The sequence below is a fragment of the Osmerus eperlanus genome, chromosome 4 (genome assembly GCF_963692335.1).
Source record: "Osmerus eperlanus chromosome 4, fOsmEpe2.1, whole genome shotgun sequence".
In the NCBI taxonomy this organism is placed as follows: Eukaryota; Metazoa; Chordata; class Actinopteri; order Osmeriformes; family Osmeridae; genus Osmerus; species Osmerus eperlanus.
Genome location: NC_085021.1, coordinates 22,277,178 through 22,341,764, shown reverse-complemented (window position 1 = coordinate 22,341,764; position 64,587 = coordinate 22,277,178). Strand labels below are relative to the sequence as shown.

The window sequence follows — 64,587 nt, the reverse complement described above, 5'->3', positions numbered from 1 at the left end:
TGTATGTGCCAAAGACATAAGTGGACTGACACACATGCACGCACACACACACACACATAAACCCAGACACTATAGACTGCCAAATGTCAGTTGAGATCTAGGCCAGTTTGCCGACAGGCACGTTCCACAGACGCCTATCAGGCCAGATGAGGCCCCCCAGCCAAGCATGTGGTTACCACGGTGACCCCTCTCTCTTTGCCACCAATCAAAGCGGTAACCGTGGAGATGGATGGTCTGGATGGAATGTCACATGGAATTACCCCAACAGGGGAGGAGCGGGGTGGGGGTTGGGGTTATATGGTGTGTGTGTAAATGTGTGTTTGTGTAAGTGTGTGTGTGTGTGTGTTTAGAGGTTGAGAAGGAATTATGCAGTCCTGTGGTAGCTTATGGCACTGTGGTGGTTAAGTAGTCTGATTTCTTTGTCTGTCCTGGTCTGGTCTTGGTCCTGGTCTGGTCCTGGTCTAGTCTTGGTCTAGTCTTGGTCTAGCCCTGGTCTGGTCCTAGTCTAGTCTTGGTATAGTCTTGGTCTAGTCTTGGTCTAGCCCTGGTCTGGTCCTGGTCTGGTACTGGTACTGGTGGTCTGGTCCTGGTCTAGTGTTGGTCTGGTCCTGGTCTGGTCTGTGTGATGGAGGGGTCAGTGTGTGTTTATGTGTGTGATGACACTTCACAGTCCATTAGCCCCATAGAGCAGCATGAGGCTTGGAGCTGCTCTTTGGAGCTTCTCTAGTTACACCGGCTAGTCCTGCTGAGCACACACATACACTCACACACCCTCTCTACACCCATCCAACACCCTCTCTACACCCATCCAACACCCTCTCTACACCCATCCAACACCCTCTCTACATCCATCCAACTCTGTCTCTTCCATTTTCTCCCTCTTCACTCTTTCTCTCTCCCTCTCTCCATCTCCCTCCCTCACCCTCTCTTGCCATTTCTTGTTCCTTCCAACTCTCTCCCCCCTTCTCTCTCACACATTCTCCCCCTTCACTCTCTTTCTCTCTTCCTCTTTCCCTCCCTCCCTCCCTCCCTCCCTCTTTCCCTCTCTGCTCCTTCTCTCTCCCCCCTCTCTCTCTCCCCCCTCTCTCCCCCTTCTCTCTCTCCCCCCTCTCTGCTCCCCCTCTCTGCTCCCTCTCTCTCTCTCTCTTAGTAGTGTTTCTGGTCTGTCCTCTGTCCCTCAGACATACTTAAGGTCAGACGTCAACATCTTCTGCATGTTAACGGTTCTTTATGGAGCACTCGCAGACCACCAAAACACACTCCACCCACACAGAGAGGGAGGAGGAAAGGGGAGATACGGAGATGGAGATGGGATAGCGTGAGGAGGAGGAGCGAGGAGAAGGGGAAAGAGGGAGGGGGATAGGGGGAGGGGGGGAGGAGAGGAGCAAAGAAGGATTGCTTGGTGTAAATCTTCCTTAGTTGAAAGGTCCAGATTTACACCCTGGTCTGTGGCTGCTGGTTAATAAGAGAATGGAACACATCCCATCTGCAACCTCTACACACACACACACACACACATACTTCTGTACCAAACATACCTCTAAACTCATACAAACTGCAAAACACAGAGAGATAGAGAGAGACTTCTTGTTAATCATAGAACATAACCCCTTCTTACAGCCAATCAGATGAGATCTTTAAGTTCCTGTGGTCTCAGATAGTTAACCTGTTAAAGAGCCTTGAACTTTACAAACAGCATAGTATCAATCATACACGCACAAGCATGCACACACACACATAGGTATACACACACCCACACATCAGGAAGTTGTGAGGACAGGTTGAGAACCAGGAACGTCTGAACGTGCTGATTGGTTTATGTATTGATGATGCTCTGCTTGTCCAGCGCTCCTCCGGTCAAAAGGTCGGCCTCTGACAAGCTGGGGAGGGGGAGGGAGGGATGGGAGGGATGGGAGGGAGGGATGGGAGGGATGGGGAGGGGGAGTAAGAGGAGAGGGCAGTAGATCCAACCCCCTTTAACTGTCAGGAGTCATAAAGGGTGTTTTATAACACAGTTACGTTGCCCGAGGAAAGAGAAAGAGTTCATTTCAACCCACCCCGCTGTGTGTGTGTGTATGCATGTGTTGAGTATGAGTGTGGGTGTGGGTGAGTGTGTGTGGTGTACGTGTGTACCTGTGTGTGTGTGGGTGCGCATGTGTGTGTGTCTGCCTGTCCTGTTTGTACAGAGTGGTTTATAGGTGCTTGGCAGATGCCTTTGATGAAGCTCCCCAGCTGAACCATGTTCCTTTATGAGTCTGCTGTCCTACTCAGCCCTCAAGGTTACACACACACACCTCCATCCCCGGTCACACACACACCTCCACACCCCAACCACACACTTCTACTCCCTGACCACACACACACACCACCCCTGACCACACACACACCACCCCTGCTCCACACACACCTTTACTCCAGCCCCATCCTCCTCTTTCCACTTGGAATCTTACTCAACAACAGACTTCTCTCCTCCCCTCTAGGCTGTGTCCACTCTGTGTGTGTGTGTGTGTGTGTGTGTGTGTGTGTGTTGTGTGTGTGTGTGTGTGTAACACTATCAGGAGTTCCCCCTGAGGCAGGAATCATGGTCACAGACAATAAGATCAAAACCACCAACCACCTCACCTGAGGGAGTGTGTGTGTGTGTGTGACTGTGTGTGTGTGTGTGTGTGAATGTGTGTGTCATGTGGATGCTAGCTGATCCCTGCTGTCAGTGTGTAGTTGTGTTCCTGATGTCGAGGGATCACTGTTAGACATCCTCACATCTCCTGAGGCCTGACATGCAGACAATAGACTTTCAACAGACCCTCGACTCTCTCTCCCCCTCTCTTTCTTTTGTCTTTCACTCTTTCTCTCTCTCTCCCCCCTTTCTCTCTCTCCCCCTCTTTCTTTCTCTCTCCCCCCTCTTTCTTTCTCTCTCCCCCTCTTTCTCTCTCTCTCCCCCCTCTTTCTCTCTCTCTCCCCCCTCTTTCTCTCTCTCCCCCCTCTTTCTCTCTCTCTCCCCCCTCTTTCTCTCTCTCTCCCCCTCTTTCTTTCTCTCTCCCCCCTTTCTCTCTCTCTCCCCCTCTTTCTCTCTCTCCCCCCTCTTTCTCTCTCTCTCCCCCTCTTTCTTTCTCTCTCCCCCCTCTTTCTTTCTCTCTCCCCCCTCTTTCTCTCTCTCCCCCTCTTTCTTTGGTCTCTCCCCCTCTTTCTTTGGTCTCTCTCTCTCTTCTACTTTCTACTTTCTCTCCTCCCTATTCTTTCCTATGCCTCTCTTCTTGTCTCTTGTTCCCAATGTTCTTCTCCCCCCCACCCCCCAGCCATGTCTGATTCCGTCTCAGTGTTCAGTTGCGTCATCATAGGACCCTGCAGCAGACAGCCACCAGGGAACACGTACAACTATTGCCCCAAACCCCTACATCACTACGCTTTTATCTCCCTTAATGTGTGTGCTTGTGTGTGTGTGTGTGTGTGTGTGTGTGTGTGTGTGTGTGTGTGTGTGTGCGTGTGTCTGTGTGCGCGCATAGGCCTATGTGTGCTTGTATGTTCTGTGCCGAGAAATGGTGACAGCCAAACCACCGTCTTTTTACTTCGCTGCCATTTAATTAGCCTTGACGATCAAACCGCCAGCAGCGCGTTACAGATCCGTCCTCCGTCTTCCCCCCCCAAGAAACAATCAAGACGCTGCCTGTGACTCCCCCGCTATCCGGTTTAATTCTGGTTCTCCACAACAAGAGACTGGATCTGAAATAACAGAACACAAACACGAATAACCAGTTGTAACATACAAAGTCCCCAATAAAGTGTTTCAACTGCTCGGTAAGGTAAGTTGTGGGCAATTTATGATTTATGATATGATCACATCAGCTCTGTATTCCGTTTCACGAATTTATAGAAAATAATGGTTTTTAGACACAAACGAATAGGTAGGTGTCGGTGTCCAATTCAGCTTTAAGTAGGCTACTCAAGCTCATTTCTGGGAATTCACAATTAAGCATTTGTCGTCACTTAGTGGTGGACCGTGTTACTGCGTACAGACTAATCGAAAGAATCAAATGTAATAGTACAAATTAAAAAACGTTTACAAAACCAATTGATATTTTAGCAACACACCGGAATTATATTTAAGTCTAGCTTCTTGTCGTTATTAAGTGTAGACAGTCTTTTGTGCCTTTTTTACGTCCTGTTAAAAGTGAAAGGATACCGTGGCGTGGGTAGGAACGTCGTAGGTTGTTTCCGTAGGTTCAGTCGGACCTTTCATTCAATGGGCATTTGAAAATGGCGGACCAGGACGAGTCGGTGAGGGAGTTCGTTGCAGTTACTGATGTTGACGAAGAAAGGGCCCGGTTTTTCTTAGAGTCTGCCGGTTGGGATCTGCAGGTACGGGATAATCTCATCCCCCGCCGAGTTACACAGAATCCAATAAAAGAATGGAAGTTTGTACAACAAAAGACTGCTGCCAGTCTAGTTAATGCTGGCTAACTAGCTAGCTGGTAGTAGCAGGCTAGCGAGCGAGCTAGCTAGCGACGATGCCGGGGATTTGTGCAAGTCACTCTTTGACAATGGCTATAGCTAGCTTGGCCACATTACGGTCTAATTTTCTGTTGTATTTTGAAACATCTAGGCAGAACCAGCTAGATAAATGCTAGAATAAAGTCCGCTGGATATTATTTGTTCATCTAGCTCGTGAGTTGTCATTCAGTTGAATGTTTAATCTTAACCGCTAGCATCACTAGCTGAACGTAACGTTAGAAGCTAGCTAATTCTGAGCTAGCCCCACCGTTTCAGTAACTCAACCTGTTCTCAGGGTAGCTAGTCTAGCTTGATATCTCTTTGTTAGCTAGCGTAATGTAATCATGAATACGCCAATACTCGAGCTAGCTAGCTAATTCTGAATATTTTAAGTAACTAACGTTCAGTCGACTCCGTGTCTCTGTCGTCACAGCTTGCCCTCGCAAGTTTCTTTGAAGACGGAGCAGAAGATGACATCGTGACGCTTCCTCCGCCGGAGACCGGCGGTTCGTCCGCTCCTCGGCCTGCGGCGCCCAGGTAGACACCGGGAGACACACAACTTGAAACACATTTGAAGTCATTCGGTTCAAATGTTTAGAGGATGTGTTTTGTGACCTGTCAAGGGTTGATGATTAACGATTGATTGAATGTTTGTCTCGGACAGTAGTCAGCCCAGGGTGACATCGTTCAGAGATCTGATGCACGAGGAGGAGGATGACAGTGATGAAGAGGAGGGGCAAAGGTGAGCACACACACACACCTTGTGGTTCTAGAATGTGCACAACCTTTCTCAGCTCTCTGTTCAGTGTGGGCCCTTTGTGCAATGTTATGCTGCCTCGACAGATTCTGCGTGGTGTGTGGCTGCAGTGTTGCTGCATCAGATTGACTCACCTTTCTTCTCGCTCGCTCTCTCTCTCTCTCATATCCCCCTCCTCCCATTCCCCATTTTTCCTTCCTCTCTCCCTCTCATCTCTCCTTCCCCCCCGCCCCAGGTTCTTTGCCGGGGGTTCGGAGCGCAGCGGCCAACAGATCGTGGGGCCGCCCAAGAAGAAGAGCTCCAATGAGGTGGTGGAGGACCTGTTCAAGGGGGCCAAGGAGCACGGGGCTGTGCCTGTGGAGAAGGCTGGCCGGGGGCCGGGGGAACCCAGCAGGGCCCGGGTAAGACTCCCTCCACACCATCCAGTGCCACTGCTGGATGAAAACACAGCGACGTTTAGTTTCCTGTTGTTCTAGCTCCTTTAATGCTCTCTCTCTCTCTGCCTCTTTTTGCCCCTAATCCCTGACGTTCTCTCTCTGTGTCTTTCCCCCTTCCTCTGCCCTCCTTATCTCCCTCACCTCTCCTTGTCTCCATTCCCCCTCACCTCCTCTCCCATTGTCCTCTCTCCCCCCCTCTCTCTCCCCCCTACAGGCGTTTGGAGGAGGAGGCTATCGTCTGGGTGCCGCCCCAGAGGAGCAGTCAGCCTACGTGTCTGGGGAGAGGAGAGGCGCCAACAACCAACAGGATGTGAGTGGCTCAGATTTCCTGCTCACATTCATCTCTGGTTGGCTGCCGTAGAGCCTCGCTGGTCACTCTGATCTCTGATTGGCTGCCTTATAGATTTTTACTGATCATGTTCGTCTCTGATAGGCTTCTATAGATCCTTACTGGTGATATTTACATCTGATTGGCTGCCATAGAGTCCTACTGGTCACATTCATCTCTGATTGGCTGTAGTATAACTACTAGGCACTTTCAAGACTGGCTGTCATAGATTCAACTCACCAGAATAATAATCTCCTCTGTAGCCTAGCAACACTACAGTGTTGTTCTGTTATAGTCTCTAGGTTGGAGCAAAACAACACGTGTGTTTCAGTACCAGGTGTCTGTGTGTGTTTCAGTACCAAGTATCTGTGTGTGTTTCAGTACCAGGTGTCTGTGTGTGTTTCAGTACCAGGTGTGTGTGTGTTTCAGGTACACGTGGTGTTGAAATTATGGAAGACTGGTTTCAGCCTTGACGAAGGTGAGCTCCGGAACTACAGTGACCCAGGCAACGCCATCTTCCTGGAATCCATCCGCAGGGGGCAAGTACAGCCTGATTGGAATTACAACCGGCTGGTTGGAATTGTTAAATTCAACTAGAGAGGGTACAATTTCTGGGGAAATTGTAGGGTGTGCTTGCTTGCGTCGGTTGCACAGGGGTCCGTTTTTGAATTACATTTTTACAACTGATATTTCTGTATATTTTATATAAAAATGCATACTTATTATTTATAAAGATTACATAGATTTAAAAGCATTTTTTTGTGCTGCTCGTTTACAACTGAAAATACGAGTGAAGTGTAGAAATCTGATCAATGTCTTCTCATTTCCCCTGCAAGAGGCAGCCTCATAGCTGAATCAACGAATAAATTTGGCAGACCGGTGTAAAAATGGACCTAATCTCTATGACTTAAACGTAATTTTAAGTTTTTCCCCTTCTCATGATATTTTCAGGCATTTAGCCTACTCATATTGCATTCATTCATTAATAAATAACCCCCTTTGAAGATTATTCTACGACGTTACCGGCAGTAGAAGATGGAATCGTGATTCAAACAGTACCATCTGCTAACTGAAAATATGCCCCCAAAAACGTAAATAAACTTGACATTTATTCAGTGGAAAATCGCTCATTCATAAAAAGCTCACTGGTAGCGATCAGTCAGTAACAACGCAAAATGCGATATAGCCCTGTGTGGAGAAGCTGCCCCGGTAAATTGTACTACTACAGTACAGTACTAGACTACTGCTGTGTTCGTCTTGGTAGCGATTGCGTTGGTTGAATTCGATTCAACGTTCCGTTGTACGGTTTAGGCTGAAATTAATTATTTTTATGAACAGATTGACAACGTTTAGACTGTGGCAATGAAGTTAAGGTTAGTAGTTAGATAGATTTTTGATTTAAGTAAGGAGAGTGCCGAACATGTTCTGTCGCCGTTTGACTTCCTAAACAGCTGTGTCTCGCGTAGGCTACAGCGTTTCAGTGAGCAACACTGGTTTGAAACCACAGGTAATGATAATTTCACCCACAAATCGTTTACTTGTAATGTAATGTCATAATAAATCCTACAACGAAAATGTATTTGTGAGGAATGTTTATTTTAACGATTGAAAACAGATGCATCATAGACCACTGTAGTATGTGTTGCCCGGGCAACAGAGGCTAATGTCATGGTGCTAATACTTCAGTGACATAGTAGACTACTGTTTCCGAAAGTAGATGTACTTCCTTAATAAAATCAGCTTATATTGTACATTACACGTCACAATTGTGTGTCATATCACAAAGTAAAATTAGTAAATAGTTATCACCCAGGCCTCTTTGCTTGTGGCGTTTCTGCAGCTGCCTTGCAGTAAAGCAGTTAGCTTAGCTATCTCCCAGAAGTTAACGAGCTGCTAAACTAATGTTTTGCTAGAGGTAGTCACGCGAGTTTTCGTGACGTTAGTGACGTAAGTAGCGTCATTGACTGTGGCTAGCAAGTTAGCCACCGTTAGCTTCACTTTTCGCCACAAAAACTTAATTTCCACTTAAACCATGCAACGGAACGTAAATCCCAATAGATGCAACTCAATCGCTACCAAGACGAAACTTTTGACACCTAGGTTGTCTATGCAGGCCAAATATTGACTGAGTTTTAGGGGGCCAAAAAAAATAATAAAATAATATATGTGAGAGAACAAAGGTTGTGCCCTTGCCGAAGGCAAAGCACACCCAAATATGTCTACTGTTTGCAAAGTGTTGCTAATAGTTGCTCTGTGTGTGCACACATCTGTGTGTGTGTGTGTGTGTATGCGCGCTGCAGGGAGATTCCCCTGGAGCTGAGGCAGCGGTCTAGGGGAGGGCAGGTGAACCTGGACATGGAGGACCACAGGGATGAAGACTTCTCCAAACCCAAGGTGGCCTTCAAGGCCTTCGGGGGGGAGGGACAGAAGCTGGGCAGGTGAGCCTATTGGCCGGTCTAGTAGCTAGGTGCTGCTAACCACAAAGCTAGCTAGGGACTGCTAACCACAGAGCTAGCTAGGTGCTGCTAACCACAAAGCTAGCTAGGGACTGCTAACCACAGAGCTAGTTAGGGACTGCTAACCACAGAGCTAGTTAGGGACTGCTAACCACAGAGCTAGCTAGGGACTGCTAACCACAGAGCTAGCTAGGGACTGCTAACCACAGAGCTAGTTAGGGACTGCTAACCACAGAGCTAGTTAGGGACTACTAACCACAGAGCTAGCTAGGGACTGCTAACCACAGAGCTAGCTAGGGACTGCTAACCACAGAGCTAGCTAGGGACTGCTAACCACAGAGCTAGCTAGGTCTAGCTAACCACAGAGGTATTTAGCAGAATATATACTGACATTTTCATTTAAAATACTATTTAACTTAGGAATGGCTGTAATGCAGTGTAATCTCATAGTGCCTCTATCCAAACACTGGGATCTCATTTCCAGAAAACTCATTATCCAGCATCTAATCTCCCATCAACATTAGCTAGGAATGTGTGTCTTGGCTGTAGTTCCATATTTCCACCACTAGATGGCAGTAAAGGCTCTGTGTCTAACCAAGCTACTGGAAGTCTTACCTCTTTGTGTGTTTTTTCCCCCCACCTGACCTGACGCCAGCGCCACCCCAGACCTGGTGTCGTTGCCATCGGCGCTGGGCCCCCAGGCCGACCGGGCCGCCAGCGAAGCCCAGGCCAGCTCCTCCGTGACCCTTGACCCCTCACAGCCCGTCACCAGCATCCAGATCCGACTGGCCGATGGGGGGCGGCTGGTGCAGAAGTTTAACCACACCCACAGGTAAGCTGGGAGAGGGGGCTGGGGTCAGAGGTGAGGGGCTGGGTTGGGGTCAGGGGATGTGGAGAGGGGGCTGGGGTCAGAGGTGAGGGGCTGGGGTCAGGAGATGTGGAGAAGGGGCTGGGGTCAGAGGTGAGGGGTTGTGGTCAGGGGATGTGGAGAAGGGGCTGGGGTCAGAGGTGAGGGGCTGGGTTGGGGTTAGGGGATGTGGAGAGGGGGCTGGGGTCAGAGGTGAGGGGCTGGGCTGGATTGGGGTCAGGGGATGTGGAGAGGGGGCTGGGGTCAGAGGTGAGGGGCTGGGTTGGGGTCAGGGGATGTGGAGAGGGGGCTGGGGTCAGAGGTGAGGGTTGGGGTTAGGGGATGTGGAGAGGGGGCTGGGGTTAGAGGTGAGGGCTGGTTTGGGGTCAAGGGATGTGGAGAGGGGCTGGGGTCAGAGTTGAGGGCTGGTTTGGGGTCAGGGGATGTGGAGAGGGTCTGGGGTCAGAGGTGAGGCGCTGGGTTGGGGTTAGGGGATGTGGAGAGGGGGCTGGGGTCCGGACTAGGGTTAGTAGACAGGGCTGGGGTCAGGACTGGAGAGAGGGCTTTGCTGAGCAAAGTCTTCAGTTTAAGACTTTCTCCAACAGCCCAATGTATTATGAGCAGAGTGATAGAACAGACCTCCTCGTACATGATGAAGCTGCTCTGGTGTGTCTGTGTACTGAGAACTGATGAAGCTGCTCTGGTGTGTCTGTGTACTGAGACCTGATGAAGCTGCTCTGGTGTGTCTGTGTACTGAGACCTGATGAAGCTGCTCTGGTGTGTCTGTGTACTGAGACCTGATGAAGCTGCTCTGGTGTGTCTGTGTACTGAGACCTGATGGAGCTGCTCTGGTGTCTGTGTCTCTCCCAGCGTGTCCGACGTGCGCCAGTTCCTGGTCGCTGCCCGCCCCAACATGGCCGCCACCGAGTTCGTTCTCATGACGACGTTCCCCAACAAGGAGCTGGTGGACGAGAGCCAGAGCCTGAGAGACGCCAACCTGCTGAACGCTGTCATCGTGCAGCGGCTAAAGTGATGAGCCCCCCCTGCTGGCCGCGCCCAGGCACAGCACGCCACCAACGCCTCCCACTCTCAAAGGACTTGTTATGAATGGACTGCTAATTCCTTTATTTTGTTTTCTATAGTGGTGCATTATACATGATCCCCCACCCTGTTCCTCCCCCTCGTTCTGCTGTGGTCTGGGTGGAGTCCTGGACGGGGATGAAGCTGGCTGTGGACAGGATGAGAGGATGAGGGATATAGAGAATGATGTGGTGATGCGTTCCTAGGGTTTGGTGACCAGGCTGGAGGGTGTAACCTCACAGTAAGGGAATGGTTGCCGGGTTTAGAAGGCCTCCTGGTTCCGTGTTCCATGTCTACATTCTACAGGTTCTGATCGGCAGAGTTCTGTGAGCGGAGCATTTCCGTATCTGCGTTCTGTCATCGCCACGGGGACCAGCCAGGGGCATTCTGAGCCTAAACAGGCTAGAAAGCTCTGTAAAGAGATGTTCAATACACGTCCTCCAGCCTGCACTGTGTTTGTCCCTCCCTGTCCCAGCTCTCCCCTCTTCTTGTCCATCTTCTGGTCTCTTCCCCCCCCCCCCCCCTCCCCTGGTCCCGCCTCCCCCTGGTCCACGTTCGAGATAACCTCTCCTTCTGGTGTTGCTAATGCTACACTGCAGACACACCAGCCCACAGCTCTCTCCCTGCTAACCAGCCCCATGGAAGCCTTGTGCTCATCACCTACAACACCACAAACCCAGCCCCAAAAATAAGAAAATACAAAAAAAGATTGAATTATTTTTTTAACTGACTTTTTTTTTTCTTCTTTCATTTCTTTACTTTACAGATGCCAGGATTATAAATCCCCTGTAAAGACAAAGTGGGATTTTGATGTGTATAACATTAACATTTAGATTGCTTTACTATCAAACCAATGGTTTAACATATAGCTCACTTGGGTTGTAGATTGTTGACACTGGGATTCGACAAACAGGCTGATATGTACCGATCTCTCTATGCACGGGGCCTAAACGGAACCAACGGGATGATTGTTTGGACCTCTGGAAAACGAATAAAATCTTTTTGTTTGATGTAAAAGAACGTCCAGTAATATTTTTCTTTTCTACCAACTTTTCTTTCTTCACTGGTTATTACCCCATGCTCTTAAACGGATTTTGACATTTACATTTCCTCATTTTCAAATGTGTAGTGTTCAGACCCTTGTTTTGTTCCTCACATGATGTAAGCATCTAGTGGGGCGTGGTCAGACAAGTTTTAGATTTGCAGAAGTTGGACAATATCTGGTTTGTGGTTTAAAGTTCAAACGATTAACGTCATGCCAAGGATATAGTCTACATTTTCTGCGGAATCTGAACTACAGGCTTCAGGGATGATGGCAGAAAATGATGTAGTGGAGGACTGTCCGCTCAACGAGAAGTATCCGATTTCAACAGAGAATGAAGATGCTAAAACGGTGGGTTGCGATGTTTTGGATTTTGCATGGATTGAATGGACACTAAATTAGTCTTTGACCGTTTCAGTCGCCTGCCATAAAAATGACTCAAAGGCCCAAGATCATAGACGATTCTAGGTTTTAAAACGGGAGGTGCAAAGGGTAGTGACATTTATTTTTTGCATACCTAAAACATGCTCAAAATATCTTTAATCTTTAAATTATATTAATCAGAGTAAAACAACAATCATTTGATCGTTTTTTTACATGAATTTTTTAAATGTAAATGTTTTCATCCCAACAGTAGCACCCGCGGTAAAATCGACTATGCCCAAGATGCATTACTTTTATACGGGGTCTAAATATTAATTTTAAAATGTATAAGCCTACAATGTCTACGTATTTAGTCCTAAATACCTAAATAAGTTATTTGTCTCAAATGTGAGAAAAGCGGAGTGAGAGAATGCGCAGCTGTTTGGATGTAGCCTAATTATATGCTAGTGTTCTTGGGGTTCGAATAGACTAACCTATTCCGTGCCTAGTTCGCAATTTCATAAAGTAGTCTGTTAAACCTGTTGCTATTCTGTTATAATCCTACGGCATAGTAGGCCTATTTCCATTCAATTATTTTTAAGCATTTCGTGAATTAACTAGCGATTATCTGTGTAAACGATTTATGCAGTGGCTCGTGGTCTTTTAAGGAAACGGAAAGGAAAAAAACTTTGGGAGTCAGATCTTCACCCGATAGCGTAGCGAGTCTAATGCCCGTGGGGAAAGGAAATGAATATGAAATGGCTATAGGCTACTAGGAATTTTAAGCTATGATGAGGTCACATAGTCTAGTATAAAGTAGCTGGCATTCTGTCAGTCAACCATCCCCCGTCCTCCTTATGCACCATCGATTGATTATTTTTATGGTGGTCGTGTGTCGACAAATATTATTGTAGCTACTATAATTATCTCGATGTGTCTGTTTGATGTATTTGCGCTCTTTTTTGTGTAATTTCAATTATTACATGTCACACTATGTTATCTAATAGGCCTACATAGATTGGCCTATGCCTACAGAATAAAAGCAATCTAGGCTGGAGATCTGAAAAATGGATCAAGTTAAATATGATTAAATCAGACCAATCAATCTTCGTAAGCCTTGAGGTTGTGCGTTGCAGAAGCGACAAGCTGGCATCCCGCTCTCCAGGAAGCTGTGCTACGCGGTGGGAGGCGTTCCCTACCAGATGACACTGAACGCTAAAGGTCTCTTCATGCAGATCTTCCTACTGGACGTGGTGCAGGTCAGTGATACCCCAGGTGCAGGTCAGTGATACCCCAGGTGCAGGTCAGTGATACCCCGGGTGCAGGTCAGTGATACCCCAGGTGCAGGTCAGTGATGCCCCTGGTTGGTGAAGTCTTTAAAGACAGGGTATAGGTACGTTTGGAGAACCTAGCATTTTTTGCTTGAGTTTGAAAGGGTTCAAACCAAAATATCCCACCTGCTCCTTCAAAGCCACTCCTCCAAAACACATGAACTGCCTGTCTACTGCTGGGAGGCAGACAGACAGGAACACACTGCCTGTCTACTGCTGGGAGGCAGACAGACAGGAACACACTGCCTGTCTACTGCTGGGAGGCAGACAGACAGGAACACACTGCCTGTCTGCTGCTGGGAGGCAGACAGACAGGAACACACTGCCTGTCTGCTGCTGGGAGGCAGACAGACAGACAGGAACACACTGCCTGTCTGCTGCTGGGAGGCAGACAGACAGACAGGAACACACTGTCTGTCTGCTGCTGGGAGGCAGACAGACAGGAACACACTGTCTGTCTGCTGCTGGGAGGCAGACAGACAGACAGGAACACACTGCCTCTCTACTGCTGGGAGGCAGACAGACAGGAACACACTGCCTGTCTACTGCTGGGAGGCAGACAGACAGGAACACACTGCCTGTCTGCTGCTGGGAGGCAGACAGACAGACAGGAACACACTGCCTGTCTGCTGCTGGGAGGCAGACAGACAGACAGGAACACACTGTCTGTCTGCTGCTGGGAGGCAGACAGACAGGAACACACTGTCTGTCTGCTGCTGGGAGGCAGACAGACAGGAACACACTGCCTGTCTACTGCTGGGAGGCAGACAGACAGACAGGAACACACTGCCTGTCTGCTGCTGGGAGGCAGACAGACAGACAGGAACACACTGTCTGTCTGCTGCTGGGAGGCAGACAGACAGACAAGTAGCCCATCCAATCATTGCATTTTGTGTGCACTCACATAAGTGTGAGTCCTGCACATACAAAGCATCAAACAAATCTAAATATAATTCAAGTTTATTTGACCTTTGTTCTGCCCCCCCCCCCCCCTGCGCCCCACCTGCCCCCCCAATGCCCCCCCCAGATGGGTGCGTTCTATGCCTCCATCATCCTCTTCCTGGGACGGGCCTGGGACGCCCTCACAGACCCCCTGGTGGGATACCTCGTCAGCAGGAGCGGAAGGACACGCTTTGGCAAACTGATACCTTGGTGAATGACCTGTCTGTCTCTGACCTGTCTCTCTGACCTGCCTGTCTATCAAACTGTCTGACCTGTCTGCCTGTCTCTGACCTCTCTCTCTGACCTGTCTCTCTGACTTGTCTGTCTGCCTGTCTGTCTGTGTGTCTGCCTGTCTGTCTGTGTGTCTGTCTGTCTGTCTGTGTGTCTGCCTGTTTGACATGTCTGCCTGTCTGTCTGTGTGTCTGTCTGTCTGTGTGTCTGCCTGTCTGACCTGTCTGCCTGTCTGTCTGTGTGTCTGTCTGTCTGTGTGTCTGCCTGTCTGACCTGTCTGTCTGTGTCTGTCTGTCTGTCTGTCTGTGTGTCTGCCTGTCTGACCTGTCTGCCTGTCTGTCTGTGTGTCTGTCTGTGTGTCTGACCTGTCTGTGTGTCTGCCTGTCTGACCTGTCTGCCTGTCTGTCTGTCTGTCTGTCTGTGTGACCTGTCTCCCCCCAGGATCATATTCTCCATGCCTCTGGGGGTGCTGTCCTACGTCATGCTGTGGTTCACCCCCCAGGAAGTCACGTCTCCAGGATTCAGCTTCTCCTGGTTCTTCACATGGAACTGCCTCTTCGACCTGTTCATGAGTGTGAGTCTCCATGGAGACTATGGGATGTTTTCATGTGGTGTTCCTCACTAATGTGTGTGTGTGGTGTTCCTCACTAAGGTGTGTGTGTGTGTGGTGTGTGTGTGGTGTGTGTGTGGTGTGTGTGTGGTGTGTGGTGTGTGTGTGTGTGTGTGGTGTGTGGTGTGTGGTGTGTGTGTGTGTGTGTGGTGTGTGTGTGTGTTGTGTGTGTGTGTGTGTGGTGTGTGTGTGTGTGTTGTGTGTGTGTGTGTTGTGTGTGTGTGTGTGTGTGTGTGTGTGTGTGTGTGTGTGTGTGGTGTGTGTGTGTGGTGTGTGTGTGTGTGTGTGTGTGTGTGTGGTGTGTGTGGTGTGTGGTGTGTGGTGTGTGTGTGGTGTGTGGGTGTGTGGGTGTGTGGTGTGTGTGTGGTGTGTGGGTGTGTGTGTGGTGTGTGTGTGTGTGTGTGTGTGTGTGTGGTGTGTGGGTGTGTGTGTGGTGTGTGGGTGTGTGGTGTGGTGTGTGGTGTGTGTGTGTGGTGTGGTGTGGTGTGTTGTGTGTGTGTGTGTGTGTGGTGTGTGGTGTGGTGTGTGGTGTGTGTGTGTGGTGTGTGGTGTGTGTGTGTGTGTGTGGTGTGGTGTGGTGTGTGTGTGTGTGTGTGTGTGTGTGTGTACCTCTCCTCAGTGCTCCCACGTTCCCTTCTCCTCTCTCAACATGTTCCTGGGAGGAGACCAGAGGGACAGAGACTCTGCTACGAGCTACAGTAAGATGCACACCATCACACACACACACACTCTCACACACACTCCTACACCCTCACACACACTCATATACACACATACACACCCTCACACGCACACTTCAACAATTTTGCTGCTGACTCTGAGGTCTGTGTGGGTCATGGTGTATCCTCCCTCCCTCCCTCCCTCCCTCCCCTAAAGGGATGGGTATGGAGGTTTTTGCTACCCTGGCCGTAGCCCTGATCCAGGGTCAGATCGTGGGAGTGTACCATGCCAGGAAGGTCCTGGCCTGCAGCCAGATCAACAGCAGCGACACCCTTCTCCTCCAGAACGCCTCCGACACTCTCACTGACACTCTGCAGAACACGGTGAGGGCATGCAACCAAGCGCTGGGCACATCCATTATCCTGTCTCCATCTATCTCTTTGTGACACTGTATGTGTCTCTCTCTCTCTTTCTGTCTTTCTCTCTCTGTACCTTATTTATCCAGATAGGTCAGTTGAGAATCAATTCTCATTTTACAATGACGACCTGGAGAAACCAGGTCTGGGTTTAAAGGCCCATGGGGTCATTTCTTAAACAACAGTGTGGGTGGTTGTGAAGTGCTTTCTCTGAAAAAAGGAAGCAGAATTGCTTGACTTCCTGTGGTGGAGAGGTTTCTCTAAAGCAGCCTTTCTCAATTATTCTCCTCGGGCCCCCTTCCCTGCATGTTCTAGATGTTTCCCTGCTCCAACACACCTGATTGAAATGAAGGGGTCGTTATCAGGCTTCTGCTGAGCTTGATAATAACCTGTTCATTTCAATCAGGTATGCAACACTGCTGTAAAGGAGTGGAACTCTGTGATGGCTGTGTTTCCTTGTGAGTAACCACCTCTCCTGTGTTTCCTTGTGAGTAACCATCTCTCCTGTGTTTCCTTGTGAGTAACCATCTCTCCTGTGTTTCCTTGTGAGTAACCATCTCTCCTGTGTTTCCTTGTGAGTAACCATCTCTCCTGTGTTTCCTTGTGAGTAACCATCTCTCCTGTGTTTCCTTGTGAGTAACCATCTCTCCTGTGTTTCCTGGTGAGTAACCATCTCTCCTGTGTTTCCTTGTGAGTAACCATCTCTCCTGTGTTTCCTTGTGAGTAACCATCTCTTCTGTGTTTCCTTGTGAGTAACCATCTCTCCTGTGTTTTCTTGTGAGTAACCATCTCTCCTGTGTTTCCTTGTGAGTAACCATCTCTCCTGTGTTTCCTTGTGAGTAACCATCTCTCCTGTGTTTCCTTGTGAGTAACCATCTCTCCTGTGTTTCCTGGTGAGTAACCATCTCTCCTGTGTTTCCTGGTGAGTAACCATCTCTCCTGTGTTTCCTTGTGAGTAACCATCTCTCCTGTGTTTCCTTGTGAGTAACCATCTCTCCTGTGTTTCCTTGTGAGTAACCATCTCTCCTGTGTTTCCTTGTGAGTAACCATCTCTCCTGTGTTTCCTTGTGAGTAACCATCTCTCCTGTGTTTCCTTGTGAGTAACCATCTCTCCTGTGTTTCCTTGTGAGTAACCATCTCTCCTGTGTTTCCTTGTGAGTAACCATCTCTCCTGTGTTTCCTTGTGAGTAACCATCTCTCCTGTGTTTCCTTGTGAGTAACCATCTCTCCTGTGTTTCCTTGTGAGTAACCATCTCTCCTGTGTTTCCTGGTGAGTAACCATCTCTCCTGTGTTTCCTGGTGAGTAACCATCTCTCCTGTGTTTTCTTGTGAGTAACCATCTCTCCTGTGTTTCCTGGTGAGTAACCATCTCTCCTGTGTTTCCTTGTGAGTAACCATCTCTCCTGTGTTTCCTTGTGAGTAACCATCTCTCCTGTGTTTCCTTGTGAGTAACCATCTCTCCTGTGTTTCCTTGTGAGTAACCATCTCTCCTGTGTTTCCTTGTGAGTAACCATCTCTCCTGTGTTTCCTTGTGAGTAACCATCTCTCCTGTGTTTTCTTGTGAGTAACCATCTCTCCTGTGTTTCCTTGTGAGTAACCATCTCTCCTGTGTTTCCTTGTGAGTAACCATCTCTCCTGTGTTTCCTGGTGAGTAACCATCTCTCCTGTGTTTCCTGGTGAGTAACCATCTCTCCTGTGTTTCCTGGTGAGTAACCATCTCTCCTGTGTTTCCTGGTGAGTAACCATCTCTCCTGTGTTTCCTTGTGAGTAACCATCTCTCCTGTGTTTCCTTGTGAGTAACCATCTCTCCTGTGTTTCCTTGTGAGTAACCATCTCTCCTGTGTTTCCTGGTGAGTAACCATCTCTCCTGTCTCCAGAGGAGAGCCTATGTCCTGGCTGCTCTGGTCCTGGCAGGGTTCTACTTCCTGTGTGTCCTGATCCTCTTCCTGGGGGTCAAGGAGCAGCTGGGTAAGGGAAGCTACCACCTCCAGTAACATCTGGTAATCTGACCTTGTATAAGTAACGTGTTTATTTAGCAGATGCTTTTCTCTAAAGCGACCGACAGAGGGGGATTTGAACCTGGGGACCTCTTGATCTGCAGTCAAGCAATCTGCCACTGAGCTGTACTCATCCCCCCTCTCCCCCCCCCCCCCTGCCCGCCCCCTCCCCCAGCCCCCCTCAGCACGCTGGGCAGGGTCAGGATGTCCTACCTGTCAGGGATGAGGCTGGTGGTGGGACACACCCCCTACGTCCAGCTGGTGGCTGGCTTCCTGTTCAGCTCCATCGCTTTCCAGGTGGGCGGGGCCGGAGCCTGGGGGGGTGTGTGTTCTAATCTGACCTGTGTGTGTGTACTTGTGTGTGCACCTGTATGCATGTATACCTGTATGTATGTGTGTGTGTTTGTACCTGTATACATGTTTACCTACGTGTGTGTGTGTCCTGATGACCTCTGACCTCTCTCTGTGTGTCCTGATGACCTCTGACCTCCCTGTGTGTCCTGATGACCTCTGACCTCCCTGTGTGTCCTGATGACCTCTGACCTCTCTCTGTGTGTCCTGATGACCTCTGACCTCCCTGTGTGTCCTGATGACCTCTCTCTGTGTGTCCTGGTGAGCTCTGACCTCTCTGTGTGTCCTGATGAGCTCTGACCGCTCTGTGTGTCCTGATGACCTCTGACCTCTCTGTGTGTCCTAGATGGCCCAGGGGAGTTTTGCTCTGTTCTGCACCCATGTAGCAGGAGTAGGACAGTACTTCCAGCACATCATCCTCGTCCTGCTGGTCTCAGAAACACACACACACCTGTCACTCAGCTAGCCACAACACACACCCTCCTCCTGCTAAACAATAATGTTGACTTGGCAATTTTATTCATATTGATTGGTAGATTTTGGTTGTTTTTTTTGATAGATTTTGTTTTGATATACGGTGTATATATTTTTTAATTGGTTCAGTGACTGATCGATACATTTTGATTGGTTGGTCGACTGGTTGATCCTGATTGGTTGGTTGACTGGTTAATTGATTGATTGGTTGATCCTGATTGGTTGTGTGTGTGCCATGCAGGCGTCGGCCACAGTGAGCGTACCTCTGTGGCAGGCGGTGCTGCTGAGACTGGGCAAGAAGACCACCCTCTTCATCGGCCTCTCTGTCAGTTATTATTACACGTCTCGCTTTTTATTATATAGATATTGTTTTAATGTATATATTCTAAAACATTTTATTAAAAACATTTTTATTATTATTATTAGTAGTAATATTGTCAGGATTATAATTATTTGTCGTGTGTGTGTTCCAGATCTATGGGCCCGCCATCGGAGTCTTTGCCAGTGTGAATAACAACCTTCCTGTGTTCTTCATCATGGCTGTGTTTGCCGGGGGCAGCTTGGCTGTGCTTTACCTGCTGCCCTGGTGAGTATCTGTGTGTGTGTGTGTGTGCGACCTTGTTTAACCACACTTGTGGGGACCAAACGTCCTCACGAGTAAAGAGAAATATGAAAACCTTGACCTTGTGGGTCCTTTTGGTGGGGCCTGTCACTTTAAATGCTAATTCCAGGGGATTTTAGGGTTATAATTAGTGTCTGTGTGTGTATGTGGTGTCTGTCTGTGTGTGTGCAGGTCCATGCTCCCTGACGTGGTAGATGACTTCAAGGTGCAGAACCCCACCAGCACTGGCCTGGAACCCCTCTTCTTCTCCTGCTTTGTGTTCTTCAACAAGTTTGGAGGAGGACTGGCTGTGGGCATCTCCACCTTGGTGCTGCAGTAAGACACACACAGGCACTAATACACACACACACATACACACAGGCACTAATACACACACACACATACACACAGGCACTAATACATACACACATACACAGGCACTAATACATACACACACATACACAGGCACTAATACATACACACACACACACACATACACACAGGCACTAATACATACACACACACACAGGCACTAATACATACACACACACAGGCACTAATACATACACACACACACACACACAGGCACTAATACATACACACACATACACAGGCACTAATACATACACACACATACACAGGCACTAATACATACACACACATACACAGGCACTAATACATACACACACACACGCACTAATACATACACACACACACACACAGGCACTAATACATACACACACATACACAGGCACTAATACATACACACACATACACAGGCACTAATACATACACACACACACACACAGGCACTAATACATACACACACATACACAGGCACTAATACATACACACACATACACAGGCACTAATACATACACACACATACACAGGCACTAATACATACACAGGCACTAATACACACACACACACACACACACACACATACACAGGCACTAATACACACACACACATACACTAATGCATACACACACATACACAGGCACTAATACATACATACACACACTCACAGGCACTAATACATACACACATACACAGGCACTAATACACACACACACATACACAGGCACTAATACACACACACACACACAGGCACTAATACATACACACACATACACAGGCACTAATACATACACACACAGGCACTAATACATACACACATACACAGGCACTAATACATACACACATACTCACAGGCACTAATACATACACACACATACACAGGCACTAATACATACACACACACAGGCACTAATACATACACACATACACAGGCACTAATACATACACACACACACAGGCACTAATACATACACACACACTCACAGGCACTAATACATAATAATACACTTATACATACACACACATTATGGGAAATGTAAGGTGTGTGGAGTACATCTTTGTGATCTCCTCCCAGCTACGCAGGGTACCAGTCTGGGGCGTGCAGACAGCCCCCTGAGGTGATCATGTCTCTGAGGGTGCTGTTCTCCCCGGTGCCCATCGTCCTGCTGCTGGTGGGTCTGGGCCTCTTCTACTGCTACCCCGTCAATGAGGAGCGCCGCTCACGCAACCAGAGAGCCCTGCTGGCAGCCGTGTGAGTCCACACACACACGGACAGACGCACACACACACACACGGACAGACGCACACACACACACACACAGAGACAGACAGACGCACACACACACACACAGACACACGCACACAGACAGACGCACACACACACACACACACACAGACAGACGCACACACACACAGACAGACGCACACACACACACAGACAGACGCACACACACACACACACTGACAGACGCACACACACACACACACACGGACAGACGCGCACGCACACACACACACACTCACAGACGCACACACACACTCACAGACAGACACACACACGCACACACAAACTCACTCACAGACAGATGCACACACACACACTCACACACACACACACACACAGACAGACGCACACACAGACGTACACAGACACACACAGACACACACACATAGAGGAGAAAAACCTTCAGGCTCAGAAAGGCCATCGTGTTACCCGTCGGGGGCAGACAGCCCAAATGCACTGAGACAGATGATTTCAATCAGCAGAACTACTTCTGGTCTTTGAACTTGAATTCATGTGGCACGGTTCTCACAGTTTAAGATTGCGTCTCACGGTAGTGTAAAAGAGAATGAGGAGGATAAATATATAATATAAAATATCAGTTAAAATAGAGATTAGTAGAGTTTCTCTTCATAGTTCATGGCAGGTTGGTTTCCTTGGGTGAGTAGCACTGTAACAAGAAAATTTAATAATGTTTTATTTTGTTATCCTGACCTGAACATTTAGAAAAATAGCTAGGCTGTTTCAAATTGATTTTATTTTTTTAAACCGATTTAGTTTAAATATATGTCACTGGAACCACTGGTATAAAGTTGGAATTATTTAAATTGGGTACATAGAAATGTTGTGCACATTTAGACATGACTCATCCATTTTCAGCCACATTCAAATACCTTCCTTATTAAATTCAAATAAGTTTTGAACTGCTGACTTCCGTTTGGCTGCCTGTTCAGATCGCACTGGTACGTTCTCTCTTACCCTCCCACATCAGCTGCGATCATGGGAAAGACTGTTCAAGCATGTCCCTAAAGTCAATGTTGGAGCGACACCTAGTGGCCAGTAGCTTCAACTGCCTCCAGCTGATATTGCGGTCTCTGTACTGTTTACCAGAAGTGAATGTGTGGCTCTTTGCCTACAGTGTAGCAGTGGTAAGTTGTGTTGCTGTGTTTGTGTGAAACAGTCAAGTGATTTCTCCTCTAACTGTTCCTTTCAGGGGGAAAAATGGTGGCTCTGGGGAGGCCCGATAGAGAAGACAGTGCTGCTACCACAACTGTTAAGACATGTTCACCTCTTCTTCTGTGCCTTCTGTTCTCTCTCTCTCTCTCTCTCTCTCTCTCTCTCTCTCTCTCTCTCTCTCTCTCTCTCTCTCTCTCTCTCTCTCTCTCTCTCTCTCCCACATTTCCCTCTCTCCTAAACAGCTTCAACTAATCATAAATATATATATATATAAAAATATATCAGTTGAGAGAAAGGGTTTTGTTGATGTTTTCATTCTTTAATTCAGTTACCTCAGGGGCAGAGATGGGAAGTAATGAAGTACAAATACTTAGTTACTGTACTTAAGTACATATTTACTTTCACTCCTTAAATTTTTTACAAAAAAAAATATGTACTTTCTACTTCATACATTTTCAAGCCAGGCTTGTTACTTTCATTTTAATCTGTATTTGGTGGCATGATCCATACTATTTCTTCTCATTACCAAAAAAAAACTCATCTCCTTTAAATGTGTGTGTGTGAAAAAAGGTTTTGATACAATATTTTTCAAAAGTAGAAAAAATATTTTTGAAAAAGTCCTCCTCACTGTGTTTGAAAAAAAGTTTTGGAAAAAAGTTTCAAAAGGTTGAAAAAATTATTCATTACAAAGTTTCTAAACAAACATTTGCCTCATTGATAAGTACTTCATGAGGACTCTATTGTACTCTATTGTGCTCTATTGTGCTCTACTGTACTCTATTGTGCTCTACTGTACTCTATTGTGCTCTACTGTACTCTATTGTGCTCTGCTCTGATTAAGTCCTCTGTTTTAAGGCTTCTCTGTTCTCCTCTCACTGTGTGAAAAAAAAAGTTTCAAAAGGTTGATTTTCTTTTTATCAAAATAAAGCCCTTTCCTTTCCGGATGTATTCTGAACATGGGGTGCTTAAAGTGTGTGTGTGGGGAGTTAGGGTCGGGGGGGATTATCAGTAAACGTGTTAATTCATTAACACGTAGATACAATTCACTCCATCTCTTCTGAAAATTAAATATCCACTTTATATTGTCACGCTGATACTCAGATAGCCAGCATTTCATTCATAAAGACCCTTTTTAATAATGCTGATTCAAACGACTGTGCTGACGTCTCTCTGGCCGACGGCTGACTGGTCTCTTTGAAAAGTGTCAGCTGAGTGATGCAAATAAAATATAAGCTTTTCCAAAGTCACTATTGATATTGTACTAATTATGGATAGATATTTACTAATTTACGTTTTGTAAATTAAAATGTAGTCAGATTAAAAAACACGACAATACAGGTCGTCAGGGAGACGGACTGTCTGGTTTGAGATGTTCTCTCATTTTATAAGTATTTATATAATACTTTATTCATGCGAATATCAACTGCTCACAAAAAGTGGAATACCGGAAATGTACCCCACAGTCCACCCAACACACACACGCCCACACCCCATCCCACACATGCCACCCCCCAGCCTCAAAGCTACGTACCCGTCACGTGACAGACGCTCCAGTCCTAGACTGGCAGCTAGACTGGAGCAGCGGATTGCGGGAGAATCTCTAGCGAGGGTGCAGGGACATTAACGGACAAAAATGGGAGTCGAAATCGAGACCATAACCCCGGGCGATGGTAAAACCACTCCATGTTTTACATTTTCATTTTACGCTTCATAACGGATCTTGATTCGTCATGTCACATTTCTGTGCAGAAAAATCACGCTCTGCGTCTACTTTCCTGCTCGTGCGCCTTATCTTGTTTTTATCTGCGCCTTTTCCAACAGGAAGGACGTTCCCTAAGAAGGGGCAGACATGCGTGGTGCATTATGTTGGTAAGTTTCTGAAGTGCGTTGGCAGCAAAACGGCGTGTGTGCGCGTCCTAAACACGGCTATAGATTAATCATTCATTTAGTGGCCCAGATTCCGTACTCTACAGGCCCCGTAGTCACGTGCACAGCGGATGCATTCCCCCATCGTTAAACGGTGTCCGTTACAGGACTTTATTTCCATTCATTGGAATTCGAAGGCTGGATAGGTTGGAACGTGGTTGAATCATGTCGTGCGTAAAAGTAGCGTAAACATAAGTGGAGTAAATACCGCTTTCGGTTTTAGTTATGTTACAGTTTTACAATTATCGTCCAACTATGCGTTAGTGTATGATATGTGCACTAATGTGGTTGCGCTCCTTTGATCCCAGTTTTTAGAGGGTTTATCCAACAGGTCTCTGTCTCGAGCGCGGTGCGCCGCCCTGGGGTTCACTCCGCGGTCGAGACAGATATCCCAGACAAGACAGTGGGGATTTATAAAGACCGTCTGATTTGCTGAGTGTGAGTGTAGGATTGGCCAGGGCTGTTTACACTTCTAAGAGGTTGGATAGAACGGATTATCGCTGTCTGGGCGACTGTTCCAAGAGATTTCTTGTTTCGATTTAATTGTAATCAAAACAAGACCCGCTACTAGATATGAAGCGTGGGAGGAGAACACGCCCAGACAGGCCTTAACCTATCTGTTACTACTTGTTATAATAATGTATATGTGATCACGAGCTTTCTTGCTAACACAGCCACCACGGTGTTGGATTATGTAACTTTGAAATAATACCTGGATCTGCCTACATGAAGTGTTCTGAAGGCACGTGGAACGGAGACTGCGTCTCTCTCTCTCTCTCTCTCTCTCTCTCTCTCTCTCTCTCTCTCTCTCTCTCTCTCTCTCTCTCTCTCTCTCTCTCTCTCTCTCTCTCTCTCTCACACACACACACACACTACTCCACAAACAGAATTTCCAAACATGACCATCTAACTTCGGCTATCGACTATATATCTTTGGAAAAAGACGGAAGTACAATTAAATACCCGCCACCGGGGATCAATAAAGTGAATTTTTTACAACGTGTAGCCGAATCATTTTGCGTTTGTTTGACGTTCGTAATATGTGTAGTCGTGAGAGTTGGCATCGCCATTTAGAACGAGAGAGACGCACCATACCGCGACAAAACCCGGTCATTGAATTGGGCCACCCACGCGCCCCTCCTCCGCCGACCGGGATCACAATCCATATTATCTAGCTCCCCTGGTGTGCCCGACAGAAGCGCGCGCCAGAGATTACACACACCCGCCCCCTCTCGCCCTCCCTCCTTTCCTCTCCTCCTTCACTCCAGTCTAATCGCCTTTTAAAACGGTTTCAGACAGGGGATGCGATGTTGGGGGTAGATAACACGAGCCCGTCGCTCTGCCTTCCACTCCCTCAAGACAGCTGCACGCGCTATTTCGGACATCCTTGGAATCTCTTAATTTGACTTCTCAGTGGCACACAGCAGGGAAAATGGCTGCTTCCCTAACCAGATACAACATATACATGATATGTCATGTATTGTAAGACAAGCAGCTATATGCAGTAAGGTTGTCTTCGCCATTGTGTGTGTTATTAAAGGTGGAGTTAACAAGGAGGGACTGGTCTGTCTTAGCTGGTATGGAGCTGGCTAACATGTCTGTAGTCTGTAGGCCCTGGCCCAGCCTGCCTCACGCCTGGGGTGGAACAGTCTCTGATCAAAGTGAGACCACAATTTACTGATGCAGTCGTGTTCCTCACAGTACGGCAGGAAGGAAGGATGTGTTTGAGAGAAGACTTATTGACTGTTTCCTCTCTCTTCATGTCCTCCCCCCCATCTCCTGCTCTCTCCCCTCCCCTCCCCCCCATCTCCTGCTCCCTCCTCTCCCAGGATCCCTGACTGACGGTCGTAAGTTCGACTCGTCCCGAGACAGGGACAAGCCCTTCCGCTTCAAGATCGGTAAACAGGAAGTGATCCGGGGCTGGGAGGAGGGTGTTGTGCAGGTAAGGGGTGTGTCCTGCCTGTGTCGCGTGGAGGTAAGGGGTGTGTCCTGCCTGTGTCGCGTGGAGGTAAGGGGTGTGTCCTGCCTGTGTCCCACCAACCCTGCATCCTGTTCCTTTCCACTCTGGTTCTTAACCACAGGACCGGCGCAGGAGTGACTGGCTAAACCCATAGAGTGTTTAGGGAGTCAGGTGGCTGAGCGGTTAGGGAATCGGGCTGGTAATCTGAAGGTCGCCGGTTCGATTCCTGGCCGTGCAAAATGACGTTGTGTCCTTGGGAAAGGCATTTCACCCTACTTGCCTCGGGGGGAATGTCCCTGTACTTACTGTAAGTCGCTCTGGATAAGAGCGTCTGCTAAATGACTAAATGTTTAGATCAGTCCGCTCTCATGTGAAGGAGCCATGTAAACACCCAGTGAGTAAAATGACCCCTCCGGTGTCCCCTGTGTGCAGATGAGCGTGGGGCAGAGGGCCAAGCTGACCTGCTCTCCTGACTTTGCGTACGGGAACAAGGGGCACCCGGGGATCATCCCGGCCAACGCCACGCTCACCTTCGACGTGGAGCTGCTAAGCCTGGAATGAGCCGTCCACCAACTGACGTTTATTTGACGTGAGTATATTTAGATTACATTTAATGTACTTATTTTTTTACATGTTATTTTCATTATTAAAATTGTACATTGTACATTTAATTTTATGAATTTGTATTTATAGTTGCAGAAGTGCGTAGTTTTACAATATCTGGAGGTCTCAGCTACCAGACACCGCTAACCAAAAAAGAATACTACAGTTCAACCATAACGTCTCAAGTGCTTAAATACAGTGAAACAATAACATTTGGACTGCATTCGCCACTTAATAAATGTATAGTGAACACAAATAAGAATATCACAGATAAAATGCCTATACAAAGTCTCAATTTAGTCAGATATTATCTGCTGACAGATCTGTCAATTGGCCTCCAGTTATTCTGTTCCATTCTGTTTTATTCTGTTCTATTCTGTTGTAATCCCACAGTGACTGTGTCTGAATGGAGCTGCTGTGTGCGCTTGTGTGTTTCAGGTGACTTGATGCTGCAGACTGGAGAGAGGACAGTGTGCAGCATGCTCCAGCCTTGAGTTACACCACTTTACTCTCGCTGTTTCATCCATATGTTATGAAAGTCTGTGATGTTTTATTCTCAGTGATTCACTACTTTATTTTCACATTCTTCTTCTTAAAACCAAACCTCCTGGTTCTTAATCTTGAATTTCTGTTTTTAAATATTGTGCTTTAATGCTACTCTGCATTTGTTTTGTGAAGACCTGTGGTGCAAGGTTATTATGAGTAATACAAAACACCAATGACTCACTAGCAACGACATTCATCAGTTTTAAGAGTTTACATTGACACAGTTAGAGGGCTAGAACACGATGGTAAGCAAACCCAAGACTATATTTTAAAAAGCACATTGTTTCTGAACCTCTGTTCCAGCTAAGACAAAGAACAGAATATAAAAGCAGTCTGGTAATATATGGGGTTTTAGTGTTGAGGGAAGAACCAAGAGTAGGATGCCTGTTTAAAACCAGAACTTAGTTTGATACGGAAATGTACCTGAACCTTTGGTAGAATAGAATCAGACAGTGAAGTGTTTTCGTTCTTGATTTTAGTTGTTAATGATCTTTAATAGGATATAGAGGGCTGTCCACTAGGAACAGCCAAGTACTGTATTTAATAACAGCTGTAAACTGTACATGTGCCTCTGTCCTGGCTAGACATGTCTCCATCTCCCCCATCTCAAAGCTTTGCATTTTTATAGCTTTTAGTCTGCCTACTTTTCCATTCTGCTTTTCAAAGTCAAACCTATTATACCTAACATATTTTGTGTAGGCTACCTACGATGGGAATTTCTCAAATGCCAAACTTTCTAACTGCAGAATCTTTTTTTTTTTTTTACACTTTACCAGTAGAGCAGATCTCTGTCGATGTCATAATAATAACAAAGTATTCTCTTTAGCTGAAGCCTTCAGCCAAAGCGATGTACCGGAAGGGGGGTGGAGATTTGAACCTGTGACCTCTTGATCTGCAGTCTAACTCTCCAACCCCTGAGCTTAAGCCTTCCCCTCTTAGCTCGCGCCACCAAACCTGCCTGAACAAACCTGCCGCTCTGTTCACCTGAGCAAACCAAGTAAAGTTATGTTCGATAACCACTGGAGGGAGGAGCTGTATGAAGCCCATCTGCTGCTGGCCTTGGCTGCTCGAGGCCTGCGACAGCCGCGCGGTCCTGGGCCTGGCACTTCGCCCCTCCCCTTCCCGTTTTGTAGTGTGCTGAGTTACATGCTGTGTGCAGGATAAAACCAATGATGAATATTTAAATCTTGCCGTTGCAATAAAGTGCTCTCCTGTTTGGGGCAACGCCTCTGGTCTTCTCTTCTTCTTCCGGTTTTTCTTATTGTTGATCAAAAACAAAAACCATGTTTTATGTGGTGAGTTATGGTTTGTGAAAAGCATGCTTGTGGTCACCGTTAGGGGTGGGGGGTCAAATATGCCTACCATTAAATGACACGCGGAAAGAAAATGTTGACTCATACTTCAGACATTTTCTGCCCGTCGTTGGAATTTCCATTGGCAATAATCCAGGTAAACCTGATTTCACGACAGTCCCTTTGACTATTCTAGATTTGCCTTCTTTAGATAAGGAATTACAGTGAGAACAGTTTCTGAACTTCAATAACGTCCTTAGGCCTCTTGCGTTTCTTTGAAGTTTGCCATGCCAACATCACATTGTTAGAGACCACTTCTGGGGAAATCATGTTTCAAGTGGAGGTTACCCTAACAATAAAAGTCATGCTGATTGAGCCTCTATAAATATAGCATTAATACATTTCCTTGGTTTTCCGTGTGATTAGGAGCATAAACTACCGAGATATTTATGGATTACACAATATATCAACAAATAGAAATTGTAGGCGGTGACGGTCTGACGTCAGCAGTAATTGGTCTGAGTTTCGTCTACCAGGAAACGGGTTGTGGTGACTTCAGAATCCCCCTGTAGACTCTTTGTTGACGGTGCGAAAGAAGTACGAAGTAGCTAGCTAATAGCTATTGTGTCAGACGGAAATTTTAAGGGAAATATTTGTAAAGTTTTGAACTCGACAACCTCAAGCTTCAGGTGAGTTTTTGTATTTGGCACATTAGCTCAAAAGCTATATATATATATCCATCCATATTTTCTTTAAGTAACAACAGGGTCACTAGCAAAGTGATAAATGCAGTTTTTCTTTGCTAGACTAAATAGCCTATTAGCTAGCACAAGCGTATACGTATACGTAGCTAGCTAGCTCTATCGAGGATAAACACTACAACAGACTAATGCTAACGTCTGCTAGCTAGCAGTGTTACCTGCTGTGGCCTGTAATTCGTTAACGAAAAAGCGTATTGTTTTAAATATATTTCTACCAACGACTTGATGTGTTCCTTCCAAACTAGCTAGTCAAGGAGCTAAATTGTCTCGATATGGCTAATTAGCCAGCTAGCTTGGTGATGACATGTAAATCATGTGGCGATTTAGATAAGATCAGGATGCACTGAAGTCGGCAGTTTGTGGTGATAACACATCAAAGATTTTAGTCCTAAACTCCACAACAACGCCTTTATATTGAGACGCAGAATATTTTATATCTGACAGATTTGCCGTGTTACCAAACGTTACATCCGTGTTTACAAACAGTCTAACAGCAGCATTGTCATGTCTGAGAACTCTTATCAGTGACCGGTCAAAATTGGCGTCAACTAGGTAGCCAGGTCAGGTTATTTTCTATTTATAATTTAGTTTAGACACCTGGATGTAGAGTTGAGCCGGATATTGTTATGTCTTTGGGTTGGGACATGTTATGTAACAGTGGCCTGTACCTACTTACCGGTATGTACAAAAGGTGTTCAAGATACCAGACCGAACATGAGAAAGCAAGTTCCAGAAAATACCTCATGACCAGCCCCCCCCCCCCGCCCCCCATCGTGATTCCCACCCTGCCCCCTCCTTTCATGTCAGCAAAGCTGAATACGTTTCCAAGGGGACTACATTATTCATGCCTCCAGCCGATTCGTTCGGCCCAGTGGAGTTTGAACCGGACAGGCTTCAGGGCTGAGCCGCAGAGCCAGACTCATCCAGCTGATACCCCAGCAGGAGGCACACTGCTGTGGAGTTCACCCGGCTGAAGGCCTCCATAGGTGAGGTTGTAGTCCAAAAACAGGCCCTCTGTTGTCCTGGGCCTGGTCTGGGAGGGGGGGGGGGGGGGGGGGGGTGTTGACATGCTTTTCCTCATCCCAGGCTAGATAACGCGAGTGTGTGCCACACTCTTACATTTCCCCCAGCGAATCCTCCCAGGCCAGGTTTCTGAATCCTCCCAGGCCAGGTTTCTGAATCCTCCCAGGCCAGGGTTCTGAATCCTCCCAGGCCAGGTTTCTGAATCCTCCCAGGCCAGGGTTCTGAATCCTCCCAGGCCAGGGTTCTGAATCCTCCCAGGCCAGGTTTCTGAATCCTCCCAGGCCAGGGTTCTGAATCCTCCCAGGCCAGGGTTCTGAATCCTCCCAGGCCAGGGTTCTGAATCCTCCCAGGCCAGGTTTCTGAATCCTCCCAGGCCAGGGTTCTGAATCCTCCCAGGCCAGGGTTCTGAATCCTCCCAGGCCAGGGTTCTGAATCCTCCCAGGCCAGGGTTCTGAATCCTCCCAGGCCAGGGTTCTGAATCCTCCCAGGCCAGGTTTCTGAATCCTCCCAGGCCAGGGTTCTGAATAGCGGCAACAAAAAAGAGAAAAGAAACATAAACACTGTTGAGGAAGAAGGAGTCGTTTTGTTCTGTTTCATAATGGCATGTTTGTGCGAGGGAGAAGTGAGTCACTGGCCAGTGTGTGGAGCGATCCAGGGGAAAACAGAGGGTCTGTGAGAGGCCGTCTGACTGACTGGTCGCTGCGTCTGACTGACTGGTCGCTGCGTCTGACTGACTGGTCGCTGCGTCTGACTGACTGGTCGCTGCCTCTGACTGACTGGTCGCTGCGTCTGACTGACTGGTCGCTGCGTCTGACTGACAGGTCGCTGCGTCTGACTGACTGGTCGCTGCGTCTGACTGACTGGTCGCTGCGTCTGACTGACTGGTCGCTGCGTCTGACTGACTGGTCGCTGCGTCTGACTGACTGGTCGCTGCGTCTGACTGACTGGTCGCTGCGTCTGACTGACTGGTCGCTGCGTCTGTCTGAGTGGGTTCTCTCCCACACCGAGGAGGAACTGGATCGATTGAGCAACTGTGAGAACTTGCCGTAGGGGTTGTTTTATACGTAGGAGAGAGACTTGTTGATGTTTGACATGGCAGAGCCTAATACACTGTGGATGCACGGTGGGAGTAGGCTTGTTACGGTGTAGGTTACAGCCGATGTGGGTGGAGTTAGATGTGTTATCGTGTGTGTGTGTGTGTTTGTGTGTGTGCGTGGGTGGGTGGGAGGAAATGTGGGCATTTGCATCATCTGTGGTCTTGGCAGTGGGATGATCGTGTGCCCCTGACTTCCTCTTTCCTATGTCAGACTCTACAGTCTATACACTTACACAGTCTACACAGTCTATACACTTACACAGTCTATACACTTACACAGTCTACACAGTCTATACACTTACACAGTCTACACAGTCTATACACTTACACAGTCTACACAGTCTATACACTTACACAGTCTACACAGTCTATACACTTACACAGTCTACACAGTCTATACACTTACACAGTCTACACAGTCTATACACTTACACAGTCTATAGATACAGTCTATACTTACACTCAGTCTACAGCTACGCACAGGTTATAGCTATCAGTTGACAGACAATCACCGGGAACAGAAACAGGAAACATCAGACGGAACATGAACCTCGTGTCTGTTTGTGTCTCTCTGAGGGAAGGGCAGACCTACGCTCTGAGATAAACCTCACTGTCGTAACTCCAGTGCTGAGGTTTAGGATTCATTTCTCCTGGGAGATTATGTAAACCTTGTTTTAGTGGAGCTGTTGCCTGCTAGGAGACGGAATGTTGAGTGTTGTCGCCATGTTGGGTAGTGATAGAGCACAGGCCGTAGGACAGGTGTGTGTGTTTGTCATGGCAGGTGTCCAGGTGTTAGGTAGTGTTTGAAAGGAGAGGCCGTAGGACAGGTGTGTGTGTGTGTCATGGCAGGTGTCCAGGTGTTGGCCACCTGTGTGACAGTTCCAGGTATGGAGACACACTCATAGTCAGCTGGCTCACTGACGTCACAACCCTTTATCTCTCTCTCTCTCTTGGGTCTCTCCCTCTCCCTCCCTGTGTTTCTCTCCCTCTCCCTCTCCCTCTCCCTCTCCCTCTCCCTCTCCCTCTCCCTCTCCCTCTCCCTCTCCCTCTCTCTCTCTCTCTCTCTCTCTCTCTCTCTCTCTCTCTCTCTCTCTCTCTCTCTCCTCTCTCTCTCTCTCTCTCTCTCTCTCTCTCTCTCTCCCTGTGTTTCTCTCCCTCTCCTCTCTCTCTCTCCCTCTCCCCTCTCCCTCTGTTTCTCTCTTTCTCCATCTTTCCTTCCTCTCCTCCCCACTTACTTTCATTTCCTCTTGTCCTTCACCCCCCCCCCCCCCACCCCCCCCCCCCTCCTAATGGATGTAAGTAGGAGTTGTTGATCTGTGGTCGTTCCACTTCCAGTAAAGAGGAAAGTGCTTTGTCATGTGCTCACTGTTTCCCAACAGCACAGGTCAACCCTGTCCTATCACCAGCCTCGACACACAGTCACATGACAGGTCACTCATGGAAAGTTTGTTTTAACTTCCCAGAAGCTGGCAAGTTCTCTTTTAGGGCCTTTCTGTCTCAACCTTAACACCTGGGCCAACATAACACCTGGGCCAACCTTAACACCTGGGCCAACCTTAACACCTGGGCCAACCTTAACACCTGGGCCAACCTAACACCTGGCCAACCTTAACACCTGGGCCAACCTTAACACCTGGGCCAAAACACATGTTTCCCCCCATAAGAACCTTCAAACACAGCAGACGATCAAGGATCAGATGTGCAAATGGGTAATACAATTAAGATCTGCTTCAACTAGGCTAGCCCTATGATAATACATTAAAGGCCTGTTGCGTAATGCTAGGCTATAGCTATAACAATACAGTGTGTGAAGAACTCCTTCTCTGAGGGAATGTTGTGAATGGTGGAATCTCTTTGATGGTTGAACCTCAAGCCAGATTAGATGAGAGAGAGGGTCTGTTCAATTTAACCAGGCAGGTTTCTCACCCACTCAGTCCCTAGACAACACCACTCATCATGAGCCAGTCTCTCTCTCTCTCTCTCTCTCTCCTCTCTCTCTCTCTCATCTCTCTCTCTCTCTCTCTCCTCTCTCTCTCTCTCTCTCTCTCTCTCTCTCTCTCTCTCTCTCTCTCTCTCCTCTCTCCTCTCTCTCTCTCTCTCTCTCTCTCTCTCTCTCTCTCTCTCTCTCTCTCTCTCTCTCTCTCTTCTCTCTCTCTCTCTCTTTCTCTCTCTCTCTCTGAACCCCTTCTTTATGCTCTCCTCTTCTCCATCTCCACCCCCCCTCCTCCTCTTCTCCATCTCCATCCTCCCCTCCTCCTCTCTCTCTTTCTCCCCACCTCCTCCTCCTCTACAGAGGTATGGATAAATGGGTATTAGGCTTGTGGTGAAAGACTAAATTGAAAAGCAGGAATCTCATTAAGACTCCACTGCATGGCCAGCCTTTCAGACTGTCACAACCGTGCACGTCTCGCGGTGCAGTGTTGCCTAACGGGGGCGTGCACGCTCTGCGCGTGCAGGTACGCTCACACACCTAACCCTAACACACACACCGACACACACACCTACACACACACCTACACACACACCTACACACACACTGACACACTACACACTCTTACAAGGCATGTCCTCTCTTCCTCCAGCATGTCGCTGTATCCATCCCTAGAGGATCTGAAGGTGGACAAAGTCATTAAGGTAAGAACACACACATCTTGGGTTGATAGTTTGTATATAAAGTTAGATGTGTATTATGTAATGTGGAACCAGTCTCACAGCAACAAGCAGCTGATATTGGACCTTTTCCCCCTCTCCTCTCTCTCTCCTCCTCTCTCCTCGGCTCTTCCTCCTCCCAGGCCCAATTTGTCCAGACCACCTCTACCTTCCCAGCCATCGCAGAGGGGACCTACCCCGAGGGGACCTACCAGCCCCAGCCGGCAGCTGGCCTTGAGGCTCCAGGATCAAGTGAGTCCCAGGCTTTGAGGCCTCCTCTTAACAGACCAGGAGATGCAGAGCTACAACCCTACAACCATTTATCTCTATCTCCCTCTCTTTCTCTCTCTCTGCCTGTTTCTCACTGTGTGGGGTCTATTCTGGAAGCCTGGGGGGGCTATGTGGCAGAGAGCTATTGAGAGCAGAAAGCGAGAGAGTTAATCTCTCTCTCTCCGCCCCTCCTCGGCTCATGATGGAGTTGAGATGAAAGGGAAGTATTTGGAGAGTTTGCAGAGAACCGTTCTTCAGAGGGAAGAAGGGAAGGATAGATGAGGGAGGGAGGGAATGAAAGAACAGAATAATAAGAGTTTGAAGAGGCCACCGAGGCTAGCGAACACATTTCTGCTCTTATTCACTCCTTCTCCTCTCCCTCTCTCTTTCTACACCTGTCTGTCTCCGTCTCTCCCCCTCTCTCCCCCTCTCTTCCCCCTCCATGGGGGTGGTTTTGTTCTCCCTAGTCAGCCATAGTCGCTATGGAGACAGCTGGCCTGGCACTAGTGTTGGGACAGGGAGGAGAGGAGGAGGGATGGGGGGGGGGAGAAAGAGAGAGGAGAGAGTGACAAAGAGGGAATGTTCCACATGGTATGGACCTTGAACTGAAGACAGCGAGAGAGAGGGAGTGGGAGGGATTGAGGGAGGGTGAGAGAGAGAGACTGAGGGGACTTTGAGGGGCGGGGTGGGGAAATAAAAAGAGAGGAAAGGAGAGTAGAGAGAGAGGAAGGGAGGGAGGGAGGTTGTTTTTCCTTGGGACTGAAGGGAACAGACAGGAAGTGGTGTGACATCATCACTAATCTGCAGCCCACATGGCTCCGGACCAAGTCTCCTCCTCCTCTCCCTCTCCTCCTCTCTTTCCTCTCTCCTCCTCTCTCCTCCTCCTCTCTCCTCCTTTCCTCTCTCCTCCTCTCCTCCTTCCTCCTCTCTCATCCACTTCCTTCTCTATCTCTTCTCTGTCACCTCTCTCTTTCCACTATCCCCTCACTCCGTATGTGTGTGTGATAGAGAGGTTGTGTGTGTGTGTGTATGAGAGGTTGTGTGTATGTGTGTGTGTGAGAGAGAGAGGTTGTGTGTGTGTGTGAGGCCTGTAGACGGGTCAGATGAATCACTGTCTGCTAGTCCCCCTTGCCTGAGTCTGTCCTCTAGCCTCTAACCTCTCCTCTCCCTCCAGGCCTCTAACCTCTCCTCTCCCCCCAGGCCTCTAACCTCTCCTCTCCCTCCAGGCCTCTAACCTCTCCTCTCCCCCCAGGCCTCTAACCTCTCCTCTCCCTCCAGGCCTCTAACCTCTCCTCTCCCCCCAGGCCTCTAACCTCTCCTCTCCCCCCAGGCCTCTAACCTCTCCTCTCCCCCCAGGCCTCTAACCTCTCCTCTCCCCCCAGGCCTCTACCCTAACCTGGTGGAGTTGGGGGAGTACATGGGCCTCAGCCTCAACAGTGACGAGGTCCAGAGGAACATGGCCCTGGTGCCCGTGGGCGACAATGTAAGAGACTACCTGTGTGAGTGTGTGAGTGTGTTGGTTGGTCACTGCTTGTCCAGTCATCGTTGAGGTGGCAGCTCTCCTCAGCCTTCACTCTGCTGGGAGGAAACACTTCCTCTTCACCTGAATGTTCATGTTGTCTCTCCTTCTACACCATTCCCTCTCTCTATCTCCCTCTCTCCCTCCTTCTCTCTCTATCTCCTTCTCTCTCCCTCCCTCCTCCCCTGTACAGCAGGTGTCCCTGTCCCCGGGGCTGGGGGGCATGCTGGGGGGCATGGTGCGCCCGGTGACGGGGGCAGACCTGGGGGTGAGGCGTGCTGAGATCCGTCCTGGTCTGAGAGAGGTGGTGCTCTGTAAGGACCAGGAGGGCAGGGTGGGGCTCCGGCTCAGGGCCATCGACAACGTGAGGCTCTCACACACACACACACACGTGCACACACACGTGCACACACACGTGCAGACTCCCCCATGCTATCACTTCCTAGCTTTCACAAAGTAAAGTGTGTGTGTGTGTGCAGGGTGTGTTCATCCAGCTGGTCCAGGGGAACTCTCCTGCAGCTCTGGCAGGGCTGCGTTTTGGGGACCAGGTTCTCCAGATCAACGGTCAGAACTGTGCTGGCTGGAGTCTGGACAAGGCCCACAAGGCCCTGAAGGCCGCAGCCGAGCACCGCATCGAGCTCATCGTCAGGGACAGGTCAGCACCGCCGCCCACCTCACACTGCTGCTTCCAGAGGTCTGACCAGAGAATGTCTAACATGGGGAGAACTCCCACTCTCGGGAAACTTCCGGGTTCTGCAGTTCCACTCTAGTTCCATATATGAGGGCGCTAACGATCGAGTTCAGAATGAATGGAGGTCTATGGAGCTATACCCCTCAAAATCCATTTTTCTCAGGATATAATTTTTTGTCTAGTAATTTGAATGTCGAATTGGAAAGGGGAGGCAAAACAAATACACACTGCTGGGTGTCAGATTTTTTAAAAGTCGCCTTTTGTTCTACAAAGCCTTTTAAAATGTCAATGACGTCATACACATTGTACGGCCTGAGATACTGCATTACGGCAAGCTCTGGTCACTTTTCTCTCGAGGCATCGACAACACAGCTGACAGGTTAGGCTTTCCCTGTGCTAGAAAGATTTTTGGTTTGCTAATATTGTTGCTAATGTTGCTAATGCTCTGACATTCTGATTCCACTTCGGATGCCATCAAGCGGGATCTCTGGTCGTAGTCAGTCCTTCACTAACCAATCAGCATTCATTAGCAGAATGCTAGCGTGTTATGGGCAACAACGACTCACCCTGTAAGAAATTGAAAGGATATAAGTACTCGTTCATTCAAATTTTGACCAATAATCCATGTTGAACATGCAAAAACTACAATCAAATCTGAGATTTCTCAATGAAAATCAGGTGAAAGAGACAAATTTAGCCATTTAGCTCCATAGACTCCCATTCATTCTGCACTCGACCGCGATCACTCCCAGTGGAACTCTGGTGGAACTGCAACAAAATTCGGTACAATGGGGCTTAATATGGAGTGGGCAGGGGCTCTCCTTAAACAGGCTCTGGGTCTGACTGATCTGTGCATGGTGACTTCAGATCTGTTTCCCCCTGCTGGTCACCAGGTCACACTGCAAGGCTTCACTGTTCTTGTCTTTTAAGAGACTGTGTGTGTGACTTGTTTATAACGTGTGTGTGTGTGTGCAGGCCGTTTCAGCGCACCGTCACCATGCACAAGGACAGCTCCGGACACGTGGGGTTTGTGTTCAAGTCTGGGAAGATCACCTCGCTGGTGAAGGACGGCTCGGCCGCGCGGAACGGCCTCCTGACCGACCACTACATCTGTGAGATCAACGGGCAGAACGTCATCGGGCTCAAGGTGACACGCAGGCTGCCGCACAGACCACTTCAACATTCTCTCATTCAATCTTGAGTCACTTTATGTCATTTAAAGTCAATCTTTAGGTCATTTTAAGTCATGTTAAGTTGTTTTTGGCCTATCAAGTCTATCTCAAGTCTTACTATCTGACTTGCTATGCAACTGATTTAGTCGTAGTTATTATTTCATTTAATTGTTGACGTAGCTCTAGTTCTGTTAGCAAATTTAGTCACGAGTTTCAATTTCAGTTTTAAGTTTATTTGCCATTTCTAACAAGTACAGGTACATCAGAATTCTTTAGTTCTGCTCCATTTGACAATCCCTAACAGCCTAGGTGTGTGTGTGTGTGTGTGTGTATGGTGTGTGTGTGTGTGTGCATGGTGTGTGTGTGTGTGTGTGTGTGTGTAGGACGCCCAGATCAAGGACATCCTCACGACTTCTCCCACCACCATGACCATCACCATCATGCCCAAGTTCATCTATGAACACATGATCAAGAGGTGAGGTCACTTCCTGGTGGGCGGGGCTTAAGCGTCCTAAATGGGCACATACACACACAGTACAGTTACAACACCTTACTTCACGGAACATCAAATCAACCTTTGTGTGTGTGTGTGTGTAGGATGTCCAGTGGTCTCCTGCGTTCAGCCATGGACCACTCTGTTCCAGAGGTGTGATGAAGACCAGGACCACAACCCTTCATCAGGATGCCTCACTCCTTCTCTCGTCTCTTCTCCTCTCTTCCCCTCCTTCTCTCCTCTCCTTCTCTCCTCTCCTCTCCTTCTCTCCTCTCCTCTCCTTCTCTCCTCTCCTCTCCTCTCCTTCTCTCTGTCTGACTGGATCTCTGTCTCAGCTCAGCTGTTTTCTCACCTGTCAGGGTGAACTCTCTCTAAAACCCTCTATCACACAATCATCGCCATATTCATCATCGCCTGCTTGTCGTTAACATGATCTAAGATGCCTTTTCTTCTGTGGTTCAGAAACATCAGCATGTTCTTATCCGCTGTACTGTAGTTATTTTCTACTCTCTGTCTTTTTTGTTTGAGTTTTTATGACAACATGTTTATGCTCTTTTATACACGATAACCATGTAGTTCTACTTCCTGTTGTTCCCTACGTGACGTCGAGTCCGGCTGGGTTTCTAAGACACGAGTCACTCTCTTCCTCCCACTCCTGCAGAACGGCCCGACCTTTCACCTTTCTGTGTTCAGATGCTGTAGAGTCGATCTCCATGGCGATACAGAACCCTCAGATGCTGTAGAGTCGATCTCCATGGCGATACAGAACCCTCAGATGCTGTAGAGTCTATCTCCATGGCGATACAGAACCCTCAGGTGCTGTAGAGTCTATCTCCATGGCGATACAGAACCCTCAGATGCTGTAGAGTCTATCTCCATGGCGATACAGAACCCTCAGATGCTGTAGAGTCTATCTCCATGGCGATAAAGAACCCTCAGATGCTGTAGAGTCTATCTCCATGGCGATACAGAACCCTCAGGGGTTCTGGCTTCGTCCTCCTTCCCTAAGCCCCGCCCCCTCGAAGGTGTCACATGATGCCCCTTAGTGCACTTCCTTATTAAAGTCTTTCCTGTCATTTCAACTTGTTGTTAGTGTGGACGTGGCCCCAGGTGACTGAGGAACAGTTAGGATGTAACACCTGACTTCACTCTTGGGTTGGAATTGTTTGATGCACAAAAATAATCGTAAAAATGGAAGTTGTTTACTGACTAACACACCACGGGTTCAGTCAGCCTGTTGCATTCTGGGGGATTTTGATGTGATTACAAGAGAACTTCCCTCTAATCATTGATTGATTCGTGAGAAGGAAAGGAAAAGTCTGGATATTAATCAGTGGATTTGTCTTCTTGAAATGACAATGTTGTCGTTCCTGTTCCAGCTGTTCATGTGGGTCCTACACATCTTTTTATGGTTTAGAAATGTAGTCTTTGATAAACGTCACAACCGTCATCCTGTAAATGCTAAAGGAATCTGAAAGTTTATATACGAATGTAACCAAGATAATTATTGTAAGACAAATAAAATGATCTTTGCGGTTCACCTGTGTGTAGTAACAGAGGACCATGTTAAACTCTTTATGGCCAAAGACACAGATGAATAATACAGGCATGCAAACTCCTCACCTTTAGGTGAAACTCACCTTTTTGAAACCAAAATGGGTAACCTACGTGATTTGTGCAGATCCGATGAGAAAATGGGGACAAGGAGTCAGGTGGCTGAGCGGTTAGGGAATTGGGATAGTAATCTGAAGGTTGCCAGTTCGAGAGGAGAGGGGGGGAGGGGAGGAGAGGAGAGGGGGGAGGGGGGGAGAGGGGGGGAGGGGAGAGGGGAGGGGAGGGGAGGGGAGGGGGGGAAGGGAGGGGAGGAGAGGAGAGGGGAGGGGAGGAGAGGAGAGGGGGGAGGGGAGGGGAGGGGAGGAGAGGGGAGGGGGGAGGAGAGGGGGGGAGAACAGAGAAGCCTAAAACTGAGTAGATGAAAGCACAATAGAGTACAGTAGAGTACAGTAGAGTCCTCATCAAGTACATCAATGATGCAAACTTATGTTTAGAAACTTTTTAAATACATTTTCCTTTCAACCTTTCAAAATGTTATATTGTGGAAACTATAAAAATATATACTTTTTCAACCTTTAAAAAAATATATATATAAACTTTTTTTTACACACAGTGAAAAGAGAGGAGAGGACTCTGTCCAAAACTTTTTTTTTATTTTCACATATTGGAAAAATATCATTCACATGTATACAAAGTGTGTTTACAAAATACATTTAAATTGAAGTACAAAAAAACTAGAGAAAAACACAATACTATTCCTATCATAGATACTAATTTATTCAAGTAAACATTATTAATGAAGCAACCATGCTGAAACAAATATATGCTATAAAAGTTATTCCAGATAATATAAAAAAGATAAAAGATAAAACGGTGATTAATACTCGATGATGGATATAATGTTGGCGATATTAAAGAAATCCTGGTATCCTCATATCAAAGACCCAGATCCAGGATCAGACAAAAACACAATATTACTCCTATTACAGATACTAAGTTATTCAAGTAAACATCATTAATGAAGCAACCATGCTGAAACAAATATGTGCTATAGAAAAGTCACCTTTAACAGTTATTCCAGCTAATATAACAACAATAAAAGATAAAACACTGATTAACACTCGATGATGGATATAATGTTGGCGATATTAAAGTAATCCTGGTGGAACTGGTCCAAAGACCCAGATCCAGGATCAGACCAGCTTCTCCCAGTGCTGTCAGTCTCCATTGGCAGGGACTCCATGTCTGACCTCAGATCAGCGTCTAGACAGCACTCTCCTCCTGCTCCATCCCCTGGGCTGCTCTCTCCTCTCCTGGCCCAGCTTCAGCACTGGAATGCAGGGAGACCAGCTCTATGCTCCCCCTCTCTGCAGGCTTCCTGGGGGTCTGAAGAGACACAACACAAGAGACTCAGGAAAAGGGGAAAACCCGGAGAATTGTGACATGAACAAACGACAGTACCTTAAAGTACAGATAGAGGGCAGTGTTGGACGTCAGCAGAGTCAGCAGCACCACCACCACTCTGATGATGAAAGCTGCCAGAGGATTGGCTGGAACAGAAACACAGCGGATGAAGAGAATGATCATCATCCGATCAGACTGTCAACCAAGGTAAAGACAAATCCTGTAACTTCCATCTCCAGTATAAAGTGCTGCTACTTGTTTTTAGAGTGTGGAGATGAGCAGTGACCTAGGTGACTGCTACTGACACATTCTGGAGGTGTCTTCCTGCAGAACAGGACTCAAATTAGTCCTGTTAGGTTTCCTCAAGACCAGCCCCCACTAAGTTTCCAGAAATGTTTAAAGGCAGCCCCTTTGATGGACTTAAAAGTCGCAGGTTGTGCTTTTAAACTCCAGTCTCACTAACCTGCTACAGTGAGAGAGAGGAGCTCACTCTCAGAGGTGAAGTTATGAGAGAAAACGTAGACTTCATAAACACAGCTGTAGTTTCCTTGGTGGGCGTGGTCTGCAGCAGGAAAGAGGAAGTTGGCAGAGTGATTGACAGCTGTGAGGGTGTGTGTCAGGGTTGTGTTGGAGCCAGTGAAGGTGAGTTGGGAGGAGCCTCCTGGGTACTGTGGCTGGATGGAGCAGGTGATGGTGAAGCTGTGGTCCCTGAACACCTGCAGCCCCTGCTGCTGGTCCTGGGAGACCCCTAGCATGGAGGAAGACAGGGAGATTCTGGGCTGGAACAGGATATCTGCAAACAAAGGAGTAAAGAGACAAAGGAGTAAAGGGAGAACATTTCAAAAGCAGGACAAACACCTCTCTTTCAGCTGTGATAATCCCACCAGCATGGAACGATAAGCAATAACATCACGATACCGGATACTGTTCCTGATTACACCTGCAGAGGGCAGTAGTCTGTTGTAAACCTTTACTACATTTAGTCATTTTAGCAGACGCTCTTATCCAGAGCTGTGGCTATTAACAGCTGCTGTGACTGTGAATAAACCAATATTGTGTTTATTACCTGAGCAGATCACCTCCACGGTGGAGACACTGTAATACCTTCTCTCCAGTGCTCCACACTCCCTCAGTGCAGACTCAGACCCAACACAGTGAGATATAAACTCCCATCTATCACGTCGTTCATCACTACTAATTATTCCTGTTGAAACAGCAGAGCCACAGTCCAGCTGTCTGCACACTACAGCTGCAGCATTTAGGTTCGGGTCCAGGGTCGGGTTCCAGTTCCAGTTCCAGTCTCTGGTCACTCTCCTCCACTGTCCCTGGTGTTTCATCTCCACTCTGCCAACACAGCGACCATCTCCTCCCTCCAACCTCACATCATCTGGCCCTGGAGAGACAGGAGACAGTCAGGTCCTCTGACTCTGTATCCTGACAAAATACTGCATTCATCTTGGAAAGACTAACTGCTTCTTCCAGTACCTGAGCAGGTGAGTCCAACAGCATTGCCAGGTGAGCAGGTGTTTCTAGCTGAGTCTGAGGTGTCACAGGCCAGGAGACGGGACTCATTGCCTCCACACTGGAACTCTTTATCCCAGAGTGGACCTTTCCCTTCTCCATAGAGCGCCCCCTGGAGGGCTGAAGGAGCCCCACAGCCAAGCTCCCGACAGACCACCTCTGCATCCAGCCTGTCAAAGTCAGCTTCACACACTGAGACCCACGACTGATCAGACCTCACCTCCACTCTGCCAGAGCACAGACCAGCTCCCTCCACAAGCCTCACAGATTCTGAAAGAAGAAATGTCATAAAGATGAACATGGATGCATGTGTTCTTGGGGTATGCTCAATGTGGACTGTGTGATGGTGGAGGGTCTCCTGATAGGAGGAGGCATATGGGGGTGGACTCAACCATAGATATATATATAAACACTAGAGTCTAGAACGTCCGCACATGGCGGCCATCTTGCTACAGTCAACTCGCTCACCCATAACATTGTGTTGATCTACATGTACCTTTTAAATGACCATAACTTGCGTGTGTCAACCGATTTTGAAACGATTTGGTTTGTTATCAACGTCAGAGATGTCGGTATGCCACTGCATACTTCTATTCTATTTTTTTTTTTTTTACATAATTATTCATAAGTATGCAGTGGCATACATCTCTGACCTTGATAACAAACCAAACCGTTTCAAAATCGGTTGAAAATTGAGAAAATGATGGTCATTTAAAAAGTACATGTAGCATCAACACAATGTTATGGGTGAGCGAGTTGACTGTAGCAAGATGGCCGCCATGTGCGGACGTTCGACTCCGTTGTCCGGCAACGCGGACGAGACATCTAGTGTTTATATATATCTATGGACTCAACTATTATGACGTGCAGTTATCCTTCCAGACCCCCAATTTAAACACTGGATGTAATATATATTTAGCAGAACAAGTAACATTTTGGATCTTCTGAGAGAATATTTTAGTTTCCCTTGATCCATTTCAATATGCTTAAACCTAAGGATAATCACTTTAACAGATAGCAGCATTGTACTCAGTAAGACGAGAAAACCTTCATTAGCATTTCATAACAACGTAAAAAAGTATCTAATGTAGAGAACGGACAGCTACTGTGACAAGTTGAGACTCAGTAATGTGTGACTGCCAACATCATCAGCTGAATATAACAACATTATGTGTGTATTACCTGAGCAGGTCACCTCCACGATATATACGGTAGCGGATTGTACATACGATGCATCCACTGTTACACACTCCCTCAGTGCAGACTCAGACCCAACACAGCGAGATTCAAACCGCCATACATTAGGTTTTCTATTATCAACAATTCCAGTTGAAACAGCAGAGCCACAGTCCAGCTGTCTGCATACTACAGCTGCAGTTCTCAGGTCCCAGTGAGACCAGGTGTCCACTCCATTCCACCATCCCTTGTGTTTAATCTTCACTACACCAGCACAGCGACCATCTCCTCCCTCCAACCTCACATCATCTGGCCCTGGAGAGACAGGAGACAGTCAGGTCCTCTGAATCTCTGTATCCTGACAAAATACTGCATTCATCTTGAAAAGACAAACTGCTTCTTCCAGTACCTGAGCAGGTGAGTCCAACAGCATTGCCAGGTGAGCAGGTGTTTCTAGCTGAGTCTGAGGTGTCACAGTCCAGGAGACTGGACTCCGTGCCTCCACACTGGAACTCTTTATCCCAGAGTGGACCTTTCCCTTCTCCATAGAGCGCCCCCTGGAGGGCTGAAGGAGCCCCACAGCCAAGCTCCCGACAGACCACCTCTGCATCCAGCCTGTCAAAGTCAGCTTCACACACTGAGACCCACGACTGATCAGACCTCACCTCCACTCTGCCAGAGCACAGACCAGCTCCCTCCACAAGCCTCACAGACTCTGAAGGAAGACATGTCATAAAGATGAACATGGATGCAATCAGGGTTCTTGGGGGGTTCTTATGGTGGATGATGGTGATGGTGGTGGAGGGAGGGAGGGGGGTGGGGGGGCAGGGTCATGAAATAGTTGGAGACATTTGGGGGTGAGGGGGTGGAGACATTTGGGGGTGAGGGGGTGGAGACATTTGGGGGTGAGGGGGTGGAGACATTTGGGGGTGAGGGGGTGGAGACATTTGGGGGTGAGGGGGTGGAGACATTTGGGGGTTAGGGGGTGGAGACATTTGGGGGTTAGGGGGTGGAGACATTTGGGGGTGAGGGGGTGGAGACATTTGGGGGTGAGGGGGTGGAGACATTTGGGGGTGAGGGGGTGGAGACATTTGGGGGTGAGGGGGTGGAGACATTTGGGGGTGAGGGGGTGGAGACATTTGGGGGTGAGGGGGTGGAGACATTTGGGGGTGAGGGGGTGGAGACATTTGGGGGTGAGGGGGTGGAGACATTTGGGGGTGAGGGGGTGGAGACATTTGGGGGTGAGGGGGTGGAGACATTTGGGGGTGAGGGGGTGGAGACATTTGGGGGTGAGGGGGTGGAGACATTTGGGGGTGAGGGGGTGGAGACATTTGGGGGTGAGGGGGTGGAGACATTTGGGGGTGAGGGGGTGGAGACATTTGGGGGTTAGGGGGTGGAGACATTTGGGGGTGAGGGGGTGGAGACATTTGGGGGTGAGGGGGTGGAGACATTTGGGGGTGAGGGGGTGGAGACATTTGGGGGTGAGGGGGTGGAGACATTTGGGGGTGAGGGGGTGGAGACATTTGGGGGTGAGGGGGTGGAGACATTTGGGGGTGAGGGGGTGGAGACATTTGGGGGTGAGGGGGTGGAGACATTTGGGGGTGAGGGGGTGGAGACATTTGGGGGTGAGGGGGTGGAGACATTTGGGGGTTAGGGGGTGGAGACATTTGGGGGTGAGGGGGTGGAGACATTTGGGGGTGAGGGGGTGGAGACATTTGGGGGTGAGGGGGTGGAGACATTTGGGGGTGAGGGGGTGGAGACATTTGGGGGTGAGGGGGTGGAGACATTTGGGGGTGAGGGGGTGGAGACATTTGGGGGTGAGGGGGTGGAGACATTTGGGGGTGAGGGGGTGGAGACATTTGGGGGTGAGGGGGTGGAGACATTTGGGGGTGAGGGGGTGGAGACATTTGGGGGTTAGGGGGTGGAGACATTTGGGGGTGAGGGGGTGGAGACATTTGGGGGTGAGGGGGTGGAGACATTTGGGGGTGAGGGGGTGGAGACATTTGGGGGTGAGGGGGTGGAGACATTTGGGGGTGAGGGGGTGGAGACATTTGGGGGTGAGGGGGTGGAGACATTTGGGGGTGAGGGGGTGGAGACATTTGGGGGTGAGGGGGTGAAGACATTTGGGGGTGAGGGGGTGGAGACATTTGGGGGTGAGGGGGTGGAGACATTTGGGGGTGAGGGGGTGGAGACATTTGGGGGTGAGGGGGTGGAGACATTTGGGGGTGAGGGGGTGGAGACATTTGGGGGTGAGGGGGTGGAGACATTTGGGGGTTAGGGGGTGGAGACATTTGGGGGTGAGGGGGTGGAGACATTTGGGGGTTAGGGGGTGGAGACATTTGGGGGTGAGGGGGTGGAGACATTTGGGGGTGAGGGGGTGGAGACATTTGGGGGTGAGGGGGTGGAGACATTTGGGGGTTAGGGGGTGGAGACATTTGGGGGTGAGGGGGTGGAGACATTTGGGGGTGAGGGGGTGGAGACATTTGGGGGTGAGGGGGTGGAGACATTTGGGGGTGAGGGGGTGGAGACATTTGGGGGTGAGGGGGTGGAGACATTTGGGGGTGAGGGGGTGGAGACATTTGGGGGTTAGGGGGTGGAGACATTTGGGGGTGAGGGGGTGGAGACATTTGGGGGTGAGGGGGTGGAGACATTTGGGGGTGAGGGGGTGGAGACATTTGGGGGTGAGGGGGTGGAGACATTTGGGGGTGAGGGGGTGGAGACATTTGGGGGTGAGGGGGTGGAGACATTTGGGGGTGAGGGGGTGGAGACATTTGGGGGTGAGGGGGTGGAGACATTTGGGGGTGAGGGGGTGGAGACATTTGGGGGTGAGGGGGTGGAGACATTTGGGGGCGAGGGGGTGGAGACATTTGGGGGCGAGGGGGTGGAGACATTTGGGGGCGAGGGGGTGGAGACATTTGGGGGCGAGGGGGTGGAGACATTTGGGGGTGAGGGGGTGGAGACATTTGGGGGTGAGGGGGTGGAGACATTTGGGGGTGAGGGGGTGGAGACATTTGGGGGTGAGGGGGTGGAGACATTTGGGGGTGAGGGGGTGGAGACATTTGGGGGTGAGGGGGTGGAGACATTTGGGGGTGAGGGGGTGAAGACATTTGGGGGTGAGGGGGTGGAGACATTTGGGGGTGAGGGGGTGGAGACATTTGGGGGTGAGGGGGTGGAGACATTTGGGGGTGAGGGGGTGGAGACATTTGGGGGTGAGGGGGTGAAGACATTTGGGGGTGAGGGGGTGGAGACATTTGGGGGTGAGGGGGTGGAGACATTTGGGGGTGAGGGGGTACAAACTATTATGACATGTTCGGTTATCCTTCCAGTTCCTCCTGATTCAAATACTGGATGTAATTTAGCAGGACTAATAACATTGTGTATATTCCTAAGGGTTAGTGTCCCTTGATCCATTTCAATATTTCTTAACATGAAGTTAATCACGTGAACATATTCCAGCCTTGAAACTAGTCAGACTAGAAAACCTTAATATATTATTTAATAACAATATAAATAAATATGTTGTAAATTACTGACAGCTACTGTGACAGGTTGAGACTCAGTAATGTGTGACTGCCAACATCATCATCAATATAACAACATTGTGTGTGTATTACCTGAGCAGGTCACCTCCAGGGTTTGTAAGTCTTGACGCCCTGTCACCAATGTTCCACACTCCCACAGTGCAGACTCAGACCCATCACAGCGAGAGTTAAACCTCCATGGAAGTTTTGTACCACCTCTATCAGATATTATTGCTGTTGAAACAGCAGAGCCACAGTCCAGCTGTCTGCACACTACAGCTGCAGCTCTCAGGTCCCAGATAGACCGCCTGTCCAGTCTCTTCCACTCTCCCTGGTGTTTCATCTCTACTTTACCAACACAGCGACCATCTCCTCCCTCCAACCTCACATCAGAACCTGGAGAGAGACAGGAGACAGTCAGGTCCTCTGACTCTCTGTCCAGTCCTGTCCAGAAACAACCCCTGACCTTTAACCCCAAACCTAACATAGTTGTGTTTCCTTAGACTGACACACAGACACTAGACTAGGTCATGTACTTTCATAATTCAAAACAGTAGTGTCTTTAACAGCATGTTAGTTGCCATGGTAGCATGTTCTACCAACCTGGAGGTTCATCAGTGAGTTCATCCTGGAGACCTGAGGAGACAATGTAGAACAGAACCTCAACATGACTTTATATCATTACACCAGCACTGTGTGTACTAACATACAGTACTGTATGTCTACACCATCACTGTTTATACTAACATACAGTACTGTATGTCTACACCATCACTGTGTATACTAACATACAGTACTGTATGTCTACACCAGCACTGTGTGTACTAACATACAGTACTGTATGTCTACACCAGCACTGTGTGTACTAACATACAGTACTGTATGTCTACACCAGCACTGTGTGTACTAACATACAGTACTGTATGTCTACACCAGCACTGTGTATACTAACATACAGTACTGTATGTCTACACCATCACTGTGTGTACTAACATACAGAACTGTATGTCTACACCAGCACTGTGTGTACTAACATACAGTACTGTATGTCTACACCATCACTGTGTGTACTAACATACAGTACTGTATGTCTACACCAGCACTGTGTATACTAACATACAGTACTGTATGTCTACACCATCACTGTGTGTACTAACATACAGTACTGTATGTCTACACCAGCACTGTGTATACTAACATACAGTACTGTATGTCTACACCAGCACTGTGTGTACTAACATACAGTACTGTATGTCTACACCAGCACTGTGTATACTAACATACAGTACTGTATGTCTACACCAGTGCAAGACAGCTCTGTTACCACAACGTCCATAGGTATAGTTTGGCCAGACGTCCAATCAACATTCCTTCAATAAACGATTGTTTGTGTAAACACGCACTGTTATATCATAAATTATAGTTATATACATACTGTATACTTCTAATCTAAAAATAGTATTATACATTGCATTACATTTACATTTAGTCATTTACATTTACATTACATTTAGTCATACATAAAATGCATAATTAAATACATGAATACACAATCTGTTCACTTTGTCTTATTAGGATCTACTAACTTATCAAATGTGAGGTCAACCAATAGTTTGAACAATATTACTCATTGGATGGATTACAAATTATTTAGTAAAGGATCTTTCAGATCCTATTCATATTTCCTCCATAATGCCCAGTATTTTTGGTCACACACACACACACACCCCTCCTGGTTGTAGAGAACCTGTTAGCTGGTTAGCTGGTAGCTGTGTGCTGCCTGGAACAGCCCCTGTAGCTAATGCTGTCCTGTGTTCAGTCTGTGAATGTGTGTGGTAGTGTGTGTTCAGTCTATGTGAGTGCCTGTGGTAGTGTGTGTGGTATTGTGCGTGGTAGTGTGCATGCCGGTGTGCGTGAGTGTGTACCTGTGTGTGAGGGTTAGTGTGTGAGGGTTAGTGTGAGTGAGGGTTAACAAAATTTCAAACAGACATACCGAAATGGGGATCCCATTTTCGGGGATAAAAACTACTCCACCCCGCTGCCCCCTAGTCTAACTTGAATAACAAAACCGTCCCCAGCAAAATCCCACTTTCGGGCGAATAACCGTGAATTTGACAACCTCTCCACATTCATAAAGTCAAACACACTTTCACAGGTGCCCTGGGTAGTTTTCATTTTTCCTCCTCTAGTGAGTTTTTCTGGGTTTTTTCCCTTGTCTTCCTTGAGGGTTTAGGTTGGTTGAGGGGCAGTTCTGTGGGTGTATGTGAAGCCCTCTGTGACATTGCTTGTAAAAAGGGCTATACAAATACATTTTGGTTTAATTTGATTAGTTTGTGTGTGTGTGTATAAGAGTGAGTGCCCATTGTAGTCTTTGAGTGTGTGTGTATGTGAAGGTTAGTGTGTGAGTGCAATATAGTGTGTTTCAGTGAGAGTGGGTGTGAGAGAGTATATTTGTGTTTATGTATATTTATTTATTAACAACAGCTATGTTTAATATGCTGATTTCCTTCCTTTTAAAAACACGTAACATTCTTGTTTCTAAAATACATTAACGTGGGTCTATACCAGTATAGGACAGTACTATATACACTAATACAGGTATGTACCAGTATAGGACAGTACTATAGTACATACACTAATACCGGTCTATACCAGTATAAGACAGTACCATATACATTAATACAGTTACTATATACCAGTATAGGACAGTATTAAATATAGTAATCCATGTCTGTACTGTATCCTACACTGTACAGATACAACAGAGCCCTACCTGTGCTCCAGAACATGACCACCAGCATCAGGACAGGAACCATCTCTCTCTCAGACTGGGTCTCCACTGGGCTGTAGAAGACTTCTGACTGGGGAGTGGACTGAGGGCCGAGGATGGAAACTGCAGCTTCTATAATCCATATCTCTTCTATTTCCTGTGATGCATTTCCTCAATTCTTCCAGCTAATCGGCCATCATTGATTTAGTTCTCATAAGCAAGCTGTCACTAGGGTCCCCTATCTCTGGAACAATCTACCAACCCATGTTGGAGAGTCAGACAGTATTAATATTGAAGTCTAAAGATGTGTTTATGAAGTGTGTACCATAGGCAGACAACCTGTTTTGGCCTGTTGTCTCCATGTGTGCGTCTTTGAAAGTGTGTGTGTACATGAGAGAGAGACTGTGTATTAGATCATGGCCCTTCCCTGACCTCTGTAACTAGGGTAACAACCCAGATCACCCATCTGGCCCTTCCCTGACCTCTGTAACTAGGGTAACAACCCAGATCACCCATCTGGCCCTTCCCTGACCGCTGTAACTAGGGTAACAACCCAGATCACCCATCTGGCCCTTCCCTGACCTCTGTAACTAGGGTAACAACCCAGATCACCCATCTGGCCCTTCCCTGACCTCTGTACCTAGGGTAACAACCCAGATCACCCATTTGGCCCCTCCCTGACCTCTGTAACTAGGGTAACAACCCAGATCACCCATCTGGCCCTTCCCTGACCTCTGTAACTAGGGTAACAACCCAAATCACCCATCTGGCCCCTCCCTGACCTCTGTAACTAGGTTAACAACCCAGATCACCCATCTGGCCCCTCCCTGACCTCTGTAACTAGGGTAACATCACGCATCTGGCCCCTCCCTGACCTCTGTAACTAGGGTAACGTAATGTCATCATCCTGTATAGCCTATCGACTCTTACAAAACCCTATTTATAAAAAGGAAAAACAAGATACAGATAATGACTATTAATCACTAGGTAGGCAAATCTGGTCGATGCGGTTTTAAGCTTGAAACTTATGTCTGCATTTCTATGCTCCCTGCTTTTGTGTTGGCAATGTTCCTAAGAAGCACAGACAGTGCTGTTGAGTTACTGTAGACCTTCAGTTCAATATTATGTATTTAAATCATTGATTTCTGTGACATATTCAAATATTTAGTATAGTTTTATCTAAAATGTGGAACTTTTTTAATCTTTTTTTTTTTAATCTTTAATGAAAGTACACTGAGCAGGATGATCCCCTGACGAGCCTCCACTGCTGTGTGTGAGAGAGTGTGTGAGAGTGTGTGTATGTGTGTGTGTGTGAGAGTGTGTGTGTGTGTGTGTGTGTGTGAGAGTGTGTATGTGTGTGTGTGTGAGAGAGAGTGTTTGTGAGTGTAATAGTATGTTTTACTGAGTGAGGGTCTGAGAGAGTATGTTTGAGTATGTCACTGAGTGTGTGTGTGTGTGTGTGTGTAAGTATGTAAGAGAGAGAGAGTCTCCCTTTCACCTTCTCACTCCCTCTCTCTCTTTCTCTCTCCCTAAGGTAAGTGTTGATTGTTTGATTTTGTTATTATGTATCTAAGGGGTTGTGTCTGTGTGTGTGTCTAGATGTGTGTCAATACATATGTGTTGTGGAGGTGTCAGTAATATCTATGTGTGTGTGTGTCTCTCTGTTTTTTTCCAAGTAGAAGGTGTGTCTATACATGCATGTGCCCGTAGCTGTGTGAATGGGCCTGGAGGCGTATATAGATGTGTTAGAGAGTTACGTGTGTATGTGAGGGATTATGTGTGTGTGTCCATGTGTGTGTGTCTACGTGCATGTATAAATGTGCAAGTGTGTGTGGAGATGTGTATTGGACTATGTGAATGAGTTATGTGTGAAGTGTGTGTGTGTGAAAGTGTCTGTGTGTGTATCTATTGCGTGGGTATCTAAGTAGGTTGGTGTATATCTCCGTGTGTGGAGAATATATGTACATGTGCGGAGAAGGTTGTTTGTGGATATGTGTGTGTGGCTGACCAGGCTGTTATCCGGCAACATGTGGCCTCCTGCTTCTCTGGGTGATGAGATGCAGGGAGTTTGCAGGGTGCTGTAGCTCTCTGGGTGATGAGATGCAGGGAGTTTGCAGGGTGCTGTAGCTCTCTGGGTGATGAGATGCAGGGAGTTTGCAGGGTGCTGTAGCTCTCTGGGTGATGAGATGCAGTGAGTTTGCAGGGTGCTGTAGCTCTCTGGGTGATGAGATGCAGTGAGTTTGCAGGGTGCTGTAGCTCTCTGGCTCCCTCTGCAGCCGGACACAGGAAGTATCACCCAAACGTTTTTTTAAATAATTGTTCTCACTTCATCAACAAAATATTCATCAACAACTTATCTGTTAATTCTATTATGCATTTTATTGAAGATAAATCACAGTTCAGTCAAGGTGTAGTTGTGTCTACTGCTGTTTCCTTGTCAGGTATCTTATTTTTTCTGACTGACATCCAGGTGTTTGTTGCAGTGATGCTCCTGTGCTCATTCCTGACAGGTGAACCAGACGTATAGGTGAGACTGCTTTAATTAAAGTAACTAAACACCAACAACTGTTTTTAAGATAAACCCAAATGATTACAACTCAAGCATGGCTAAACTCAATAACGGTCCTGGTTCCAACAAATTTGTGCAACAGTGTTATTTTTTTTAATAATTTGATGGTAGAGCCTGTACTCTTTTTTCAATTTCTACTTTATTTTAATTCCCACATTTTAATTGAAATTCTTAAATTTGTAAATATATATTCATAATTAGTACAGTATCAATAATAGTAACTTTGAAAAAGCTTTTATTTTATTTGTGTCACTCAGCTGAGACTGTTCAGAGGGACACACCTTGTATTATAACATTTTGATTGGTGTTCATGATATCTTCATTAAAAGGATGAGCTGTTAAGATTAACAGCAAATCCACATTTGCATTTTAGTTCCTAGTTTAGGAATTGGAGGGAGCTAACCAGATACTCAATACAATATAATAGAAGTAATGAAAATAACAAGGAGTAAAATCCAACAAGTGTCATATTCTCTCAACCTTTGGAGCTGAGCGCCACATAACCTCTTCGTAGACGCGACTGCTTTCTCCAGCTGAGACTTCACTCTCAGCAGGGGGGCCAAACGCACTCTCCCAACTTGGATCTCAGACAGGTCGTCTGTTGTGAGAATTAAAAACCCGTTGAAAACGTTCCTCTGGATGAAGTTGAAGTGGCCCTGGGTGTTAGAGAGTCGCTGCAGCTCAGCGCATCTCCTATGGAGGTGAGTGATGTCCTGCTCCAGGTCTCTGATCATCTTCTCAGCCCTCGCCTTTACTGCTTTCTGCTTCTCTGTGACCACCTTCATGAACTGGCTTCTTTTAGCAGAGCGCCCTTGACCAGTGAAGACCTCTCTGGTCGCTTCTCTCTTGCAGAGCTCTACTGATTTTTTAATCTCTCTAATTTTTTTTTTCCGTTCTGAAATCATTTCTTTGGCTTGTGCTATTTCGGTTCCCAGAGTCTTCCTCTCTTCACTTACAAACTGGAACGGTACGCAAGGGTAAACCGTGTGTTCAGTCCCAGCGCAGCAGGCGCAAACACACGTCTGGTCCTCTCTACAGAACAGCTCAAGGGGCATCTTGTCTGTCCTACACACTCTGTCCTCCAGGTTCTCCTCAGGGTGCATCATCTGGTGCTCCCTACACACTCTGTCCTCCAGGTTCTCCTCAGGGTCGACCAGCTGGTGTCTCTTCAGACCTGCGACTCTCTGGTGAGGCTCCAGGTGGGTCTCACAGTAGGACGTCTGACACTCCAGGCAGGACTTCAGGGCCTTGAGCTTGGCCTTGGTGCAGACACCACAGGACACCTCTCCTGGCCTGGCAGGGTGGTGGTTCCTGCTGCCTTCGGCTGTAGCTGACCTCCTGAACTGATCCACCATCTCAGAGATAAACGTGTTCACTTTCAGCTCAGGTTTTATGGAGAACCTGTTCTTACACAGCGGGCACTGGCAAGGGTTAGTTGTGTCACCCCAGTATTCTCCGATGCAGGCCATGCAATAAGTGTGTCCACATGGGATGCTTACTGGCTGGGTGAAGACATCCAGACAGATAGAACACAGGAACTGATCTTCTGACAGAAGGAGAGGGGTGGCAGCCGTCATATCTAGACAGAGATAAAAGCCATATTTAGAATAAAGGTTAAACCATTCAATATTTTGTGGAGGCATATTTTCATAATATTCTGGCTGCCTATTATACAGCTGTCCAGACAAATTATATAATTCTATCTGCACTGGATAATTATTAATCATTGTGATTTTAGATCCGAGGTTACGTGGCATATTTGACTGCATGTGGCCTTTTTTTGTGCCTACGTCAAAGATGGCAGACATATAAATGAGTCTGGAGCACAGCGAGACCCTCTACTGCGCAAGACCGGACGAGAGAGGCGGAAGTTCAACATGGCACTGACCATATATTTTTGTTATTGTTGCAAATACCACACACAATGTTAAAGAACTAGACATCTTACATAATAGCTTTGCATTTAAACATTTAGAAAGGATTAGGGTATACAATTCCACAACAAACAAATCATAAAAATAAAATAAAAATACATAACGAACTAAATATAAAACAGGTGCGCTTCAATACGCAACTAAGCACTTTCCATAGAAAATACGGCACTGAAGAAAAATGCCTGGTTTATAATTTTCCGATTTTCGTTTCAGAAATAGGAAATGAACAATGAACTGTGAACAAATGAAGTGTGATTTTTACGATCTGATCCAATCCACAAAGAAGACGAAGCGGCCAATAAGGTAGCCTACGTTGTTTGTAATATTTGCACTTTATTTTCAGATTCCATGTGCAGCAAAAGCCTAGCTACTGTTTCTGTTTGTTAATCTTAAATTCTCACGCCAAAGTGAATTGGATGACTAAATCAATTCTGGTAACAGTTCAATAAATGTTAATTGGCTGATTTATGGTCTTTATTGCCATTATGGTTTTGGAAATATATTACTTCGTGTTAAAAATCGATGGCAAACTTTGCGAAATCTGACATACCTGAGGTGGCGTGAAAAATCTCAAATGCCCGGAGCATTATTTGACATCAACGTTAAGAGCGGGTTCATAATCTAATGTGAGTCAGGTGGCTGAGCGGTTAGGGATTCGGGCTAGTAATCAAAAAGTTGCCGGTTCGATTTCCCGCCGTTCAATGACGTTGTGTCCTTGGGCAAGGCACTTCACCCTACTTGCCTCGAGGGGAATGTCCCTGTACTTACTGTAAGTCGCTCTGGATAAGAGCGTCTGCTAAATGACTAAATGTAAATGTAATGTGACATGCCACGTAACCTAGGATATAAAATCACAACGATTAATAATTATTCAGGGATCGTTAACATGTCTACTCACCTGTTTTTGTGCTTAGATGTGGATAACCGTATTGACCTTGTATTGAAAATAAAAAACTGTATAATTATTCAAAATTATGTGGAAAACCGTGAGATTTGCCTATCCATAAGGTGCTTTTTAACATTACTTTCACTTCATCTAAGTGACGTTACTTACTACCAGCTCGGCTTCAGCTCCTCTTAAAGGCACAGTACGCATTTGAAAAGTCTGAGATCTCTATTTGAAAACTCAGCTGCACTGGCAAGGGTTAGTTGTGTCACTCCAGTATTCTCCGATGCAGGCCATGCAGAAGTTGTGTCCACATGGGATGCTTACTGTCTGGGTGAAGACATCCAGACAGATAGAACACAGGAACTGATCTTCAGACAGTAAGACAGGGGTGGCATGTATTTATTTTTAAACAGTCATGTGATCTTCGATGTTTAGTGACTCAACACCCCCAACCCACAAACACATCCACACACCCTCCCCCCCCAAAGTTGCATCACCGTGGTGATTGGACATGTCATCGTGTGGGGAGCTTCAGCAGGTGTTAACAGCCTGGTGGTAATGAACAGAATATCAACTTCCTGTCACAGCCTCCTCCCTCTCCTCCTCTCCTCCTCTCCTCTCTCCTCCTCTGAGACCAGGTATTTATCCTCTCTTTCTCAGGGATTAGTCAGACTGGGATTTAGATCACCGGAGAACAGAGAGACAGAGGGGGTGAGGAACATGTATGTCAAGTACGAATGAAAGAGAGAGGGAGATAGAGAAGGAGAGAGAGAGAGGGTGTCTGAGAAAGACAGAGAGGGGCAGAGAGGGAGAGTGAGAGGGGCAGAGAGGGAGAGTGAGAGGGGCAGAGAGGGAGAGTGAGGGGGCAGAGAGGGAGAGTGAGAGGGGCAGAGAGGGAGAGTGAGAGGAGCAGAGAGAGAGAGTGAGAGAGAGAGGAAGGCTGGTGTTTCCATGTTTAGACCTGACTGGCCTCCTCATTCCCAGCTGATCAGCTCTGGACTCAGAAGCCGGCCTCTCCGCTGTTGCTGCCATCTCTCTACATTACCGGCTGATTTAACGGCTGGTTTTTCGACTGCTTAACCAAACACTTAACCTATTTGTAGCAGCTTATTTTTCTCCTGGCTGCTCTATCACCTCCTGTGGACCTGATGTCGCTGGATCTCCAGTCAGGATGTCCATGCAGAGAGACCTGCTCATGTCCCTGCAGAGAGACCTGTTCTGGTCCCTGCAGAGAGACCTGTTCTGGTCCCTGCAGAGAGACCTGCTCTGGTCCCTGCAGAGAGACCTGCTCATGTCCCTGCAGAGAGACCTGCTCATGTCCCTGCAGAGAGACCTGTTCTGGTCCCTGCAGAGAGACCTGTTCTGGTCCCTGCAGAGAGACCTGCTCATGTCCCTGCAGAGAGACCTGTTCTGGTCCCTGCAGAGAGACCTGTTCTGGTCCCTGCAGAGAGACCTGCTCATGTCCCTGCAGAGAGACCTGTTCTGGTCCCTGCAGAGAGACCTGCTCTGGTCCCTGCAGAGAGACCTGCTCATGTCCCTGCAGAGAGACCTGTTCTGGTCCCTGCAGAGAGACCTGCTCTGGTCCCTGCAGAGAGACCTGCTCTGGTCCCTGCAGAGAGACCTGCTCTGATCGCAGCCCAGCTCCCCTGGTCACTCAGGATCGTCCGTAAGTACAGCTAATACAGAACTGTACATTGCTCACATATATACAGTGCATACGAGTACGCACATACACACATACAAATGCTTATACTTGCACACAGACATGCACGCTTACACCCACATTCACACACACACACACACTGCCTAAAACCAGTTTGGCTACATCGCAGACAGCTTGTAGTGTTGTGAGCTCAGTTATCTGATCCAGGGCATCACAGCTTGGCCTAGAGCCTTTATTTCCATGGCAGCAGGGGCAGGTTCATGTTTAGCACCTCTCTCTCTCTCTCCCTCCTGCCCTCTCTCTCTTTCTCTCTCTCCCTCCCTCTCCCTCCTGCTCTCTCTCTCCCTCTCCCTCCTGCTCTCTCTCTTTCTCTCTCTCTCCCTCCCTCACTCCCTCTCTCCTCCACAATGAGAATGTGAACATTGTTTCCATCTCTCCAGAGAGGTGACTGTCATGGCAGTGTAGAGTTTCACTGGTGATGACTGTACCCAGGGTCTCCAGCCTGGTGATGACTGTACCCAGGGTCTCCAGCCTGGTGATGACTGTACCCAGGGTCTCCAGCCTGGTGATGACTGTACCCAGGGTCTCCAGCCTGGTGATGACTGTACCCAGGGGTCTCCAGCCTGGTGATGACTGTACCCAGGGGTCTCCAGCCTGGTGATGACTGTACCCAGGGTCTCCAGCCTGGAGATGACTGTACCCAGGGGTCTCCAGCCTGGTGATGACTGTACCCAGGGTCTCCAGCCTGGTGATGACTGTACCCAGGGTCTCCAGCCTGGAGATGACTGTACCCAGGGGTCTCCAGCCTGGTGATGACTGTACCCAGGGTCTCCAGCCTGGAGATGACTGTACCCAGGGGTCTCCAGCCTGGAGATGACTGTACCCAGGGTCTCCAGCCTGGAGATGACTGTACCCAGGGTCTCCAGCCTGGAGATGACTGTACCCAGGGTCTCCAACCTGAGCACAGCCTATGCGCTCCAACAGAAGTCAGGTGCCTCTTGGAGAGGTGTGCTAACAAAAATCAAGTGCTCCTAAAGGGACATGGATATGACATGAATCAAACATGTCTGATTGGTGAATATTATGTTGAATGTGAGAGGGGAGTCAAGTGGCTGAGCGGTGAGGAAATCGGGCTAGTAATCCAAAGGTTGCCAGTTCGATTCCCGGTCATGCCACCTGACGTTGTGTCCTTGGGCAAGGCACTTCACCCTACTTGCCTCGGGGGGAATGTCCCTGTACTTACTGTAAGTCGCTCTGGATAAGAGCGTCTGCTAAATGACTAAATGTAATGTAAATGAATGTCATGAACCAGGAGCTTTTACAGTGAGGTCACTGTGGTGCATTTACAGTCTCGACACAACAGCGATTGAGCATGTGACTGTATGTGTTCTGTGTGTGTGTATTGTGTGTGTATGTATATGAGTGTGTGTGTTGGGGGGCAGTAGAATGTGTGTCTAAAAGTAGTTCCTGTGCCCTGTCTGCTCCTAGCAACCAGACACCTCAGCTGGCCACAGCTACGGTCCTCAGAACGTACAGTAGCTGTCTGTTCACTGTGTTTGTGTGTGTGGTGTGTGTGTGTGTGTGTGGTGTGTGGGTGTGTGTGTGCTGCAGAAGTAAGGCAGGTCTGGAAGATTTGAGGCATCTGGAGCAGCTGGAGCCAGAAGAGAGACAAGACAGAGAAGACCCACGAGAATACTGCTATGGTACTCTATCTCTCTCTCTCTCTCTCTGGCTCTCTCTCTCTCTCTCTCTCTCTCTCTCTCTGTATGTCTCTCTCTCTCTATATGTCTCTCTCTCTCTGTATGTCTCTCTCCCTCTCAAGCTGTGTCTAATGATGTACCGGCACATGTATATGTACCTGTTGGCAGTATCTTACTAGGTGTGTATGTGTATCTCCAGGAGGTTACCACCCTGTCCAGGTAGGAGACAGCTTCAACAGGAGGTACCAGGTTCTGTCCAAGCTGGGCTGGGGGTACTTCTCCACGGTCTGGCTCTGCCAAGACTTCAGGTTGGTCCAACTGATAAACAAACAAAAAAATTAAAAAGAGGACCAATTACAAATTGTAATCTGCAATCTATCCATTCGTGCATCCATCCATTCATACACTTATCACTTATCCCTCCTTCCATTCCTCCTTCCATCCCTCCCTCCCTCCCTTCCTTGCTCTCTCCCTCTGTGTATCCATGTATTTCCCTCCCTCCCTCCTTCAGGCAGGGCAGGTGTGTGGCTGTGAAGGTGTTGAAGAGTGGGACAGGCTTCACTCAGGCAGGACAGGATGAAGTCTCTCTGCTACGCTGTGTAAGTCTCCTCTCCTCCCTCTATATCTCTCCTCCTCCTCTCCTCCAAATCTTTATTGGGATGTTTATTTTATACTAGAAACATCTCTCTCTCCCCCTCCTCCTCCTCCCCTCCTCCCTCCTCCTCCCCTCCTCTTCCTCCCCCCTCCCTCCTCTCCTCTCCTCTTCCTCCCCCATCTTCCCTCCTCCTCTCCTCTTCCTCCTCCCTCCTCCTCTCCTCCCTCCTCCTCTCCTCTTCCTCCTCTCCCTAGGCCAGTGGACCCACAGCGCGTCATCCTCACAGTGGCAGGATCGTACAGTTGCTGGACGAGTTCCAACTGGTGGGAGTCAACGGGGTCCGTATCTTTCATCTGTGTGTGTACGTGTGTTGATTTGTGTGTGTGTGTATATGTGAGCTTGTGTGTGTGTGTATATGTGTGTGGTTCCTTGACCCAGCCGTCTAGACGTGTGTCTGGTTCTGGAGCTGCTCGGTCCGGACCTGCGCTGCTGGCAGGTGTGCTTCGGGAGCCCGGGACTGCCGCTACCCTGGGTCAGACAGGTGCTCACCCAGGTAGGCTGCTGTCTGGTCCTCAGGTAGGCTGCTGTCTGGTCCTCAGGTAGGCTGCTGTCTGGTCCTCGGGTAGGCTGCTGTCTGTCTGGTCCTCAGGTAGGCTGCTGTCTGGTCTGCAGGTAGGCTGCTGTCTGTCTGGTCCTCAGGTAGGCTGCTGTCTGGTCCTCAGGTAGGCTGCTGTCTGTCTGGTCCTCAGGTAGGCTGCTGTCTGACCCTCAGGTAGGCTGCCGTCTGGCCCTCAGGTAGGCTGCTGTCTGGTCCTCAGGTAGGCTGCCGTCTGGTTCTCAGGTAGGATGCCGTCTGGTCCTCAGGTAGGCTGCTGTCTGGTCCCCAGGTAGGCTGCTGTCTGGTCTTCAGGTAGGCTGCTGTCTGTCTGGTCCTCTGTTAGGTTGCTGTCTGGTCCTCAGGTAGGCTGCTGTCTGACCCTCAGGTAGGCTGCTGTCTGGTCTTCATGTAGGCTGCTGTCTGTCTGGTCCTCTGTTAGGTTGCTGTCTGGTCCTCAGGTAGGCTGCTGTCTGACCCTCAGGTAGGCTGCTGTCTGGTCCTCAGGTAGGCTGCTGTCTGACCCTCAGGTAGGCTGCTGTCTGGTCCTCAGGTAGGCTGCTGTCTGGTCTGAATAGAGCACAGATGTTTCACCACTCCTGCATAGCAGCCTGTCACGCTCTCTCTGTGTGACGCTGTTCAGGTCCTGCAGGGTTTGGACTACCTTCACTCCCAGTGTAAGATCATCCACACAGACATCAAGCCTGAGGACATCCTGCTGTGCCTGGAGGAGCAGGATGTTCTCAGACACCAGGGGGCGCCACCACAAGCCCCAGCCAGGGCACCAAGGATGGTACCACTGCAGGTTGACAGCTTACTTTGTTTTGAAACCTTTGACTTCTTCCCTTTCTTTGACAGAAACATGAAAAGTAAAATACAATTTTCGTAGTATGAAAGTAAATAAGAATACAACAGTGCAACAATAACAGCTTGCTGATTAACGTATGGTGAACATGTTAGATGAGAGTTTCTCATTCTCCAGACAGCAACTTTATGGGCCGCCTCAGCATGGAGGAGATGAGGGTGAAGATCGCTGACCTGGAGAGTTCCTGCTGACCTGGAGAGTTCCTGCTGACCTGGAGAGTTCCTGCTGACCTGGAGAGTTCCTGCTGACCTGGGGAGTTCCTGCTGACCTGGAGAGTTCCTGCTGACCTGGAGAGTTCCTGCTGACCTGGAGAGTTCCTGCTGACCTGGGGAGTTCCTGCTGACCTGGAGAGTTCCGTTCCTGCTGACCTGGAGAGTTCCTGCTGACCTGGAGAGTTCCTGCTGACCTGGGGAGTTCCTGCTGACCTGGAGAGTTCCTGCTGACCTGGAGAGTTCCTGCTGACCTGGGGAGTTCCTGCTGACCTGGAGAGTGTTCCTGCTGACCTGGAGAGTTCCTGCTGACCTGGGGAGTTCCTGCTGACCTGGAGAGTTCCTGCTGACCTGGGGAGTTCCTGCTGACCTGGAGAGTTCCTGCTGACCTGGGGAGTTCCTGCTGACCTGGAGAGTTCCTGCTGACCTGGGGAGTTCCTGCTGACCTGGAGAGTTCCTGCTGACCTGGGGAGTTCCTGCTGACCTGGAGAGTTCCTGCTGACCTGGAGAGTTCCTGCTGACCTGGGGAGTTCCTGCTGACCTGGAGAGTTCCTGCTGACCTGGGGAGTTCCTGCTGACCTGGAGAGTTCCTGCTGACCTGGAGAGTTCCTGCTGACCTGGGGAGTTCCTGCTGACCTGGAGAGTTCCTGCTGACCTGGGGAGTTCCTGCTGACCTGGGGAGTTCCTGCTGACCTGGAGAGTTCCTGCTGACCTGGAGAGTTCCTGCTGACCTGGGGAGTTCCTGCTGACCTGGAGAGTTCCTGCTGACCTGGAGAGTTCCTGCTGACCTGGGGAGTTCCTGCTGACCTGGAGAGTTCCTGCTGACCTGGAGAGTTCCTGCTGGGTGGTGAGGAGGAGGAAGGGGGGAGGAGGGGAGGAGGAGGGGGGAAGGAGGAGGAGGGGGGGAGGAGGGGAGGAGGAGGGGGGAAGGAGGAGGAGGGGGGGAGGAGGGGAGGAGGAGGGGGGAAGGAGGAGGAGGGGGGGAGGAGGGGAGGAGGAGGGGGGAAGGAGGAGGAGGGGGGGAGGAGGAGGGGGGGAAGGTTACAACGATATCGATGACAAAGATTTAATTCTGAAGATTCTTTTTATTTGTATCTGAACCTGTAGTTTCTCCCCCCCCCCCCAGTATAAACACTTCAGTGAGGAGATCCAGACCCGTCAGTACCGCTCCCTGGAGGTGCTGCTGGGCTCAGAGTACGGCCCGCCTGCAGACATCTGGAGCGTAGCCTGCATGGTGAGTCATCCATCCTCAGAACATCATCCATCCATCCATAGACATCATCCTCAGAACATCATCCATCCTCAGAACATCATCCATTCTCAGAACATCATCCATCCATCCATCCATCCTTAGACATCATCCTCAGAACATTATCCTCAGAATATCATCATCCATCCATCCATAGACATCATCCTCAGAACATCATCATCCATCCACAGAAGAACAACACTGTTCACACCATGTAATGTTAACACAATATCAATAAACACAATGTGGTCTGAACAGTAATACTTTATAAAAACATGTTCATCCTCTTACAGTAAAACTATTTGTTATTCAGGCTTTTGAGCTGGTTACTGGAGACTCGCTGTTTGAGCCCAAAGCTGGCAAGACCTTCACCCTGGAGGAAGGTCTGATTAACTCTCTCTTTTCTCTCTCTCACACACACATGCACAAGCCCTCACATACATACTCACACACTCGTGACACGGTTAACAGTTATCACGCTATGGATTCTGGGTAACGTAGTCCCTCTTGTTCCTCCCTCTCCAGACCACCTGGCTCACATCATAGAGCTGCTTGGCAGGATTCCTCCATCGCTGGTGCTGTCTGGAAGATTCTCCTCAGAGTACTTAACCCACACAGGTGAGGCTCCTCAGAGTACTTCACCCTCACAGGTGAGGCTCCTCAGAGTACTTCACCCTCACAGGTGAGGCTCCTCAGAGTACTTCACCCACACAGGTGAGGCTCCTCAGAGTACTTCACCCACAGAGGTGAGGCTCCTCAGAGTACTTCACCCACACAGGTGAGGCTCCTCAGAGTACTTCACCCACACAGGTGAGGCTCCTCAGAGTACTTCACCATCACAGGTGAGGCTCCTCAGAGTACTTCACCATCACAGGTGAGGCTCTTCAGAGTACTTCACCCTCACAGGTGAGGCTCCTCAGAGTACTTCACCATCACAGGTGAGGCTCCTCAGAGTACTTCACCATCACAGGTGAGGCTCCTCAGAGTACTTCACCCACACAGGTGAGGCTCCTCCGGGCTGATGACAAACAGCACCTACAGCTAGGTGATGTCGCTTCCCCTTCCCATCTATGATCACATGATCAAGAGGTGAGGTCACTTCCTGGTGGGCTTAGCTTATGCTAATACCTCCGTCACAAACCCCCTTCTCCTTCCCTTCCTCATCAGTCCGTTCTCCGTGCTGAAACGTGGGTGAGAAACGCCTGTGGAACGTTTCCTATCCATGGTTCTCCTCTTACCTTCCCCTCCTCCTCCTCTTCCTCCTTCTCTTCCTATTCCCTTCCTCCCTCCCTCCTACCCCTCCTCCTCCTCTTCCTCCTTCTCTTCCTATTCCCTTCCTCCCTCCCTCCTTCCCCTCCTCCTCCTCCTCCTCCTCCTCTCCAGGTGATCTGCGTCACGTCGGCCCCCTCCGTGTCTTGGGTCTGTACGAGGTCCTGGTTGAGAAGTACCACTTCCTGTTGAGTGAAGCGTTGCAGCTGTCTGACTTCCTGTTGCCCATGCTGGAATACCACCCAGACAGGAGGGCAACGGCTGCACAGAGTCTGCTGCACCCCTGGCTCTCCTCCTGATGGTTCCTCCTCCCCTCCTCCTCATGCCCCCCCCTTACACCTTCCCCTCCTCCTGCCCCCCCCTCCTCCTCCTGCCCCCCCCTCCTCCTCCTGCCCCCCCCTCCTCCTCCTGCCCCCCCATCCTCCATCCCCCCCCCTTACACCTTCCCCTGCCCCTCCCTCCCCCTCCTCCTGCCCCCCCTACTCCTCCTCCTACCCCCCCTACCCCTCCTCCTGCCCCCCCCCATCCTCCTGCCCCCCCTACCCCTCCTCCTGCCCCCCCTCCTCCTCCTGCCCCCCCCCCCCTCCTCCTCCTGCCCCCCCCCCCCTCCTCCTGCCCCCCCCATCCTCCTGTGTTGGTGTAGGGGTAGTTTCTACTGCAGTGCGAGCTAGTGTTCTCCACCGGTGCTAATTACACTTTTCATATTAATATGTATGTGATTAATCAAAAATTGCTAAAAGCACGTGATGTTAAGTGAGTACGTATTAATAATTGAAATACCACAGAGCATTGATATGCTTCTTTATAGGCTTTTTAATTAAAAAAAGAATCTGAATTTTGAAAATCCTGGATTGTATATGACTTAGTCTCA

General features: G+C 48.4%; 7 protein-coding genes across 10 annotated transcripts; 5 read left to right on the top strand and 2 right to left on the bottom strand.

The window, feature by feature from the left end:
- Positions 1-4,156: 4,156 nt before the first annotated feature.
- Positions 4,157-11,413, top strand: nsfl1c (NSFL1 (p97) cofactor (p47)). 3 transcript variants are annotated; one of them, XM_062460335.1, is made up of 9 exons: positions 4,157-4,356; positions 4,922-5,025; positions 5,153-5,230; positions 5,481-5,646; positions 5,897-5,992; positions 6,440-6,553; positions 8,315-8,448; positions 9,110-9,298; positions 10,184-11,413. In XM_062460335.1, exons 1-9 carry the CDS (start codon positions 4,255-4,257, stop codon positions 10,344-10,346), a joined length of 1,146 nt encoding a protein of 381 aa, XP_062316319.1. In that variant the 5' UTR covers positions 4,157-4,254; the 3' UTR covers positions 10,347-11,413. The 3 variants fall into 3 exon arrangements, with proteins under 3 accessions (XP_062316319.1, XP_062316318.1, XP_062316320.1); XM_062460334.1 differs by having other exon boundaries at positions 4,163-4,356; positions 6,440-6,549; positions 8,311-8,448; XM_062460336.1 differs by having other exon boundaries at positions 4,163-4,356; positions 9,122-9,298.
- Positions 11,414-11,524: 111 nt separating this feature from the next.
- On the top strand, positions 11,525-23,182 carry LOC134019424 (sodium-dependent lysophosphatidylcholine symporter 1). Its single transcript, XM_062460320.1, has 14 exons — positions 11,525-11,786; positions 12,935-13,057; positions 14,157-14,281; positions 14,744-14,876; positions 15,532-15,610; positions 15,789-15,955; positions 17,866-17,956; positions 18,161-18,282; positions 18,683-18,766; positions 19,052-19,135; positions 19,284-19,396; positions 19,604-19,747; positions 20,850-21,026; positions 22,270-23,182. Exons 1-14 carry the CDS (start codon positions 11,703-11,705, stop codon positions 22,301-22,303), a joined length of 1,560 nt encoding a protein of 519 aa, XP_062316304.1. The 5' UTR covers positions 11,525-11,702; the 3' UTR covers positions 22,304-23,182.
- Positions 23,183-23,775: 593 nt separating this feature from the next.
- Positions 23,776-28,506, top strand: fkbp1ab (FKBP prolyl isomerase 1Ab). 2 transcript variants are annotated; one of them, XM_062460350.1, is made up of 5 exons: positions 23,776-23,902; positions 24,054-24,101; positions 25,988-26,100; positions 26,551-26,707; positions 27,160-28,506. In XM_062460350.1, the coding sequence occupies exons 1-4, from the start codon at positions 23,866-23,868 to the stop codon at positions 26,677-26,679; spliced, it is 327 nt and encodes a 108-aa protein (XP_062316334.1). In that variant the 5' UTR covers positions 23,776-23,865; the 3' UTR covers positions 26,680-26,707; positions 27,160-28,506. The 2 variants fall into 2 exon arrangements, with proteins under 2 accessions (XP_062316334.1, XP_062316335.1); XM_062460351.1 differs by lacking the exons at positions 26,551-26,707; positions 27,160-28,506 and adding an exon at positions 26,167-26,420 and having other exon boundaries at positions 23,783-23,902; positions 25,988-26,133.
- A 573-nt stretch (positions 28,507-29,079) lies between these two features.
- sdcbp2 (syndecan binding protein (syntenin) 2) lies at positions 29,080-39,773 on the top strand. Its single transcript, XM_062460339.1, has 9 exons — positions 29,080-29,248; positions 34,022-34,074; positions 34,227-34,340; positions 35,741-35,841; positions 36,071-36,241; positions 36,357-36,532; positions 37,544-37,715; positions 38,124-38,215; positions 38,338-39,773. Exons 2-9 carry the CDS (start codon positions 34,023-34,025, stop codon positions 38,390-38,392), a joined length of 933 nt encoding a protein of 310 aa, XP_062316323.1. The 5' UTR covers positions 29,080-29,248; position 34,022; the 3' UTR covers positions 38,393-39,773.
- A 645-nt stretch (positions 39,774-40,418) lies between these two features.
- LOC134019420 (CD5 antigen-like) lies at positions 40,419-50,685 on the bottom strand. Its single transcript, XM_062460317.1, has 10 exons — positions 50,183-50,685; positions 48,013-48,045; positions 47,503-47,805; positions 44,298-44,603; positions 44,180-44,203; positions 42,677-42,847; positions 42,258-42,584; positions 41,655-41,984; positions 41,249-41,337; positions 40,419-41,173 (listed from the first exon to the last, which is right to left on the bottom strand). The coding sequence occupies exons 1-10, from the start codon at positions 50,223-50,225 to the stop codon at positions 41,051-41,053; spliced, it is 1,749 nt and encodes a 582-aa protein (XP_062316301.1). The 5' UTR covers positions 50,226-50,685; the 3' UTR covers positions 40,419-41,050.
- Positions 50,686-52,543: 1,858 nt separating this feature from the next.
- LOC134019430 (E3 ubiquitin-protein ligase TRIM47-like) lies at positions 52,544-55,750 on the bottom strand. The gene is made up of 2 exons (XM_062460333.1): positions 55,581-55,750; positions 52,544-54,327 (listed from the first exon to the last, which is right to left on the bottom strand). Exon 2 carries the CDS (start codon positions 54,323-54,325, stop codon positions 53,159-53,161), a length of 1,167 nt encoding a protein of 388 aa, XP_062316317.1. The 5' UTR covers positions 54,326-54,327; positions 55,581-55,750; the 3' UTR covers positions 52,544-53,158.
- Positions 55,751-56,742: 992 nt separating this feature from the next.
- Positions 56,743-64,073, top strand: si:ch211-220i18.4 (SRSF protein kinase 3). The gene is given in 14 exon segments (XM_062460559.1): positions 56,743-57,032; positions 57,115-57,237; positions 58,846-58,937; positions 59,134-59,242; positions 59,446-59,533; positions 59,784-59,871; positions 59,976-60,082; positions 60,768-60,863; positions 60,866-60,945; positions 62,012-62,045; positions 62,325-62,432; positions 62,761-62,830; positions 62,973-63,065; positions 63,831-64,073. Coding segments are annotated over 14 exon segments (1,563 nt in total). The 3' UTR covers positions 64,016-64,073.
- Positions 64,074-64,587: the final 514 nt, after the last annotated feature.

Excerpts from the sequence above, each read along its gene's own strand:
- nsfl1c (XM_062460335.1), top strand. The coding sequence starts at position 4,255 with ATGGCGGACCAGGACGAGTCGGTGAGGGAGTTCGTTGCAGTTACTGAT. Across the intron at positions 5,026-5,152 it reads CCTCGGCCTGCGGCGCCCAG|TAGTCAGCCCAGGGTGACAT; the intron begins GTAGACACCGGG and ends TGTCTCGGACAG. Across the intron at positions 9,299-10,183 it reads AAGTTTAACCACACCCACAG|CGTGTCCGACGTGCGCCAGT; the intron begins GTAAGCTGGGAG and ends TGTCTCTCCCAG.
- LOC134019424 (XM_062460320.1), top strand. The coding sequence starts at position 11,703 with ATGATGGCAGAAAATGATGTAGTGGAGGACTGTCCGCTCAACGAGAAG. Across the intron at positions 15,956-17,865 it reads CTGACACTCTGCAGAACACG|AGGAGAGCCTATGTCCTGGC; the intron begins GTGAGGGCATGC and ends TCCTGTCTCCAG. Across the intron at positions 17,957-18,160 it reads GGGGGTCAAGGAGCAGCTGG|CCCCCCTCAGCACGCTGGGC; the intron begins GTAAGGGAAGCT and ends CCCCTCCCCCAG.
- fkbp1ab (XM_062460350.1), top strand. The coding sequence starts at position 23,866 with ATGGGAGTCGAAATCGAGACCATAACCCCGGGCGATG. Across the intron at positions 24,102-25,987 it reads ATGCGTGGTGCATTATGTTG|GATCCCTGACTGACGGTCGT; the intron begins GTAAGTTTCTGA and ends CTCCTCTCCCAG. Across the intron at positions 26,101-26,550 it reads GGGAGGAGGGTGTTGTGCAG|ATGAGCGTGGGGCAGAGGGC; the intron begins GTAAGGGGTGTG and ends CCCTGTGTGCAG.
- sdcbp2 (XM_062460339.1), top strand. The coding sequence starts at position 34,023 with ATGTCGCTGTATCCATCCCTAGAGGATCTGAAGGTGGACAAAGTCATT. Across the intron at positions 37,716-38,123 it reads AGAACGTCATCGGGCTCAAG|GACGCCCAGATCAAGGACAT; the intron begins GTGACACGCAGG and ends GTGTGTGTGTAG. Across the intron at positions 38,216-38,337 it reads TATGAACACATGATCAAGAG|GATGTCCAGTGGTCTCCTGC; the intron begins GTGAGGTCACTT and ends GTGTGTGTGTAG.
- LOC134019420 (XM_062460317.1), bottom strand. The coding sequence starts at position 50,225 with ATGGTTCCTGTCCTGATGCTGGTGGTCATGTTCTGGAGCACAG. Across the intron at positions 48,046-50,182 it reads GGTCATGTTCTGGAGCACAG|GTCTCCAGGATGAACTCACT; the intron begins GTAGGGCTCTGT and ends TTGTCTCCTCAG. Across the intron at positions 47,806-48,012 it reads ACTCACTGATGAACCTCCAG|GTTCTGATGTGAGGTTGGAG; the intron begins GTTGGTAGAACA and ends GTCTCTCTCCAG.
- LOC134019430 (XM_062460333.1), bottom strand. The coding sequence starts at position 54,325 with ATGACGGCTGCCACCCCTCTCCTTCTGTCAGAAGATCAGTTCCTGTGT.